This window comes from Rana temporaria, chromosome 3, assembly GCF_905171775.1.
Source record: "Rana temporaria chromosome 3, aRanTem1.1, whole genome shotgun sequence".
NCBI lineage: Eukaryota > Metazoa > Chordata > Amphibia > Anura > Ranidae > Rana > Rana temporaria.
Window position 1 is genome coordinate 461,457,617 of NC_053491.1, and position 72,089 is coordinate 461,529,705.

At 47.2% G+C, this 72,089-nt stretch overlaps 8 non-coding genes across 8 annotated transcripts; 4 read left to right on the top strand and 4 right to left on the bottom strand.

Moving 5' to 3' along the window:
• The first annotated feature begins 7,975 nt into the window (after positions 1-7,975).
• TRNAG-GCC lies at positions 7,976-8,046 on the top strand. The gene has a single exon. It is a non-coding gene; the product is annotated as a tRNA-Gly (tRNA).
• Positions 8,047-10,272: 2,226 nt separating this feature from the next.
• TRNAG-GCC lies at positions 10,273-10,343 on the top strand. Its single transcript has one exon. It is a non-coding gene; the product is annotated as a tRNA-Gly (tRNA).
• A 6,725-nt stretch (positions 10,344-17,068) lies between these two features.
• Positions 17,069-17,139, top strand: TRNAG-GCC. Its single transcript has one exon. It is a non-coding gene; the product is annotated as a tRNA-Gly (tRNA).
• A 22,192-nt stretch (positions 17,140-39,331) lies between these two features.
• TRNAT-AGU lies at positions 39,332-39,405 on the top strand. The gene has a single exon. It is a non-coding gene; the product is annotated as a tRNA-Thr (tRNA).
• Positions 39,406-43,201: 3,796 nt separating this feature from the next.
• On the bottom strand, positions 43,202-43,272 carry TRNAG-GCC. The gene has a single exon. It is a non-coding gene; the product is annotated as a tRNA-Gly (tRNA).
• Positions 43,273-45,612: 2,340 nt separating this feature from the next.
• On the bottom strand, positions 45,613-45,683 carry TRNAG-GCC. The gene has a single exon. It is a non-coding gene; the product is annotated as a tRNA-Gly (tRNA).
• Positions 45,684-49,840: 4,157 nt separating this feature from the next.
• TRNAG-GCC lies at positions 49,841-49,911 on the bottom strand. Its single transcript has one exon. It is a non-coding gene; the product is annotated as a tRNA-Gly (tRNA).
• Positions 49,912-61,750: 11,839 nt separating this feature from the next.
• TRNAG-GCC lies at positions 61,751-61,821 on the bottom strand. The gene has a single exon. It is a non-coding gene; the product is annotated as a tRNA-Gly (tRNA).
• Positions 61,822-72,089: the final 10,268 nt, after the last annotated feature.

Genomic DNA, 72,089 nt, shown 5'->3' on the forward strand with positions numbered 1-72,089 from the left:
GCACACCGCTTCTTGGAAGGAGGAGGTACTGCAACTTTAAGCTTTTCTTTAGCTTTCTGAAAAACACAAAAGACAACAACCTGATGTTTAACTTTTGTGCCTCAGTCCCAAACATAGTCACCAAACAGCCAGTGAACAACACCACACCAAATCCCATCACCGCTGTACCATCCAATAACAACACACACCCAAAGACGTGACTAGGGTGAGTGAGGTAGGCTCCCCTCCCCCGAAGGGGCAGTAAGAGGGACATAACAACAACCAGGTAGCATTGACCACCGCTGGATCTCCTACCTGGGCCGGGCTGGTGCATGTGGCTCCTGCTCCCACCACCTCCGCTGCGTCTTCTGGCTCCATCTCTCCCAGAACGCTGCGATCGTGTGCCCGATTCTTTTCAAATTTCCCGTTTTTTTCTCGCCGCTGCGAGATCGGGAAATTGCACCGCCGAGGCCGCCCCTCCTTCTGCGTTCCAGCGGCCGGAACCGGAAGCCGCCACGCACCGCCGGAAGTCCCGCCCCCGACGGAAATGACGTCACCTGCCTTCCGGACCAGGACATTGCAATCCCGGGAGACAGCGCCTGACCGCCCCTATTAGACTTCAATGCCCGGCTTAAGGGAGCGGGACCTCCAGCAGCCTTCGCCCTCGCCGGGCTCGAGAAGAAGGAAGCAACCGAGCATCGCCCTCCCGTCAGGGGAGAAGTTGGGTCGCCTCCCAGCATAGAAAACCGCAAACAGGTATGCCAAAAACCATCTCCACCTACAGAGAGTACAGCACACCCCTGGTTCCCTGCAGCGCTTCCACCATGGCCGGAGGAAACACTACAACTGAGGCCATGGTGGAAGTGGGCGGAAGTTAAAGCGACGACTGCAGTGTTTCCTGGGAAGTGGGTGGAGCTGCGCTCTCTCCAAGTGCTGTCCTGAAAGACGAGGTGAGAAAAAAGAAAATAGTATTAACTTTTTTGCTATAATAAATATCCCCCCAAAAAATATTTTTATATATATATATTAGTGCTGTCAAACGATTAAAATTTTTAATCGCGATTAATCGCATTAATGTCATAGTTAACTCACGATTAATCGCTCTAATTTATGATGAATTTCCCCACAAATATCGCACAATTCTGCAAGTGATTATAATTTATTATCGCTGTTTTCTAGCTGATCTAAAACCATTTTTGACATAAAGGGACACTTTTGGACAATCTACAGTTTTTCAGGCAGAAAGAATAGTTTTTATTTTATAAAAGAACATGTAGGGCACTGGGCAGACCACTAGGGACAAGGGGGGTGTGTATTTTTTACATACAGTACTGTAATCTATAAGATTACAGTATACTGTGTGTATTGTGTTTGTTTACTTTTTTAAATTTGGCGCCGTTCTCCGCTCCCGTGCGTCGTAACGTCGCAGGGAACGGAGCTCGGCGTCACACAGGCACTGTGAATCGAGCGAGGAGGACCCGCCGAGCGAGGAGGACCCGCCAAGCAAGGAGGACCCGCCAAGCAAGGAGGACCCGCTCGATCACACAGCGGGGTGGCATCGCTGGATCCAGGGACAAGGTGAGTAACTTGTCTGTGAATCCAGCGAAAAGGTAAGCCGCGCCGCTGCACACTCTGCATGTCCACCCGAGGGCTCCTGCGTTAATCGCGCGACAAAAATATTGACAGCGTTAACATGGGTTTGCGTTAACGCCGTTAATATCGCGTTTAACGCACAGCCCTAATATATATATATATATATATAGTCACGATTCATTATAATACAACATGCCCACTATCAGCCTACTTTGAATTACGCCGGCCCAATTACGTTACGCCGCCTTAACTTAGGGAGCAAGTGCTTTGTGAATACTGTACTTGCATCTCTAGGTTATGAGATGCGCTACGCCCGCACATAGATACTCCGATCTCTCTGAATCTGGCCCTGTGTTTACAAGATTAAAACAGTTATTTTTGTTAGAAACCAACGACCCTCAAACATTAAATATATATATTTTCTAACACCCTAGAGAATAAAATGGCGGTCATTGCAATATTTTTTGTCACACCGTACTTTTTTGGAAAAAATAGTTTGAATTAAAAAATAAGACAACAGTAAAGTTAGCCCAATTTTTTTTATATTGTGAAAGATAATGTTACGCCGAGTAAAATGATACCCAACATGTCCATGCTTCAAAATTGCGCCCGCTCGTGGAATGGCATCAAACTTTTACCCTTAAAAAGCTCCATAGGCGACGTTTAAAAAATTCTATAGGTTACATCTTTTGAGTTACAGAGGAGGTCTAGGGCTACAATTATTGCTCGCGCTCTAATGATCGCGGCGATACCTCACTTGTGCAGTTTGAACACGGTTTTCATATGCGGGCGCTACTCTTTTTTTTTTTCTTATTTATTTTATACATTTTTACACGGTTTAAAAAAAAAAAAAGGAATGTAAACATCCCTTGTAATAGAAAAAGCATGACAGGTCCTCTTAAATATGAGATCTGGGGTCAAAAAGACCTCACGTCTCATATTTGGACTTAAATGCAATAAAAAAAATTGTCATTTGAAAAAATGACAACAGGAAAACGTGTCTTTAAGAAGCATGGGCGGAAGTGAGGTGTTGACGTTGCTTCCGCCCTGCTATGGAGATGGTGGGGGGCCATCTTGCCCTCACTCTTATCCCAGCCAAGCAGGAGGCAGGACCCGATCGCCTACGCCACTGCCGACGGGTCCAGTAAGCAGCAGAGGGCGCGGGAGGCCCCTCTCCCACCGCCGATAACGGTGATCTTGCTGTGAATCCGACGCGCAGACCACCATTATCGTTTAAAGGACCGGCGCCTGAAGAGATGGATACCTCGGTTGTGGCAGCAGCTGCTGCCGTTACCGAGATATCCCTCGTCAAAAATGTGACGTATATAGTCCCTAAAGTGGAACTTCCGCTCATCGGAAACCTCCCCCTCAAAGACAGGTATTTGCACCCACTTCCGGGAGTCTGTGGGTAGTGCGTCACTTCCCGCCCGTTGTGTTCTGGGAAACACTCGGCTCCCTGAACACAACAGATACCAGTGAGGACTGCGCTGTGCGACTCGTGCATGCGCCGTAGGGAATTGGGCAGTGAAGCCGGAGCGGTTCACTTCCCGATTCCCTCACCGAGGATGGCTGTGGGGGCAGCAGATAGACGAGCGATTGCTCGTCTTCTGCTGCAGACGTCGCTGGACTCCAGGAAAGGTAAGTGTCCTAATATTAAAAGTCAGCAGCTGCAGTATTTGTAGCTGCTGGCTTTTATTTATTTTTTTTACAGCTGAGCTCCGCTTTAAAGGAACACTAAAGGTACAAATTTTTTTTTTTTAAATAACATACATGTTATACTTACCTCCACTGTAGAGATCGTTTTGCACAGAGTGACCCGGATCCGTGTCTTCTGGGGTCCCTCGGCGGCTGTCTCGGCTCCTCCTCGCAAAAGCTTTCCACGTTCATGCGAGCTCCCTCGCATGGTGGAAAGCTTTTGCGAGCGCGCTCCCGTGATACAGCAGCGGCCATAGCCGCCGACTGTATCACTCGGCCCCGCCACGCTGCGTCATCCGCTGTGATTGACAGCAGCGCCAGCCAATGGCTGCGCTGCTATCAATCCGCCCAGCCTAGCCAATCAACGGCCAGGCTGGGAACCGAGCAGGATGACAAGCACGCGCCCGGGACTTTCGAACGGTGAGGTAAGTAAAACGGGGGCTCGGGGGGGGGGGGGGGCGGTGCTGTCAGATGTTTTTTTACCTTAATGCATAGGATGCATTAAGGTAAAAAAACTTTTACCTTTACAAACCCTTTAAGTGGTTAAAGGGCCCAGAGGTCCCCGGATGGCAACCTCCATTTTTCTATATATTTTTTTTTTTTATTAAAGGGCCCAGAGGTCCCTAGGGCCGTGGATGGCAATCCCCCTTTTTTGTTTTATAAATTTATTTTCAACATTTTTTTTTATTAAAGGGCCCAGAGTTTCCCAGGGGCCCGGAGGTCCCCAGGACTCCAGATGGCAACCCCCCCTTTTTTTTTATAATTTCTTTTTTCAAATGTTTATATATATATATATATATATATATATATATATTTTTTTTTTATTAAAGCCCAGAGTTTCCCAGTTGCCTGGAGGTCCCCAGGGCCCCGGTTGGCAACCCCCCTTTTTTTGTAAAAATGTTTTATATTTATATGTTTTTTTTTATTGTTATTATTATTATTATTAAAGAGCCCAGAAGTCCACAGGGCCCGGATGGCAACCCCCCTTTTTTTTTTTTTATAATTTATTTAAAAAATTGTTATATATTTTTTATATTATGAAAGGGCATGGAGGTCCCCAGGGCCCCGGATGGCAACCCCCCTTTTTTTTGTAATTTTATTTATAAAAAAAAAAAACATTTTTTTATTTTTTTTGGTATATATTTTTTTTATAATTAAAGCGGGAGTTCACCCGAATTTTTTTTTTTTTAACATTAGATTGAGGCTAAATTACGGGAAGCAGAATCGGGTGTTTTTTTTTTAAATCAATGCAGTACTTAACGTTTTAGAGATGGATGTTCTCCGCCGCTTCCGGGTATGGGCTGCGGGACTGGGCGTTCCTATTTGATTGACAGCCTTCCGACGGTCGCATACAGCGCGTCACGAGTTGCCGAACGTCGGTGCGGCTCTATACGGCGCCTGTGCACCGACGTTCGGCTACTTTCGGAAACTCGTGACGCGCTGTATGCGACGGTCAGAAGGCTGTCAATCAATTAGGAACGCCCAGTCCCGCAGCCCATACCCGGAAGCGGCGGAGAACATCCATCTCTAAAACTGTAAGTACTGCATTGATTTAAAAAAAAAAAAAAAAACACCCGATTCTGCTTCCCGTAATTAGCCTCAATCTAATGTTAAAAATAGATTTTTTTGGGTGAACCTCCACTTTAAAGAGTCCAGAGGTCCCCGAATGGCTACCCCCCCCCCCAGTTCTCTGCTCCAGGGGGCCCATGCTTGAAGCTGTGTAAGGGGTAAGGGGCCCCATAATTCCTGATGGTGGCCCTGTTCCCAAGCTCCTTGAATAGACTCCTCCGGTCCCATCACTAGCCGCTATGTACCCACTGACCTGTACCATGGCCCCGGTCCATGGAAGAGACATAGTTCAACCGCACAGTCCAGCAGTAACAGTTCCAGGTTCCTTTCTTAGTATAGAATTCCTATTTTGCGGTGTTAAAGAAAGGTGGTCCTCCATCAGGACTTTCTCCTCAGCACCTGGTAGGCCCTCACACAGAGACTACTGCCCCATCTTATTCCCTCTCACAACTCCTCCCAGTGGCATGTTACCTCAGCTTATATAGCAGGCCCGCCCCCTGCCAACCCTAGTTGGGGATTGGCAGAGCTGCCACACAAGCTGCCTGTCACTCAGAGCTTCCAGCTCCGCCCCCTTCCAGAACATTCTTCCTGAAAGTAGGGGAGGAGTTCCAGAGCCTGAGCACAGGTAGCCACACCCACTGCTACTCTGACACTCCCAGATGAAAACAACCAGGCCTAGCATAAGGAATAGGCCTGACTAGATTTTGTTTATAAAGTTTGGAGTCCCCTGTCCTACCTAATGAAGCCACTGCATCTAATGACTGGTAAGCTGCAAAATATAAATGCCTTCTGGTAGAAGTAACCCCTGGTACTGTACTTTATAAAACAGCTCCCATAAGTAGTGTGTAATGGAGGTCAGGTGATGAGGAAAACTAGTCCATTGTCTTCTTCCAATGAGTTTTCTGGGAAATAGCGATTTCACATTCTTCACGCAGAGAAAAATTGCTATTAGATAGAACGTATTTGCATACTAGTGTAAAAAATTAAAAAAATCTGTGGCTTTTGCATATTTCCTAAGCGTTTTTTGTTTGATGAATCTACATTTACTCTTCTGCATGGCGGTAAGGCATGTTACATGCGTTGCTGTGTTGCAGTGGCATTTATTTTGAAATTTGAGCTGTGGGTGGCCCTATCACCCCCTTCCCATTCGATATCCTGTGTTCTGGAAATCAGGGCGCCCGGCAAAAAATCGTTGGCCAAACAGCGACTGCTTCCAATCAGATGTAACTGCTTTTCAGGTATTCATACAGCTGTGGGGGCTAGTAGTCAGAATACAATAGCCAGCAGGGAAGATTCCTCTATCTACGTTGTTTAGCTGAGTGAGAGCAATCTTACGGTATATGGAAAGGATATGGCAACACACCTGTGTTGTAGTGCACCGCAACGTACTGTAATACACGGTAGCACGTCGTGGTGTGTTGCGTTAGAAATGATGGGTCGTGGGCTTGCCGATCACCCCATAGCAGATTTACTGCTACAAGGATCATGTATGTGTGTGTGTGTATATATATATATATATATATATATATATATATATATATATACCTGACCCTGCATTTATGGGTATCGGGTGCGAAGACACGCCGCCGGAGGCTAGCTTCCGCTGTGCTTGTACACACACAATGTCTGCCAGCACCCAACGATCGTTCGTTACATAGGCAGAATGGCAGTCTGCCTATGTAAACAAGGTAGATTGCCGTTCTGTCAGTAGGAAAGGCATGGATCCTGTGTTCCTGCAAAGCAGAGACATTGATCCATGCCTTCCCCTAGTAAAAGCACCTCCCCCCACAGTAGTAAAATACTGGCTAGGCACACAGTTATCCCCTTGATCACCCCTGGTGTTAACCCCTTCCCAGCCAGTGTCATTAGTACAGTGACAGTGCATATTTTATATTTTTTTAGCACTGATCACTGTATTGGTCAGTCGTCTCCAAAAAGTGTCAAAAGTGTCACTTAAGGAATTATTTACGAAAGGCAACTCCACTTTGCACTACAAGTGCACTTGGAAGTGCAGTCGCTGTAGATCCGAGGGTGACATGGAAGGAAAATAAAAAAAACAGCATTTTAGCTTGCATATGATTGGATGATAAAATCAGCAGAGCTTCCCCTCATTTCAGATCTACCCCTCAGATTTACAATGACTGCACTTCCAAGAGCACTTTCAGTGCAATTTCAAGTGCAATTTGCACTTGTAGTGCAAAGTGGATTTGCCTTTCGTAAATAACATCCTAAGACCCGGTTCACACTGGGGCGACACGACAGGCAGCTCAGCCGCCTGACATGTCGCGTCCCATTCAATGCAATGGAACCGTTCTAATAGGAGCGACGCAAGTCGCTCCGACTTAGAAAAAAGGTTCCTGTAGTATTTTGGGGGCGGCTCGAGGCGATCTGCATTGACTTCTATACAGAAGTCGTTTTGCGAATCACCTCTGAAGTCATCCTCAGGACAACTTGAAGAGTCGCCCCCGAAGTCGTGCCGCCTATGTGTGAACCGACTCTCAGTGTCTAATTTGTCTGCCGCAATGTCAAAGTCTTGCTATAAGTCGATGATCGCCGCCATTATTAGTAAAAAAATAAATCAAAATTCCATAAATATATCCCATAGTTTGTAGACGCTATAACTTGCATCAAACCAATCAATATACGCTTATTGGGATTTTTTTTACCAAAAATATATAGAAATATACACATTGGTGTAAACTGATGAAGAAATAGAATTTTTAACATTTTTGTTTTTGGATATGTTTTATAGCAGAAATATATATTTTTTTCTTCAAAATTGTCAGTCTTTTTTTGTTTATAGCGCAAAAAATAAAAACCGCAGAGCTGATCAAATACCACCAAAAGAAAGTTCTATTTGTGGGGGGAAAAGGACGTACATTGTTATTTGTGTACAGTGTTGCACGACTGCGCAATTGTCAGTTAAAATAACGCAGTGCTGTATCGCAAAAAATGGACAGGTCATGAAAGGGTGGGGGGGGGTAAAACCTTCAGGAGCTAAAGTGGTTAAAGCGCACTAGGGTGCATTGGCTGCCGTTTATTTTGATAATTGCAAAAAATCGCGGGTGGGAACCCCCTTTAATATAGCATTTAATACTATATGTATACAAGGTGTCATGCAGCAAGTCTGAGCATGAATGCATTGGTGGTTCAGTGGTAGAATTCTCGCCTGCCACGCGGGAGGCCCGGGTTCGATTCCCGGCCAATGCAGCAAACTTTTTCTCTCTATCATAAAACAACATGTGTTAATTACTCATTCACTCCTCACTATGACCCCCGAACCCTGCGTCACACACACTACTGACCCCCAAACCCTGCATCACACACACTACAGGCATACCCCACTTTTAAGTACACAATGGGACCAGAGCATGTATGTAAAACGAAAATGTACTTAAAGTGAAACAATACATTTTTTCACTTCTAGGGTGTAGTGTGGGGTCAGGGACTGTAGTGGGGGGTGTCAGGAGCTGTAGTTGAGATCTCAGGGGCTGTAGTGGGCACACTGGAACAGGACTGGCTATGCTCTCTGAGCTTCAGCTCCTTCTACTGCGACTGCAAAATGTCTGTACAGTACTTGTAAGGCACTTTACATACACTCGCGGGTATGTCCTTACTCGCGAGTGTATGTAAAGTGAGTGTACTTAAAGCGGGGTATGCCTGTACTGACCCCCAAACCCTGCGTCACTACTGGCTCCCAAACCCTGCGTCACTCACTACTGACCCCCCAACCCGTGTCACTCACTACTGACCCGCGAACCCTGCGTCACTCACTACTGACCCGCGAACCCTGCGTCACTCACTACTGAACCCTGAACCCTGCATCACTTACTACTGACCCTGAACCCTGCGTCACTTACTACCGACCCCCGTACCCTGCATCACTCTCTACTGGCCCCCGTACCCTGAATCACTCGCTACTGACCCCCGAATCCTGCGTCACTCGCTACTGACCCCCGAACCCTACATCACTCGCTACTGACCTCCGTACCCTGCGTCACACGCTATTGACCCCTGAACCCTGCGTCACTCGCTACTGAACCCCACGTCACTCCCAACCAACCCCCGAACCCAGCGTCACTCACTACTGACCCCCGGGCACCGCGTCACTCACTACTGACCCCTGAACCCTGCATCACTTACTACTGACCCCCGAACCCTGCGTCACTCACTGATACTATTAATACCACAGGCAGGCAGCTGCAGTATTTACAGTTAGTGTACTGTGTCCTCTGCACAGTGTGCACCTAGAGCTACCTGAAGACAATTGCTGGTGTTCTGATACTATTAATACCACAGGCAGGCAGCTGCAGTATTTACAGTTAGTGTACTGTGTCCTTTGCACAGTGTGCACCTAAAGCTACCTGAAGAAAATTGCTGCTGTTCTGATACTATTAATACTACAGGAAGGCAGCTGCAGCATATACAGTTAGTGTACTGTGTCAAAATTTCATTTTGTGCAGGGACAGTTCTAAACATGGGAAACACATGCCACTTCACAGGCATACTATAGACACCCAGCAGGTACGATATTTAAAGGAATATTTCACTTTAAGCATCATTAAAATCACTGCTCCCGAAAAACAGACGTTTTTAAAACTTTACTTACTACTGACCTCTGAACTCTGTGTCACTACTGATATAACAAATACACTGCACTGCCAGGAAGTAATGCTTTAAGGCTAGGAAGAGGATTTTGCTGGATGGTGGGATTTGGGGTGGATTTGAGCTGGGAGGGGAGGAAAATTTGTGCTGGAATGGGGGAAAAAGTGTGGGGGTGATTTTTGCTAGAAAGGAGAGATGAGTTATACTGGGAAGGGCAGTTTGGGGGGATTTGTGCTAGGAGAGGGGTTGGGAGGCAGGATTTTTGATGAAAAGGGGAATTTGAAGGGGAAGAGATTTTGTACTAGACAGGGAATTTTGGGTTTGTAGGATTTGTGCTGTGAGAGGAATTGGATTTGTGTTGGGAGGGGAAATGGGGGGGGGATTGGGGTGTGGGAGACTATTTGTGCTGAGAGGGTGGATTGGGAGGAAGAATTTGTGCTCAGAGGGTGAGATACGTTTGGGGGGATTAAGGTGGAAGAGGATTTGTGCTGGGAGGGGGAATGGGGGGGGATATGGGGGAGATAAACATTTGTGCTTGGGTGAGAATGCAAGTGATTGTTGGATTCTTTTTTTGGAGGGGGATGGGGCTTGTTGCTTTCACGGTAAAGTGGGTGAAAGTATTGTTTGCAGGGGAAAACACTTTGCACTGTCCTTACCCCCACATTGTGTGTTACACACCCCTGACATGAAGTTCAACTCCTGCAGACTAGGTAAATATTTGCACAGACTTCTAAATGCTCAAACAGCAAAAGTTCCAGTCCCTAGACCCAAACAAATATAGTTTAGTTACTAAAATTTTATAGGATTTGGAGTTTTCAAGTTTTCATGAATGCATTGGTGGTTCAGTGGTAGAATTCTCGCCTGCCACGCGGGAGGCCCGGGTTCGATTCCCGGCCAATGCAACAAACCTTTTTTTACATCATGTCGTATTATGAGATATGTAATGAGTGAGTTACTGTACAGAGCCTTGTCCTATTGTGGGAAAAATGCAGAAAAATTTGTTTTGTTTCGGATAGATTTGTTATGTTACTAATTTAGTTTTGTTGATTCATTTCGGAATTTGTTTAGTTTAGTTTATTAATTTTCTAACAAATTCCAAATGTTCAGAACAATTAGAATTTGAATCAATTGAAAACTTGTTAAAGGGGGCTTCCAGATTTAGATAGGCCCCCTGCCCACAGACCTCAACAACCCTAGAAAAGACCCTTGTCCCCATCAACATCATCCCCCCTACTCCAAAAGACCCCCCCAAGTTAAGGGCATGCACCCTGGTATGGTTCAGGGGGGGACGGGGGACAGGCTGCATGCTTGGATAAGAGTCTGTTATGGATTTTGGGGGGACCCCACGCCAGTTAAAGCGGGGGTTCACCCTGTTAAAAAAAAAAAATGTTTTTTTTTATTAGACCATTACTTTCGGCATCGTAGCGCGAGCTACGGTATGCCGGTCCTAAATTTTTAATCCCCGTACTCACTGTGCTATCGTTGATTGAAGAATCCGGGGAATGGGCGTTCCTATGGTGAGAGAAGGTGATTGACGGCCGGCCCTGGCACGTCACGCTTCTCCGGAAATAGCCGAAATAGGCTTGGCTATTCACGGCGCCTGCGCATAGCCTGTGCGCAGGCGCTGTGAATAGCCGAGACCTACTCCGGCTGTCTTCGGGGAGCGTGACGTGCCAGAGCCGGCCGTCAATCATCCTCCCTCTCCATAGGCACGCCCATTCCCCGCGGGAGTCGGATTCTTCAATCAACAATAGCACAGTGAGTACGGGGATTAAAAATTTAAGACCGGCATACCGTAGCTCGCGCTACGATGCCGAAAGTAATGGAATAATGAGGTGAAGGAGGGTGAACTACCGCTTTAAAGGAAAAAAAATTTAAGTGGGGTTCCTTGTACAATCCATACCAGACCCAAAGGGGTACCCCCACACTGTTTTTTTTCTGAATTTTCAATTATTTTCTTAACATTCAGCTGTCAGCAGGTAACCCGCTGACAGCTGATGAGTCATCGGTTGTTAAGGACAGGGCAGCTGCTCTTTAACCACTTCAGCCCCGGACCATTGGTTTGTGCAAAAGTTATAGCATCTACAAAATAGGGGATAGTTTTATGGCATTTTTATAATATTATATTTTTTTTACTATAAATGGCAGCGATCAGCGATTTTAATCGTAACTGCGACATTATGGAGGACACATCGAACACTTTTGTCACATTTTTGGGACCATTGCCATTTATACAGCGATCAGTGCTATAAAAATGCACTGATTACTGTGAAAATGACACTGGCAGTGAAGGGGTTAACCATTAGGTGGCGCTGAAGGGGTTAAGTGTGTCCTAGGGAGTTATTCTAGCTGTTAGGGGGCGTGGCTACGAGTGACACATCACTGATCTTTGCTCCCGATGAGAGGGAACAGACGATCAGTGACAGTGTCACTAGGCAGAACGGGGAGATGCTTGTTTACACTGGCATCTCCCCGTTCTGCAGCTCTGTGACCCGATCGCGGGACAAGGCAGACATCGAGTCCGTGGGTACGGTAACTGAGCTCGCGGCAGGGGGATTACAACATCCCTTGTAATAGAAAAAAGCATGACAGGTACTCTTAAATATGAGATCTGGGGTCAAAAAGACCTCACATCTCATACTTAGGCTAAAATGCAATAAAAAATAATTGTCATTTGAAAAATGACAAAAATAAATTGGTCCTTTAAAGCCTCGTACACACGATCAGTCCATCCGATGAGAACGGTCTGATGGAACGGTTAACCGATGAAGCTGACTGATGATCAGTCGTGCCTACACACCATCAGTTAAAAAAACGATCGGGTCAGAACGCGGTGACGTAAAACACAACGACGTGCTGAAAAAAACGAAGTTCAATGCTTCCAAGCATGCGTCGACTTGATTCTGAGCATGTGTGGATTTTTAACCGATGGTTGTGCTTACTAACGATCGTTTTTTCCCCATCGGTTAGGAATCCATAGGTTAAATTTAAAGTAAGTTGGCTTTTTTCTAACCTATGGTTAAATAACCTATGGGCCCCACACACGATCGGTTTGGACCGATGAAAACGGTCCGTCAGACCGTTGTCCTCTGGTTAACCTATCGTGTGTACGAGGCCTAAGACGTATGGGCGGAAGTGACGCTTTGACGCCGCTTCCGCCCTGCAATGGAGACAGGTTGGGGCCAGCTTGCCATCGCTCGAATCCATGGCAAGCAGAAAGAAGGACCCGATCGCCGCTGCCGGCGGCTCCGGTTAGGAGGGCGCGGGAGAGCGGCAGGAGGGGGCCCTCTTCCGTCGCCAATAACGGTGATCTTGCGGAGAATCCACCGCGCAGACCACCATTATCGTTTTCAGGACCGGCGCCTGAAGAGATGGATTTCTGCTGCCGTTACCGAGATATCCCTCTTCAAAAAGAGGACGTATATAGTCGTGCGCAGGTCCGAGATATGCCTCTTCAAAAAGAGGACTGTATAGTCGATCGCAACCTTAAGTGGTTAACTGGGTCACAGGAGTGTGGTTTCTATAGTTCCACTTGTACTTGTTGGCATCTGCAGCGCCACAAGTAGGAACATATTGCCCCCCCGAGAGTGATACAACGACTTGGGAGAACTAGCGTTTATTTTACCACTACACTGTATGCATAAAGTGATAATTCTTTCTCTTCACCCTGTTTATTGGAATACAAATAGATATGTGCACCAACAGAGCTAGCAGAAGATTAACTGACACTTAAATGAACAGCTACCTGTCTTCTCTATTCTCAGAAGTGCTACGACGGGACACGCATCAGGTGAACTGTTCACTAGAGAGAGCCATACAGTTGTGAATTTATGGGTTTGATATAACTGTTTGCATCACTTTGTTGCTTTTCTGTTTTGGGTGAGTTGTGTGGGACTTGGTGGAGAGGTGTCCCAGTGCTGATGTTATTGCATTGGGGGATTCCTCCACCATATACTTACTCAGGTTTAACCCCAGGTCATGTTGTTTGGGTCTGATAACAAAGAAATCCTGAACCAGTTGTGTCCCATTGACTTTTACAGGGAGCTGTGTGTAGTCAATATTATCTGTGTAACCATTGTTCTATTCTTATGCCAAGTAAACACCTTACCACTGGTTAAGCTACGTATATCTTGTGTGGGACTCTGTCTATTGCAGCTGTGTGGCAGGTGACCAACACTAAGGTAATAATATTTAACTACATGTATTATTGTGTGGTATCTTTGTGGTCCCCTATTGTGATTTGGGTTCCACAATCAAATTATTGTCCAGTTGTGCCAAGGTGGGGATCGAGAAAAACCTTCAGGAGTTGACAGGCAGAGTGCAGGCCCAAAACTATCCAGCAGCTCCTACGGGGGTAGTGCTACAAATATTAATGCATTTTATATTTTTTTGGGTGTAAGGTCCTCTACCTTACATTTTTTCAATACAGTCCTTTTCCAATAACCGCTTGTCGACCACCGCATGTACATTTACGTCGGCAGAATGGCATGGCTGCGCAAATGGACGTACCTGTACGTCCCTTTGAATTTGCCGCCATGCCGTTGCGCGTGCGGCGACGGCGAGTGCTGCGTGAGTGCGTCCGTGAGTCCCGCGGACTCAATGTCTGCCGGGTGACCGCGATCGTCTCACGGAAAGGCAGAACGGGGAGATGCCTATGTAAACAGGGCATTTCCCTGTTCTGCCTAGTGACAGGACAGTGATCTACTGTTTCCTGTCATCTGGAGCAGTGATCACTGTTGTGTCACTTGTAGCCCAGCTCCCCCACAGTTAGAATCACTCCCTAGGACACACTTAACCCCTTCCTCACCCCCTAGTTTTTAACCTCTTCCCTGCCAATGTTATTTACACAGTAATCAATGCATTTTTATAGCACTGATCACTGTATACATGACAATGTGACCAAAATAGCATCAAAAGTGTCCGATGTGTCTGCCGTAATGTCGCAGTCACGATAAAAATCACAGATCGCCACCATTACTAATAAAAAAAAGAATTTAAAAAATGCCATAAATCTATCCCCTATTTTGTAGACGCTATAACTTTTGCGCAAACCAATTTCAGCGACTGTGTACTTATCAGTACAGGTGCTATGTTAAATTTAATGGGATGAGAGACTTATTTGCTCTTATCCGTGTTGATTTATCTAAAATTGGCTGTCGCCAGCCCTGAACTGTTCTCTGGGTCACTCTGTTCTCCACAGATGCCGTTGCATCTCTGGACGGTAGGTGGCGCCAGAGGGGTCCAGGCGGAGCGGCTTTTCTCCAGCAGCCAATTAGAGGTGTTTTCCCTCGCGGAGCATGCTGGGGAGAAGTATTTCTGTGGCGGAGGCCGTTGTTCGGAGTTCTTCGCGGGTTCCTGGTTCTAGGTGCAGCACCCACCATCAGGGTGTGCGCACATCACGGGCCCCGGCAATATGGCCTACCAGGCCGGGCGCACGTGCTACGCGGAGTTCCTGACTCTGGGCTCTCGTGGCCCGGAGCATCTGATGCTGCAGAGGGGCCCCAGTGACTTACTGGGTACCCTAACTCTATTGAGGAGATCCCAAGCGAGTTGTGCTGTTCGGTGGGGGATCGGCTTGAGGAAAACCTGGAGGCAGGTGATCCAAAAGCGATTGAACGAACCATCAGGGATCTGGGTACCAGACACTGACAGATTGCATGTGGCAGGCTGTCAGTCGGTGGCCCCAAATTTCGCACTGGGAGGATTCGCTCTACTATCCAAACTTCTGAAGTACTAGGCCTGTGGCAGAGGTCTCATCTTTAAACCTTGTACTAGGCCTGTGGCAGAGGTCTCACCTTTAAAACCTTGAATCCTATTAGAGCCAAGTCTGTGGCAGAGACTTGTTCCTTTCCCAGAAGTTTAAGTGGCGCTCTGGCTGCCAGGCCTGTGAGAGAGGTCTGTCCAGGGGCACTTTACCCACTCCGGCTGGGGTGGTGACGTGACAATTACAATTATTGGAGGCAGGATTGCTTCCCTATCCATAACCTGAGTTTGCATAGTTATCTTTCTTTCACCAACCTATGCTGTCTACCTCAAGTTGACTGTTGGTCGTGTTGGACCAGAAATAAAGCATTGAAAAAACGTCAACCAACAGCCTGGACATTCCGTTACTGCCCTCATTACCATCGTCACCCCTAGACACATCACAGAGGTAACTTAAACACACCGATCCCAAATCTAATCAGCGGCACCTCCGGGGGTAGCGCTACACAATCAATATACGCTTACTAGGATTTTTTTTACCAAAAATATGTAGAAGAATACACATCAGTCTAAACTAAACTGTGGAAGAAATCATTTTTTTATATATTTTTTGGGGATGTTTATTATAGTAAAAAATACAGCTTTTTTTTCCAAAATTGTCTCTTTTTTTGATCAAATACCACCAAAAGAAAGCTCTATTTGTGGGAAAGAAATTACGTCAATTTTGTTTGGGTACAATGTCGCATGACCACACAATTGTCAGTTAAAGCAACGCAGTGCCGAATCGCATAAAATGTTCTGGTCAGGAAGGGTGTAAATTCTTCCGGGGCTGAAGTGGTTAATGTGCTGTATTGCAATAGATTGGAAAAAGTCCTTTATGATCCTGTTGACCTGCATTTTGACATTCAAGTCTGTTCTTTTAAAAACAGAACACGTGGCACGCATCAACCAATACATTCTAAATGAGTCCTTACTGAAATTTAGAAAACAAGTCCTATCCTGGGAAAGTTCTCACTCCATTATCTAGAATCGGTCATAGGTGGCTTTAAGGTTCCAACCTCTCAAGGTCTCTTTGATGTCCAAAGTTCCCCTGCAGTTGGCCTGGTGCTGACTCCTCCTAGTGATGTGGTCACACTTCTCAGGAGTATGGAAAGGTGTGATAAGAGTGGGAAGGTGAGAAAAACAAGTCACAATTGTCCTCCTCACACACTGTAATATGTTCTCACAAAATAATGAAGTGTGTTGGTATTCAAACCTAGCGAACCCAGGATTGCTGGGAAAAGTGAGTATTTTACTCTATGATTGCCGGCTTCAGTGTGAGTCTTGTTCCTCTAAATTCTTGACCAATGCGGCGTACACACGATTGGAAATTCCGACAAGAAAATCGTGGATTTTTTTCTGACTCAAACTTTTTGCTGACTCAAACTTGTCGTGCATACACACGGTCACACAAAATTCCGACCGCCAAGAACGCAGTGACGAGCCGAGAAAAATGAAGTTCGAATTAAATCCGAGCATGCATAGGATTTTTGTGCGTCGGAACTGCATACAGACGATCGGAATTTCCGACAAGAACTTTTGTTCTTGGAAAAATTGAGAACCAGCTCTCAAACATTTGTCGTAAATTCCAACAGTCCGATGAAGCCTACACACGGTCGGAATTTCCGATCAAAAGCTCAAATCAGACTTTTCTTCTCGGAATTTCCGATCGTGTGTACGCAGCATTTGGATAAAAATGTGATGGAATATCTACCCCATAGATGTTCTTTTAATCTAGGGATCACAACTAATACCAGCAGCTTATGGTATGCGCACATCTACCTGAATCTAGCCCATAGTTAACATGTTTGGTTTAACCACCAAATCCCAACCTCCATTGACATTACAGTACAATCTAGATATACAGAAGAAGTTTTGCATAAATGCATTGGTGGTTCAGTGGTAGAATTCTCGCCTGCCACGCGGGAGGCCCGGGTTCGATTCCCGGCCAATGCAAACATTTTTCTTTTACATCATGTCACAAAATGACATCTGTCATTTACTGTTCTAGTGTGGAAAAGATAAGTCTAATGCACACTTGCAGATACGACGATGTATTTTTACACACAACAGGATATAGTCAAAGAATAGGGGCATGACCCAAGAGATGGTCAGAGACTGCGGACATAATACAAGAGATTTCTGAGATTATGGGTATACAGCAGGCCCGGACTGGCCATAGGGCATACCGGGCATATGCCCGGTGGGCCGCATGTCATGTCTCCCCCAGTGCACTTTCAGCTGCGAGTCGGAGCTGCACTCGAGTGACAGTGACACTCGTCGGCACATCAGGGGGCCGGAGACCCGCAACGATCCCCTTCTCTCTGGCATGGTGGCCGCGGCTCTGATGATCTGATCAGTCTCGGCTCGGCTGTCTCACACAGCCGAGCAGAGTGAAGCCGCCTCCCCTCCTCCTTTATATCTACACAGTTGGAGGGGACCCGACATGCAGTCCCACGCTGATCTGAGGTACATTATGGGTCTGAAGGGGGGTCTGTATTGTAGGGGGGTTTCTGTATTGTAGGAGTGGTCTGAAATGTAGGGGGGGTTCTGTATTGTAGAAGTGGTCTGAAATGTAGGGGGGGTTATGTATTATAGGGGGGTCTGTAATGTAGGGGGGTTTCTGTATTGTGGGGGGTCTTAAATGTAGGGGGTTCTGTATTGTAGGGGGGGTTCTGTATTGTAGGGGGGTCTGTAATGTAGGGGGGTCTGTAATGTAGGGGGGTTCTGTATTGTAGGGGGGTCTGAAATAAAGGGGGGTTCTGTATTGTAGGGGGGTCTGTAATGTAGGGGGGTCTGTAATGTGGGGGTGTCTGTATTGTAGAGGGGTTCTGTACTGTAGGGAGGGGGTCTGTACTGTAGGGAGGGAGGGGGCCTGTACTGCAGGGAGGTCTGTGTAACATGCAGGGGGTCCACAACTGTTAGGGGGGTGTCTGTGTAACAAACGGTGGGGGGGCTGTGTAATGTAAAGGGGTCCAGAGGTGCAAGGTGCTGTGTAAAGTAAAGGAGTCTAGAGGTGCAGGGTGTTGTGTAATGTAAAGGGGTCCAGGGGTGCTGTGCAATGTAAAGGGGTCCAGAGGTGCAGGGTGCTGTGTAATGTAAAGGGGTCTAGAGCTGCAGGGTGTTGTGTAATGTAAAGGGGCACAGAGGTGCTGTGCAATGTAAAGGGGTCCAGGGTGCTGTGTAATGTAAAGGGCTCCAGAGGTGCAAGGTGCTGTGTAATGTAAAGTGGTCCAAAGGTACAAGGTGCAGGAACCCCACATCCCATCATTAAACGCCGCCGTGAAGCGCCGTTGCCGCGTCCCCCCCCCGGGCTGCTCAGTCTAAAATGGCCTATTTTTTGTCCCAGTCCGGGCCTGGCATACAGTAATACAGGCCAGAGACTGTGGACATAATACAAGAGATGGCCAGAGACTGTGGACATGATACAGGAGATGGCCAGAGACTGTGGACATAATACAAGAGATGGTCAGAGGCTCTGGACATAATACAAGAGATGGCCAGAGGCTCTGGACATAATACAAGAGATGGCCAGAGACTGTGGACATAATACAGGAGATGGCCAGAGACTGAGGACATAATACAGGAGATGGTCAGAGACTGTGGACATAATACAAGAGATGGTCAGAGACTGCAGACATGATACAAGAGATGAGCAGGGATTGCGGACACAATACAAAATATGGTCAGAGCCTGCAGACATACTATAAAAGATGGTCAGAGACTGCAAACATGATACAAGAATTGGGCAGAGACTGCAGACATGATACAAGAGATGGTCAGAGACTGCAGACATGATACAAGAGATGGTCAGAGACTGCAGACATGATACAAGAGATGGTCAGAGACTGCAGACATGATACAAGAGATGGTCAGAGACTGCAGACATGATACAAGAGATGGTCAGAGACTGGAGACATGATACAAGGGATGGTCAGAGACTGGAGACACAATACAAGGGATGGTCAGAGACTGTGGACCTGATACAAGAGATGGTCAGAGACTACAGACATGATACAAGGGATGGCTAGAGACTGCAGACACAACACATGGGACGGTCGGAGACTGTAGACATAATGCAAGGGACGGTCAAAAAATGTGAACGTGCTTTAGGAATTGTTGGAGACTGGGGTCATGCTTCAGGAGACAATCACAGACTGGAGACATATTTCATGAGGCTGCTAGTGTTAGGGTTTAGGCTTTAACCACTTCATTTCTGGGCACTTCAACCCCCTCCGTGCCCAGACCAATTTTCAGCTTTCAGCACTGACGCATTTTGAATGACAATTGCGCGGTCATACAACACTGTACCCAAATTATATTTTTATAATTTTTTTCCCACAAAGAGAGCTTTCTTTTGGTGGTATTTGATCATCTCTGCGATTTTTATTTTTTGTGCTATAAAAAAAAAAAAACTGAAAAATTTGAAAAAAAAAACACAATATTTTTTACTTTTTGTTATAATAATATCCCAATTTAAAAAAAAAAAAAAAAAGTTCCCTCGGTTTAGGCCGATACGTATTCTTCTACATATTTTTGTTTTAAAAAAATCGCAATAAGCGTATATTGATTGGTTTGCGCAAAAGTTATAGCGTCTACAAAATAGGGGATAGATTTATGATTTTTTTTTTTACTAGTAATGGTGGCGATCTGCGATTTTTTTTTTGGTCAGGCCTGCGATTCTGCGGCGGACGTATCGGACACTTTTGACAAAATTTTTGGACCATTTACATTTATACAGCGATCAGTGCTATAAAAATGCACTAATTACTGTATAAATGTGACTGGCAGTGAAGGGGTTCACACTAGGGGGTGAGGAAGGGGTTAAATGTATTCCCTGGGTGTGTTCCTATGTACAAGGGACACAGATCGGTCTCCTCTCTCCCTGACAGGACGTGGAGCTCTGTGTGAGTGGAAGAAGTAAAGTGCTGAGCTTATGCAATGCGCAGTGATGATGTGGCACATTCCCTATCCCTGTGCAGTATATTACACAGATGTACACAGGGCGCTCACTGATTCAGTTCATAGTAACACTGTGCCTCGGGCAAGATACAGACACATACCAGATACAGATTCACATAATGCAAAAAAATAAAAAATTAAAGGGTAACTTCACTTTCATGGGGGGAAAAAAATAGCAAATTTAAAAAAAGGTAATATACCGTCTCAAGTTATTTTGTACTAACCTATCGTGTGTACGCAGCATAACCTTGTACTGCTGTTTTTACACAAAGTATAATTTGTTGGTACATAAGATACTGTATATTACGGGTCCTATTAAGCTTAATTTTCAGGTCAACATAGACAAAAGGTCTGATAAATTGCACTCTTCACATTATGTAATGTTTGCAGTCTGCTAGTTTATCATGTTACAATATATGAGCTTTATGTCACAATGGGCCAGATTCTCGTAGAACTGCGGCGGCGTAACGTATCTCCTTTACGTTACACCGCCGCAAGTTTTACGGGCAAGTGCTTGATTCACAAAGCACTTGCCTGTAAAGTTGCGGCGGCGTAGCGTAAAGTCCACCGGCGCAAGCCCGCCTAATTCAAATGATCCAGGTAGGGGGCGTGGATCATTTAAATTAGGCACGTTCCCGCGCCGATCATACTGCGCATGCTCCGTCTTGAAATTTCCCGCCGTGCATTGCGCGAAATTACGTCGCAAGTACATCATTGGTTTCAACGTTAACGTAAATGGCGTCCAGCGCCATTCACGGACGACTTACGCAAACGACGTAAAATTTTCAAATTGCGACGCGGGCATGACGGCCATACTTGAAGGATCACTAAACAAAAACATTTTTGGGGCTAAATAGCTTGCTTTACCTTATAGCAGTCTTGATTTCATGTCCTCATTGTCCGTTTTTGCTTTGAAGCAGCTGTAATCCTTTGCTGAAATCCTCACTTCCTGGTTCTCTGGCTCCATAGTAAATTTCTCATGGGAGCTTCTCACTGTGGTCTAAGCTGTAAAACTCCTCAAAACCAATCAGATTCATTTTAAAAACAAAACACTGCCCTGGATTTGTTTGTTTTTGTTCTGTGGGTCTCTTTACTTCACATAAACATGAAATCAGTTTAAAAGCGAAAGTGAAACTAGAGGCACATTATATGATAGAATTTAATCAATTTTTCATCATTTTTAAAAGGAATCAGTTAACCCTTATGTCTCTATACCCTGTAAACAGTCATTTCAGCAAAACATTTTTTTTCCTTTTGTGACCCTTTAACATTGGATACACCACCTAGGGGGCATGTTTATCTTTACGCCGCGTATCTCTTACGGAAACAACGTAAATTCACTACGACGGGCAAGCGTAAGTTCGTGAATCGGCATAACTAGTCATTTGCATATTCTACGCTGACCGCAATGGAAGCGCCACCTAGCGGTCAGCGTAGATATTGCACCCTAAGATACGACGGCGCTGGCTGTCGTATCTTAGGCATGTTTAAGTGTATCTCAGTTTGAGAATACATTTAGACATACGACGGGCTTAGATTCGGAATTACGTTGGAGTATCTGCTGATACGCCGGCGTAATTCTATGTGAATCTGCCCCAATGTGTGCTCAGGATAATACCCCCCTCAGTGCAGCCCCCCTCCATTATGGAGGGGGAGCTACACAGTGGGGGGTCTATGCTGATGGAGGAGGGGTCTGCACTGAGGGGGATCTATGCTTATGGAGAGGGATGGGTCTATGCTTATGGAGGGGGGTCTGCACTGAGGGAGGTCTATGCTGATGGGTATTTGCACTGAGGGGTCTATGCTTATGCAGGCGAGTCTGCACTAAGGGGGGTCTTTGCTTATGGAGGGGGGTATGCAATGAGGGGGGTCTATGCTTATGGATGGGGTCTGCACTGAGGGGGGAGGTCTATGCTTATGGGGATCTGCACTGAGGGAGGTCTATGCTTATGGAGGGGAGACTGCACTGAGGGGGGTCTATGCTGATGGGGATCTGCACTGAGGGGGGTCTATGCTTATGGAGGGGAGTCTGCACTGAGGGGGGTCTATGCTGATGGGGATCTGCACTGAGGGGGGCCTATGCTTATGGATGGGGTCTGCACTGAGGGGGCTCTATGCTGATGGAGGGGGGTCTGCTCTGGGGGGTGTCTATACTGAGGGAGGAGTTCTATGCTTATGGGGATCTGCACTGAGGGAGGTCTATGCTTATGTAGGGGGTCTGCACTGGGGTGGCTATGCTTATGGATGGGGTCTGCACTGAGGGGGGTCTATGCTGATAGAGGGGGGTCTGCACTGGGGTGGTGTCTATGGTGATGGAGGGTCTGTATTGAGGAAGGGGGTCTATGCTGATGGGGGGTCTGCACTGAGAGGGGTCTATGCTTATTGCGGGGGGGGGTCTGCACTGGGGGGTGTCTATGCTGATGGGGAGTCTGCACTGAGGGGGAGGTCTATGCTGATGGGGGGTCTGCGCTGATGGAGGGGGTCTGCACTGGGGGGGGGTATATGCTGATGGGGGGGTCTGCACTGAGTGAGGAGGTCTATGTTAATGGGGGGTCTGCACTGAGGGGAGGTCTATACTGATGGAGGGGGGTCTGTACTTAATGGGGGGGTTTATACTGAGGAAAGGGAGTCTGTACTGAGGGAGAATGGTCTGTACTGAAGGGGGACTATAGTTGGTGGAGGTGGGTGACACCAACCCTAGTGAAGCCACTGAGGATAGCCTCTATTGCACCCAGCATATGTGTATATGTGAAGCTACAAACACCCATGAAATATCAAAAGTTTATCTCCTCACAGCCCCATCCCCCTGATAGCAAGAGTTAAAACGGAGTTCCACTCTAAAAATGAACTTTCTAGTAACAGCTTGCCTTTAATGTAAAAAAAAAATGTTTTATTCACTTCTATCTGGCTGTTACTAGGCAAATTTCATATTCTGCCTAGTTCCTGGTTCAAGGTGGTTCAACTTCCTGTCCTAAGACCCCATTGCCTCTGATGTGAAATTTCCTCGGACTTGTGAAAAAATCGGACCCGCGTCACTTCCGGTGCTCGTACGTCAGAGCACAGCTGATCGCGGGTCCACGGCGCATGCGCAGCGCATGCGCAGATGTTTTTTTTGGGTCCGTGAATATCATAGACTGGGGTAGGCGGGCAGAGGCGGATCAAGCACAATTCAGAGACTCGGGTGGGCGGGGCGGAGGCGGTGCAAGAGTTTTAATGACATTATCGGCAGCACCGCCTCCAGCCCCGTCCCTAAGCAGGGTTTCTTGAGGTCCGTGAAAAATATAGATTTGGGTGGGCGGGCGGAGGCAGAGCAACATTCTCAATTACATTGCAGCCAGCCCCGCCTCCAGCCCCGTCCCTTTACACACAGTAGCCTGCTTGTTCCCATACTATTTTGGTCCGTGAATTTCACAGACTCGGGTAGGCGGGACGGAGGCGGAGCAACAGTTTAATGCCCAATATTAAAGTTTGTCAAGAAAATGTCTATTTAGGTGGAGATCTTCTGAATACCCGACCACCAAACACATTTCCATTTTATTACTCATTTCAATGGGACAGTTTAAAGTGCCAAAAAGTAAAGTTCCGCTCTTCTGTATTTTTTAAGGCTCCATGTACACGGGACCATCCTCACCCCCCCCCCCCCCCCCTCCCCCCAGCTGCAGGGATCAACCCCCCCCCCCCCCACCGCCATCCTCCCAGCTGTACGAATCACCCCCCCCACCGCCATCCTCCCAGCTGTACGAATCACCCCCCCCCACCGCCATCCTCCCAGCTGTACGAATCACCCCCCCCCACAGCCATCCTCCCAGCTGTACGAATCACCCCCACCCCACCACCATCCTCCCAGCTGTACGAATCACCCCCCCACCGCCATCCTCCCAGCTGCAGGGATCAACCCCCCCCCACCGCCATCCTCCCGGCTGCAGGGATCAACCCCCCCCCCACCATCCTCCCAGCTGCAGGGATCAACCCCCCCCCCACCGCCATCCTCCCGGCTGCAGGGATCAACCCCCCCCCCAACATCCTCCCGGCTGCAGGGATCAACCCCCCCCCCCAACATCCTCCCAGCTGCAGGGATCAACCCCCCCCCCCCACCGCCATCCTCCCGGCTGCAGGGATCAACCCCCCCCCCCCACCGCCATCCTCCCGGCTGTATGAATCACCCCCCCCACCGCCATCCTCCCAGCTGCAGGGATCAACCCCCCCCCCAACATCCTCCCAGCTGCAGGGATCAACCCCCCCCCCACCGCCATCCTCCCGGCTGCAGGAATCACCCCCCCCCCCACCGCCATCCTCCCAGCTGCAGGAATCACCCCCCCCCCACCGCCATCCTCCCGGCTGCAGGAATCACCCCCCCCCAACGCCATCCTCCCGGCTGTACGAATCACCCCCCCCCCACCGCCATCCTCCCAGCTGCAGGAATCACCCCCCCCCCACCGCCATCCTCCCGGCTGCAGGAATCACCCCCCCCCCACCGCCATCCTCCCGGCTGCAGGAATCACCCCCCCCCCCACCGCCATCCTCCCGGCTGCAGGAATCACCCCCCCCCCCCCGCCATCCTCCCGGCTGTATGAATCACCCCCCCCCCACCGCCATCCTCCCAGCTGTACAAATCACCCCCCCCCCCCACCGCCATCCTCCCAGCTGCAGGGATCAACCCCCCACCGCCATCCTCCCGGCTGTATGAATCACCCCCCCCACCGCCATCCTCCCAGCTGTACAAATCACCCCCCCCCCCCCACCGCCATCCTCCCAGCTGTAGGGATCACCCCCCCCACCCCCATCCTCCCAGCTGTACGAATCGCCCACCCCCCCACCGCCATCCTCCCAGCTGTACGAATCACCCCCCCCCCCACCGCCATCCTCCCAGCTGTACGAATCACCCCCCCCCCCACCCCCATCCTCCCAGCTGTACAAATAACCCCCCCCCCCACCACCATCCTCGGACCTGTGAAAAAATCGGACCGCGTCACTTCCGGTGCTCGTACGTCAGGAGCACAGCTGATCGCTGGTCCAAGGCGCATGCGCAGATGCTTTTTTTTGGTCCGTGAATATCCTAGACTGGGGTAGGTCACTTGTGCCCGTCATACGCAGCAGTTGTGCCCTCCATATGCAGTCACTTGTACCCGTCATACGCAGCACTTCCTTCTTCTTCTTCTTCTGTAGTGGCGGCTGTGGCTCCTGTGTCCGCTTGGCTCCTCAGGCTTCCTCCGTCATGTCTCCTTTTCCGCCAAAGCGTTAGGCATCCAATAGGATCGCCTAAAGCTTTGGCCAATCGGGAGACAGGTTTTACTGACCTGCCTGCTGATTGGCAAGGAGGAACTTTGGTGTGAAAATAGCTTCTGGCTCTTATCACGTGCTTAATGATACACACCCCGCCTATTCCCGCCATAGTATTTCATGCGTCCGGCATCCTGAAAGGGGCCAGGCACATGAATAGGGAGGGCGGCAGAGGTGACGGGGGCGGTGCCCATGAGGGGACACCATTCTCTCCCCCGGAGGACGAGGACACCATTCTCTCCCCTGGAGGACAGGGACACCATTCTCTCCCCCAGAGGACGGGGACACCATTCTCTCCCCCGGAGGACGAGGACACCATTCTCTCCCCCGAGGACGAGTACACCCTTCTCTCCCCAGAGGTAGGGAACACCATTCTCTCCCCCGGAGGATGAGGACACCATTCTCTCCCCCGGAGGACGAGGACACCATTCTCTCCACCGGAGGATGGGAACACCCTTCTCTCCCCAGGAGGACGAGGACACCATTCTCTCCCCCGGAGGATGGGAACACCCTTCTCTCCCCTGGAGGACGAGGACACCATTCTCTCCCCCGGAGGATGGGAACACCCTTCTCTCCCCTGGAGGACGAGGACACCATTCTCTCCCCCGGAGGATGGGAACACCCTTCTCTCCCCTGGAGGACGAGGACACCCTTCTCTCCCCAGAGGTAGGGGACACCCTTCTCTCCCCCGGAGGACGGGGACACCATTCTCTCTCCCGGAGGACGAGGACACCATTCTCTCCCTCGGAGGACGGGGACACCATTCTCTCCCCCGGAGGACGAGGACACCCTTCTCTCCCCCGGAGGACGAGGACACCATTCTCTCCCCCCAGAGGACACCATTCTCTCCCCCGAGGACGAGGACACCCTTCTCTCCCCAGAGGTAGGGGACACCCTTCTCTCCCCCGGAGGACGGGGACACCATTCTCTCCCCCGGAGGACGAGGACACCATTCTCTCCCTCGGAGGACGGGGACACCATTCTCTCCCCCGGAGGACGAGGACACCCTTCTCTTTCCCCTGGAGGATGGGAACACCCTTCTCTCCCCTGGAGGACGAGGACACCATTCTCTCCCCCCGGAGGACACCATTCTCTCCCCCGAGGACGAGGACACCCTTCTCTCCCCAGAGGTAGGGGACACCCTTCTCTCCCCCGGAGGACGGGGACACCCTTCTCTCCCCCGGAGGACAGGGACACCAGGGCTGGACTGGGACAAAAATATTGCCCTGGACTTCATACACTTTGACAAGTCTCTCCCATGGCGGCCGGCCCCCATGCGCCTCTGTCCCCCTCTCTGCTCCTCTAGTTCTCCCCCTGCTTCTCTGTTCCCCCACATGCTTCTCTATCCCCCCCCCATGCTCCTCTTACCCTCATGCTTCTCTGGTCCCCCCTGTGCTCCACTGATACCCCCCTGCTTCTCTGTTCCCACACATGCTTCTCTGTTCCTCTCCTACTCCTCTATACCCCCCCCCCCATGATGCTCTGGTCCCCCATGTGCCTCTATCCCCTGTCCCTCATGATGCTCTGGTTCCCCGCAGCGCTCACCTCCTCTCCCTGTCCAGCCCTGGTGTCCTCGTCCTCCGGGGGAGAGAATGGTGTCCTCGTCCTCCAGGGGAGAGAATGGTGTCCTCGTCCTCCAGGGGAGAGAATGGTGTCCCCTACATCTGGGGAGAGAAGGGTGTCCTCGTCCTCCGGGGAGAGAATGGTGTCCTCGGGGGAGAGAATGGTGTCCCCGTCCTCTGGGGGAGAGAATGGTGTCCTCCTCCTCCGGGGAGAGAATGGTGTCCTCGGGGGAGAGAATGGTGTCCCCGTCCTCTGGGAGAGAGAATGGTGTCCCCGTCCTCTGGGGGAGAGAATGGTGTCCCCGTCCTCCGAGGGAGAGAATGGTGTCCTCATCCTCCGGGGGAGAGAAGGGTGTCCTCATCCTCGGGGGAGAGAAGGATGTCCTCGTCCTCGGGGGAGAGAATGGTGTCTCCGTCATCCGGGGGAGAGAATGGTGTCCCTGTCCTCCAGGGGAGAGAATGGTGTCCCCTACCTCTCGGGAGAGAAGGGTGTCTGTCCCCGTCCTAAGGGGAGAAGGGTGGCACCCTCTCCTCCTCCAACCACCCAAGGATCAGCTCTTCCAATTTGGCCCACACTGTGGCCCATCTCCTTCTCCTTCAAACAGCCAGGGGCCCACTCCTTCTCTTCCAACCACCCAGGTTCTCTCTCCTTTTCCCCTGGCCACCCAGGGGCCCTCTTCTTCACTAAATGGCCACCAAGGGGCCCTCTCCTCCTCCAAACACCCAGGTGCCCTCTCCTTCTCCCACGGATACCCAGGGGCCCTCTCCTTCTCCCACGGATACCCAGGGGCCATCTCCTTCTCCCTAAGCCACCAGTGACCCCAAAGCGGGACACACATGCGCTCTGCCTTCCCGTGACCTGATACCCACCGTCCTGGGATGCCATGATGATGGTGTGCAAGTCTCCAGTTTGAGGGCTATAGGTAAACTCGCACTCAGCTTCTTTGGCCCGATTGGAGGAAAAGCAGCGGAGGTGATCCAGACCCCAGCACTTGACAGAGATCAAAGACCAGTGGTGGCCCCTGCATGGTGGGCCCACAATGCATGGGCACCGCCCCCGTCACCTCTGCCGCCCTCCCTATTCATGTGCCTGGCCCCTTTCAGGATGCCGGACGCATGAAATACTATGGCGGGAATAGGCGGGGTGTGTATCTTTAAGCACGTGATAAGAGCCAGAAGCTATTTTCACACCAAAGTTCCTCCTTGCCAATCAGCAGGCAGGTCAGTAAAACCTGTCTCCCGATTGGCCAAAGCTTTAGGCGATCCTATTGGATGCCTAACGCTTTGGCGGAAAAGGAGACATGACGGAGGAAGCCTGAGGAGCCAAGCGGACACAGGAGCCACAGCCGCCGCTACAGAAGAAGAAGAAGAAGAAGAAGAAGAAGAAGAAGAAGAAGAAGAAGAAGAAGGAAGTGCCGCGTATGACGGGTACAAGTGACTGCATATGGAGGGCACAAGTGGTGCGTATGACGGGCACAAGTGGCTGCAAATAGTGGGCACACTGGCTGCGTATGACGGGCATAAGTGACCTACCCCAGTCTAGGATATTCACGGACCAAAAACAAAGCATCTGCGCATGCGCCTTGGACCCGCGATCAGCTGTTCTCCTGACGTACGAGCACCGGAAGTGACGCGGTCCGATTTTTTCACAGGTCCGAGGATGGTGGTGGGGGGGTGATTCGTACAGCTGGGAGGATGGTGGTGGGGTGGGGGTGATTCGTACAGCTGGGAGGATGGCTGTGGGGGGGGGGGTGATTCGTACAGCTGGGAGGATGGCGTGGGGGGGGTGATTCGTACAGCTGGGAGGATGGCGGTGGGGGGGGTGATTCGTACAGCTGGGAGGATGGCGGTGGGGGGGGTGATTCGTACAGCTGGGAGGATGGCGGTGGGGGGGGGGGGGTGATTCGTACAGCTGGGAGGATGGCGGTGGGGGGGGGGGGGGTGATTCGTACAGCTGGGAGGATGGCGGTGGGGGGGGTGATTTGTACAGCTGGGAGGATGGCGGTGGGGGGGGGGGGTGATTCGTACAGCTGGGAGGATGGCGGTGGGGGGGGGGGGTGATTCGTACAGCTGGGAGGATGGTGGGGGGGGTGACTTGTACAGCTGGGAGGATGGCGGTGGGGGGGGGTGATTCGTACAGCTGGGAGGATGGCGGTGGGGGGGGGGGTGATTTGTACAGCTGGGAGGATGGCGGTGGGGGGGGAGGTGATTCGTACAGCTGGGAGGATGGCGGTGGGGGGGGAGGTTAGTACAGCTGGGAGGATGGCGGTGGGGGGGGGGTGATTCCTGCAGCCGGGAGGATGGCGGTGGGGGGGGGGGTTGATCCCTGCAGCTGGGAGGATGTTGGGGGGGGGGGTTGATCCCTGCAGCTGGGAGGATGGCGGTGGGGGGGTTGATCCCTGCAGCTGGGAGGATGGCGGTGGGGGGGGGGTTTGATCCCTGCAGCTGGGAGGATGTTGGGGGGGGGGGTGATTCGTACAGCTGGGAGGATGGCGGTGGGGGGGGGGTTGATCCCTGCAGCTGGGAGGATGGTGGGGGGGGGGGGGGGGGTGAGGATGGTCCCGTGTACATGGAGCCTTAAAAAATACAGAAGAGCGGAACTTTACTTTTTGGCACTTTAAACTGTCCCATTGAAATGAGTAATAAAATGGAAATGTGTTTGGTGGTCGGGTATTCAGAAGATCTCCACCTAAATAGACATTTTCTTGACAGACTTTAATATTGGGCATTAAACTGTTGCTCCGCCTCCGTCCCGCCTACCCGAGTCTGTGAAATTCACGGACCAAAATAGTATGGGAAGAAGCAGGCTACTGTGTGTAAAGGGACGGGGCTGGAGGCGGGGCTGGCGGCAATGTAATTGAGAATGTTGCTCCGCCTCCGCCCGCCCACCCAAATCTATATTTTTCACGGACCTCAAGAAACCCTGCTTAGGGACGGGGCTGGAGGCGGTGCTGCCGATAATGTCATTAAAACTCTTGCACCGCCTCCGCCCCGCCCACCCGAGTCTCTGAATTGTGCTTGATCCGCCTCTGCCCGCCTACCCCAGTCTATGATATTCACGGACCCAAAAAAAACATCTGCGCATGCGCTGCGCATGCGCCGTGGACCCGCGATCAGCTGTGCTCTGACGTACGAGCACCGGAAGTGACGCGGGTCCGATTTTTTCACAAGTCCGAGGAAATTTCACATCACCTCCATTACTGTGCCTAAAAATCGCCCAGCATGCACTTCTCCCTGAAAACCAGGAAGAACAAGGAACTGGGCTTCAGATGCCCACACATATGATGGATACGGCCACAACATGAGCTGGAGGATATAAGGCAAGTGTTTGCAATGATTTCTGGAATGATTGGGGAGCTATTAATATGTTTTAGAGACTATTTAATGTGATTAATTTTAGCTTGCAAAAAATAAATAAAAAATGATGCCCAGAACCCTGCTTTAAACTCTAAAACAATTAACCTTGCAGTATCCCCAAACCCCCACCTTTAGCATTGCAAGGGTTAAACATTTTTTTCCCCCTAGAGAGATAGCATACTTCCTCTTAAACACAAATCCTCTCCCTGCTCCCCTATTCCCCCTCCCTATGCAAATCTTCTTCCCCTCTCAACACAAATACTAACTTGTCCTTCTAGTACAAAATCCTTCTCCCTTCCAATCCACCCAGCACAAATCCTCCTTCCGCCCAAAACTCCCTCCCAGAACAAACCCCTCCTCTTCTTCTCAGGACATTCCCTCTTCTAGCTCACATCCTCTCCCCCTCTTTAATACATATCCCCCTTCCCAGCACACAAATCCTCCACCCCCCACCCCCCAAATCCCTTCTCTTAGTACAAATCCAGTTCCACTCCACCTAACCCCTCCCCAGCACAAATCCTCCTCCCAATTCCCCTTCCCAACATAAATACTACCTCTCCCAAATTCCCCTTCTAGTACAAATCCTCCTTGCCTCCAAATCCCCCCCAGCACATATCCTCCTTCCCCCAAAACCTCCTCTGAGAAGAAGTCCCCCATCCCAACACATGATCTCCCCCCCCCCCCCCCCCCCCTTCTAGCACAAATTCTGACCTTAACTGCACCTTGCAGTACAAATTCCCTAATCCAAATCCCAAGTCTCTGCACATATCTCCCACTCTAAATCCCCCTTCCCAGGACAAATGTTTTTCCCTTCCATCATATATATCTCTCTGACTCCCCCCCATCACCCTTACAAATCCTCCCCACCCTTCTAGCCCAAATCCCCCCACAATTTTCCACCTTATTGGACAACCCCCGGTTCGGTTCGCATCCAGAACATGCGAACGAACCGAAAGTTCGCGCAAACTTTCGAACACCGTTAAAGTCTATGGGACTCAAACGTGAGAAATCAAAAGTGCAAATTTTAAAGCCTAATATTCAAGCTTTAAAGTTTTGGGGACCTGGGTCCTGTCCCAGAGGACATGTATCAATGCAAAAATAGGTTTTAAAAACGAATGTTTTTTCAAGAGCAGTGATTTTAATGATGCTTAACCACTTAAACCCCGGACCAATATGCTGCTAAATGCCCAAAGGCGTTTTTACAATTGGGCACTGCGTCGCTTTAACAGACAATTGCGCGGTCGTGCGACGTGGCTCCCAAACAAAATTGGCGTCCTTTTTCCCCCACAAATAGAGCTTTCTTTTGGTGGTATTTGATCACCTCTGCGGTTTTTATTTTTTGCGCTATAAACAATAATAGAGCGACAATTTTGAAAAAAATGCAATATTTTTTACTTTTTGCTATAATAAATATCCCCCAAAAACATATATAGAAACATTTTTTTTCCTCAGTTTAGGCCGATACGTATTCTTCTACCTATTTTTGGTTAAAAAAATCGCAATAAGTGTTTATCGATTGGTTTGCGCAAAATTTATAGCGTTTACAAAATAGGGGATAGTTTTTTTGCATTTTTATAAAATTTTTTTTTTACTTCTATTGGCGGCGATCAGCGATTTTTTTCATGACTGCGACATTATGGCGGACACTTCGGACAATTTTGACACATTTTTGGGACCATTGTCATTTTCACAGCAAAAAATGCATTTAAATTGCATTGTTTATTGTAAAAATGACAGTTGCAGTTTGGGAGTTAACCACAGGGGGCGCTGTAGGAGTTAGGGTTCACCTAGTGTGTGTTTACAACTGTAGGGGGGTGTGGCTGTAGGACTGACGTCATCGATCGAGTCTCCCTATAAAAAGGATCACTCGATCGATACTCCGCCACAGTGAAGCACGGGGAAGCCGTGTTTACACACGGCTCTCCCCGTTCTTCAGCTCCGGGGAGCGATCGCGATTCCCCACGGGAATTCGCCCGCCGCACGCAGCGGGGGGGGGGGGGTCCCGATCGGACCCCCCACCCACTAGAAGGCAAGGACGTATATATACGCCCTTCTGCCTGTCCGTGCCATTTTGCGGACGTAAATAGTCGTGCGGCGGGCGTTAAGGGGTTAAAGTGAAAAAATACAAGTGAAATATTCCTTTAAATATCGTGCCTGGTGGCTGTCTATAGTATGCCTGTAAAGTGGCGCGTGTTTCCCGTGTTTAGAACTGTCCCTGCACAAAATGACAATTCTAAAGGAGTAAAAGTCATTTTAAAATGCTTGCGGCTTTAATGTAATGTCTGGTCCCGGCAATATGGATGAAAATTTTTTTGAAAAACGGCATGGGTACCCCCCAGCCCATTACCAGCCCCTTTGGGTCTTGTATGAACATTAAGGGTAACCCCGCACCCAACTAAAAAAATGGACAGGAGTGGGGCCCCCAGGCCCTATATACTCTGAACGGCAGTATACAGGGAGTGCAAACAAGACAGGGACTGTAGGTTTGTTCTTAGGTAGAATCTGTTTGTAATTTGGAACAGGTAAAATTTTTTAAGTGTAGCTCCAGCCAAAAAAATCTATTTTTAAGCTTTTTGGAAAACATAGCCCCTGTAACATTTGTTTTGCTGTCTGTGCACCTGTTCAGAACATTTCACCTCACTTTCTGTCTCAATGACAATTGGATTTGGAAAATTTTGGGTTTTTAGGGAAACAAGGATTGGTGATAAAGCATCAGTGGAGAGGAGACACGTTTTTACCATATTAACTTTTACAGGAGAGAATTTCCCTTCCTAGGGGTAGATTTTCTCTGACTCCCTGTTGTCTCCCTCCGTTTGTAAGTAGGAGTCATTTGTAAGTCGGATGTTTGAAAGTAGGGACTTGCTCTATATACTCTCCAGAAATTTGTGCCTTAGGTGTTGCCACAACACTGTAAGCCCTCACAGTTACTCTTGGTGGGCGTAGGAATGGACTCTGCTGTGAAATATTAGATCAAGAACTGTAATTACATGCCCCTGTTAAAAAGGGGCAGAAAAATTGGGCCTTAGGCACTGGTGCTGGTGCCACAACACTGCAACCCCTCACAGATACTCTAGTTGAAGCGCAGGAATGAGCCCTGCTGGCAAAGTATTACAGCAAAAATTGTAATTACACGCCCCTGTTAAACAGAGGCAGGAAAATTGGGCCTTAGGCACTGGTACTGGTGCCACAACACTGATGAAGATGACGCAATGCATTATGGGCCGTGACGTTCCCATAATGTTTGAAATTCTCCAAACAAGCGAACAGACGATATTCGAGTCGAACTCATGTTTGACTCCAACTCGAAGCTCATCCCTACTCCCCACCATACAATCAATTTAACAAAACCACCACTATTCACCAGTAGTGCAGCCGGCACCCCATCTCCAACCTCATCAAGAAAAGACGAGGCCCTGATCAAAGGACTGGAGGAGAGCACTAATTGTAATCACATGATTGCTCAGTTCTGGGTCTGCTCGGAGAGGAGAGCAGTGACTGTCAGTCACTACTCTCTGCTCTTTCAGTGCTCATTGGATTCCCCAGGCTAAAGAGGGGTGGGCACAGCTGGATCAAACTCTCAGCTGCTTGCTGAAAGGAGGATCCAGTTGCCAATTATGAAGCTGGGTGGATCCTCACAAAGTTGGAGGAGTTACCCACCCCTGCGTGAGAGGTAGGGCGAGTTTGGCACCAAAGGACAGAGTGATTGCCCGCCCACGAGAGAGAGAGATGTGCAACCATGTCTGTGCCACCGATGCCATTTGAAAGGCTGCGACCTCCGATGTCTGCCCCGGGAGTCAATCCGATGTCTGCTACCACTGGAGTCCCCCTGAGCGATACCGGGATTCGAATGCGGACCCAGGGGAAGTTTGTCTTGTTTTCCAGTGGTAGCGCGGAGGCCCTCGGACTGTCCTGCCCCCGCTGTTCGGAGCTGGCCGTCCGGATCTTGCCTTTCAGGCGGTGTAAGAAATGCCGGGACTACCTGTTCCAAGTGGAGCCACCAACTGAATCTCCACAGGACTGGAGTATAGGGTGGATTGGATTGCTGGACCGTGAAGGAAGAGGTCCCATGGCCTGAACCGTCTTCCACTACTGTGATCGTTGATCCGGAGATAGTGACTGTCTCTTCTACGCTGACCCTGCCATTGGCTGCTACCCCGATCGTGTCACCGGAGGTAAGCGACGCCGAAGATAAAAAGTGTGTGCCTGTTGTGGTGGTGGATGCTGCAACTGATACAGCGTGTACGGCGGTGGTCTCTGTTTGGCACGCTCTTGGAAAAATGGGCCTCCGTCAAGGTCTCCCACAGCTGTGGTCGAGACCCACCTGCTATTACACAAGACAAGGTCAGTACTCTTGCTGGAGAACATGTGTGTGTTTGCCTGCGGAAGAGTATGACACCTCTGATATTGACTCTTCGGGCACACGCGATCGCTCGTTACAGAGCAAGGAACGGGAGCTGTGTGTGTAAACACACAGCTCCCGGTCCTGTCAGAGAGAGAAATGCTGATCTTCTGTTCATACAATGTATGAACAGAAGATCAGTCATTTCCCCTAGTGAGTCCACCCCCCCTACAGTTAGAACACACCCAGGGAACATACTTAACCCCTTCCCCGCCCTCTAGTGTTAACCCCTTCACTGCCAGTGGCATTTTTATAGTAATCCAATGCATTTTTATAGCACTGATCGCTATAAAAATGCCAATGGTCCCAAAAATGTGTCAAAAGTGTCCGAAAGTGTCCCCCATAATGTCGCAGTACCGAAAAAAAAATCGCTGATCGCCGGCATTACTAGTAAAAAAAAATATTAATAAAAATGCCATAAAAATACCCCCTATTTTGTAAACGCTATAACTTTTGCGCAAACCAATCAATAAACGCTTATTGCGATTTTTTTTTTATGAAAAATGTGTAGAAGAATATGTATCGGCCTAAACTGAGGAAAATTATTTTTTTTTTAATATATTTTTGGGGAATATTTATTATAGTAAAAAGTAAAAAATATAATTTTTTTTCAAAATTGTCGCTCTATTTTTGTTTATAGCGCAAAAACTAAAAACCGCAGAGGTGATCAAATACCACCAAAAGAAAGCTCTATTTGTGGGGAAAAAAGGACGCCAATTTTGTTTGGGAGCCACGTCGCACGACCGCGCAATTGTTAGTTAAAGCAACGCAGTGCCGAATCGCAAAACGTGCTCTGGTCTTTGACCGGCAATATGGTCCAGGGGTTAAGTGGTTAAGATGGCCCTGACTACACTGGCCTCCAAGATAAAGAAGCCCTTTCTGTAACACTGGCCACAAATGTAAGTGGACACTACACTAACCACCAATGCAAGGGGCACTGTGGTGACCACCAATGGAGGTGGTGAAATTAAATTGGATCTTTTTTATGCCACAATAGTAATAAACATTTAAAAGAATAACCATCAGTAATTTTCTACCCAGAATTGGGACATTTACTTCTGCTGATATGGAATGAGTGCCGGAGAAGGTTGCCCTTGTGATAGTGAGGAACAGTGGGTTGTAAAAAGAGAGTAGTAAATACAATTCATTATCCAACAGAAATTTTTAGTCAGCAGTGAAGCAAGGAACACCTTACTCCAAAGGAGTCAGAGATCTTAATCTGTCTGTCTAAGAAAATTCTTTGAGTAGGTGTAGTTGCCATTATTTGACATCTTTTGAAACCTCATTAAAACCCTTGTATCTTTCCAATGACGCAAAGGATTTAGGACCTGCAAACTTCATGTATTAGTGGTAGTAGGACATTGCTATAAACACTATGGTGGAAAGTGTGCTGGGACAATTGTAGAACATTGCTATCAGCTCTAGGGTGGAAAGTGTGCCAGGACCATTGTACAACACTGCTATCAGCACTAGAGTAGAAAGTGTGCTAGGACAATTTTAACTTTTATTTCTTTCTCTTCATTACTCTTGTGACACCTCTCCATATCGCCAAGTGTGACCACCAGAGCAGTTGGATACCGAACCATGGGAACTCTAGAGTTGATCATTTTCCAGGGGACTGTGTGGAATTAACACATAACTGCCAAAAAAAGTGAGCCAATGTCATCTTTGTTTATTGTCCTGCAATGGTCAATTAGGTTTATGGTCAAGGAAGAGAGGTGCCACCACCATGCTGTCTACTATTGTTTCTGGCACCTCTAGAGTCTTTGATGTCTCATCTACAGGCCTGTAACCAACAGAGGACATAAATTTACTGATCTGCAGGAGGAATGCTGGGAGCGGAAAATGATTACTGCTTTCAGCCATGAAGTTCATGGTTATGGACGTCGTATCTTTGTTTTGTATCTACAAAACAAGATACGACGGCATCTCGGATGGATCCGACAGGCGTACGTCTTCGTACGCCATCGGATCTTAGGTGCAACTTTTCGGCGGCCGCTAGGTGGCGTTTCCGTCGAATTCCGCGTTGAGTATGCAAATTAGCTAGTTACGGCGATTCACGAACGTACGTCCGGTGCATTTTTTTTTACGGCGTTTGTGTTCGGCTTTTTCCGGCGTATAGTTAAACCTGCTATTATGAGGCGTACTCAATGTTAAGTATGGCCGTCGTTCCCGCCTCGCATTTTGAATTTTTTACGTCGTTTGCGTAAGTCGTTCGCGAATAGGGATTTGCGTACAATGACGTCACCGTCGTAAGCATTGGCTTGTTCCGGTTTCATTTCGAGCATGCACACTGGGATACCCCCACGGATGGCGCATGCGCATTTAAAAAAAAACGTTGTTTACGTCGGGTCACGACGTATTTACATAAAACACGCCCTCATCACAGAGATTTGAATGCCACGCCATTACGCCGCCAAACATACACTACGCCGCCGTAACTTACGGCGCAAATTCTTTGAGGATTCGAAAAAAAAAAGTTACGGCGGCGTAGTGTATCTTAGATATGCTACGCCGGGCGGATTAATGCGCCGATGTACGTGGATCTACCCCTATGTTTTTTTTCATAAACATTTTTTTTCTGAGTTTTCCCACCACAATGCAAAAAGTACAGTACAATAGTAAAAGATCAAGAGATGACATAAACAAAAAGGGAACAAAGAAAAAAACTATATGGCAGAGGTTAAGGCAGGGCTATCTTAATGCATGGGCACTGCCCAGGAGCCCAGGGTGAATGAGGGGCCTATGATAGTATTGCATTACATCACGTTTCCCAACTGTCCTAGATTTGTCAGTCACGCTTTTTACTAAGCTGTCCCTCAATGGCCATGTCTCCATACAGCTTCCTGGAACCCGTAGTGTGCCCTCCTGATCCCAGTTTTTGCCCTCCTGACACCCCTGTACTGTGCCCTTCTGTCTCCACCCCTGTACTTTGCCCTTTGTGTTGATTAGTCTTTGATTTATGGAATGTGTTCTTATTGTTTAAAATCAATTTTATTGGAAATACTAATAAACATATGTTTAATTCTATCAACTATGTACACTTCAATTCTTGAGAGTAGGTGTGTAAACTGAACGGTAGGGGCCCCAGTGCATCACTTTGCCCAGGGGCCCATGATGCTATTAAGACCGCCCTGGGTTGAGGTTGCAGTGATGTTTTAGGTTAAGTAAAGCTTGTGGGACAAAGTTTGCTAGTAAAAAATGTAAGAAGAAATCTCTGGTAAAAATATATATCTACATATCTGGATAGATTAAAGTGCTAAATATTGCAAAATATAAATATTCAATGCATTTGTGAATAAGGCATTTTTTTGGTGAATTGACTACGTTTGAGATAATTTCTGTACGAGTTATTTTAACCACTTACTTGCCGGGCACTTATAACCCCTGACTGCCCAGGCCAATTTTTAGCTTTCAGCGCTGTCGCACTTTCAATGACAATGTCATGCAACACTGTACCTAAACAACATTTGTATAATTTGTTTTACACAAATAGAGCTTTCTTTTGGTGGTATTTAATCACCACTGAGTTTTTTTTATTTTTTGCGAAAGAAACAAAAAAAGACCAAAAATGTATTATTATTATTTTTTCTCTTTCACTGATGTGTGCTTATGAGGCGGCACTGATGGGCACTGATAGTAACTGAGGAGGGAAGGGGTTAACACTAGGTGGCGATTAAGGGGTTAACTGTGTTCCCTAGGTGTGTCCTAACTGTGGGGGGATGGGACTTATTAGGAAGAAAGAGAGAGATCGGTGTTCATACTTAGTATGAACACACAATCAGTCTCCTCTTCCCTGAGAGAACTGTGATCTGTGTGTTTACACACACAGATCACGGTTCTCGCTCTGCCACGAGCGATCACGGGTGCTCAGCAGTCCTCGCGCCCTACGGACACCCGCATTGGCAGCGAACCGTGGGTGCGCGTGCGTGCCTCCGGCGGACCCCTAGTGGCCAAAAGGCAAAGCAACGTAAGGTAATGTTGTTTTGCCCAGGGGAGCCAATCTGCCACAGTAAAACTGCGGCGGCTAGTCTGGAAGAGGTTAAGTCACTCAACACCATAACGACAAAATTGTCATTAAAGCGGAGTTCCACCCATAATTGGAACTTCCACTTTTCCGGTTCCCCCCCTCTGGTGTCCCATTTGGTACCTTTCAGGGGAGAGGGGGGAGAAGATACCTAATACAGGTATTTGCTCTCTCTCCCGACGATAGATCGCTGCAGATTCCGCGGTGATCTACACCATGTCCACCCCCTGCTGTCTTCTGGGAGACACACAGGATCATAGAAGACAGCCGGGACCAATGAGAATGTGCATTGCGACTCATGCATGCGCAGTAGGGAACCAGGCTGTGAAGGCGTAAGGCTTCACTTCCAGATTTCCTTACCGAAGATGCCGGCACATGCACCTGAGAGCCGAGGGACAGATCGACTTTGGGTGAGGATATTGTGGGCTTCCTGGACAGGTAAGTGTCCTAATATTAAAAGTCAGCAACTGCAGTATTTGTAGCTGCTAAGTTAAATGTTTTTGTTTTTGGCGGAACTCCGCTTTAATTGATTCAATTAACATATGGCTGGACACACCAGGTGGCGCTGTGGCTTAGTTGGTTAAAGCGCCTGTCTAGTAAACAGGAGATCCTGAGTTCGAATCTCAGCAGTGCCTAGCTATTTTTTCATTTTCTTATTAGGAAATGTATCCCAATTAAAAAAAAGTATTAAACATCCAGGAAAATTCCACAATTTGCCTACCCTCGGAATATTGGTCGGAGTTGACCACGAACAAGTGTTTGGAAGAGGGGTTCAGACTTTAGATTCAATAGGACCTGGGGAAGTCTTGGTGGCCATGAACCACTGACTAGCTTTGCAATCTTGCCTGCCATGTGTGAGGCCTGGATATAATTAAAGCGGATGTGCCATGGGAAAAAAATATTAAAAGCCAGCCGCTACAAATACTGCAGCTGCTGACTTTTAATATTAGGACACTTACCTGTCCTGGAGTCCAGCGCTGATCGCAGCAGAGGACGAGCGATCGCTCGTCTCTCTGCTGCTCCCCCCGCCATCCTCAGTGAGGGAACCAGGAAGTGAAGCGCTCCGGCTTCACTACCCGGTTCCCTACGGCGCATGCGCAAGTCGCGCTGCGCCCACCGATTGGCTCACACGCTGTGTGCTGGGAGCCGAGTGTTCCCAGCACACAACGGGCGACAGACGGGAAGTCAGAAAAACCCGTCTTTTGCCCGTAGCGTGTGGCCGGAAGTGGGTGCAAATACCTGTCTTTAGACAGGTATCTGCACCCCCCTCCCCCCTGAAAGGTGTCAAATGTGACACCGGAGGGGGGGAGGGTTCTGATCAGCGGGACTCCACTTTAGGGTGGAGAACCGCTTTAACACCTTCTTGCAGGCCATACACATGCTTGGCCAATCACAGCGCCGTCAGGAACGGTGCCTTTGGCCAACCATGGCTCAAGGAAGTAGGTACATGCCCCACACTATATAAGGCCGCTTGCGTGTCGGCCTTGTGTAGTGTGTTGCGGAGAGAGTCTGAGAGAGATAGAAAGAGTCAGAGTGTCATTCCATTTCAGTTAGATAGAGCAGGCATGCGATTGAGTTAGCTTTAGTCAGTGTATTTATATATATATATATATGTATCCTATGAGTTGTGTGTATCGATATATTGCTTTTCTATAACCGAATAATTTTTTTTTGAATGTCAGATCCCTTCAAGACTGCCTATGCTGATGCTGAGTGACTATCCTGTTATGCTGAGTGACGATCCTCCTACTCCTCCATGATCATGCTGATAGCTTGTAAGAACATTTTTGCTTCTGGGCACCGCCACCAGTGGCTAAGGCCCAATTTTTCTGCCCCTGTTTAACAGGGGCGTGTAATTACAATTGTTGCTACAATACTTTGCAGCAGGGCTCATTCCTGCGCTCCAACTAGAGTATCTGTGAGGGGCTGCAGTGTTGTGGCACCAGCACCAGTGCCTAAGGCCCAATTTTTCTGCCCCTTTTTAACAGGGGCATGTAATTACAGTTCTTGATCTAATATTTCACAACAGGGTCCGTTCCTGCGCCCACCAAGAGTAACTGTGAGGGCTTACAGTGTTGTGGCAACAAACACCTAAGGCCCAAATTTCTGCAGAGTATATAGAGCAAGTCCCTACTTTGAAACATCCGACTTACAAATGACTCCTACTTACAAACGGAGGGAGACAACAGGGAGTCAGAGGAAATCTACCCATAGGAAGGGAAATTCTCTCCTGTAAAAGTTAATATGGGAAAAACGTGTCTCCTCCCCACTGATGCTTTATCACCAATCCTCGTTTCCCTAAAAAAAACACATTTTCCAAATCCAATTGTCATTGAGACAGAAAGTGAGGTGAAATGTTCTGAACAGGTGCACAGACAGCAAAACAAATGTTACAGGGGCTATGTTTTCCAAAAAGCTTAAAGCAGTGGTTCCCCCTTAAAAACAACTTTTTTTTATTCCACTGCCCCCCCACATTCCATCACGATTAAGGCACATATTTTTTTTTTCCTGCTGTACATACCTTACTACAGCATATTCACCCGTGCATCCGGGTTGCGAGTCCCGCGGGAGTGGGCGTTCCTCACATGCTGTTGATTGACTTTTGCCCAAAAACGAGCTCTCCCCCCGTCGCGTAAGCCGCGTCACGATTGGCGAAAGGAGCCGAACGGCGATGCGCATGCGCAGTATAGCGCCGACTCGCCGTTCGGCTCCTTTCGCTAACCGTGACGTGGCTTACGCGACGGGGGGAGAGCTCGTTTTTGGGCAAAACGTCAATCAACAGCATGTGAGGAACGCCCACTCCCGTGGGACTCGCAACCCGGATGCACGGGTGAATATGCTGTAGTAAGGTATGTACAGCAGGAAAAAAAAAATATGTGCCTTAATCGTGATGGAATGTGGGGGGGCAGTGGAATAAAAAAAAGTTGTTTTTAAGGGGGAACCACCGCTTTAAAAATAGATTTTTTGGCTGGAGCTACACTTAAATTTTTTTACCTGTTTCAAATTACAAACAGATTCTACTTAAGAACAAACCTACAGTCCCTGTCTTGTTTGCACACCCTGTATACTGCTATTCAGAGTATATAGGGCCTGGGGGCCCCACGCCTGTCCTTTTTAATTTGGGTGCAGGGTTACCCTTAATATCCATACAAGACCCAAATGGGCTGGGGGGGGGGGGTACCCATGCCGTTTTTCTGAATGATTTTCATCCATATTGCCAGGACCAGACATTACATTAAACCGGCCAGCAGTTCTAAATGACTTTTTTCCGTTAGAACTGTCATTTTGTGCAGGGACTGTTCTAAACACGGGAAACATGCGCCACTTCACAGGCATACTATAGACACCCCCCAGGTACGATATTTAAAGGAATATTTTCACTTTTATTTTTTCACTTTAAGCACCATTAAAATTAGTGCTTCCGGAAAAATGGCTGTTTTTAAAACTTTTTTTGCACCGATACATGTACCCTGGAGCAGGACCCCGAACCCTTTTTAGGACAATAACTTGCATATTAGCCTTTAAAATTTGCACTTTTGATTTCACTCGTTTGAGTCCCATAGACTTTAACAGGGTTCGAAAGTTTGCGCAAACTTTTGGTCTGTTCGCATGTTCGTGTGCGAACCGAACCGGGGGGGGGGGGGGGGGTGTTTGGCTCATCTCTACTATCAAGCAGAATATTGCGCTTATTTCATTTCAAGCATACAGGAAATATTAGAATTTTCTTGTGCAATCTACTGAACATAAATACATTTATAGTCATTAACCACTTCAGCCCGGCCCATATGGCTGCCAAATGCCTGGGACACTTTTTGCGATTCGGCACTGCATCGCTTTAACTGACAATTGCGTGGTCATGCGTCGTGGCTTCCAAACAAAATTGACATCCTTTTTTCCCCATAAATAGAGCTTTCGAGTCCCACGGGCACGGAGACCGCGGTGCACGCCCGCTATGGGGTAGGTTCAAAGCAACGTGTATATATATATATATATATATATATATATATATGTATGTATATATATGTATATACGTTGCTTTGCCTGCCCGTGCCATTCTGCTGACGTAAATGTGCGTGAGGCAGTCGGCAAGTGGTTAAACATCAATATTTTTAGTTGCTAAATAAAGGGATCAGCCATAGTTGATTGTCAGGTCTTCTGAATAGCCTGATCTGATGCAATTCATTACAAGCTTACGATGTGCTCTCAAATCCTTCAAAACTACAGTCCAAAATACGGTACTTTTGTTGATTGTCTCCTCCTGTCTCTGCAGACTGAAAGGGCATTGTACTGAGATATGCTCATAGCTCCTGCCACATGTACAAATTTACCTTTAGGTTTGTGTATATCTAAGTCAATGATGGCTTTTTCCTCTACAGTTATCAGCCACAAACTTGAATATTTAGAACTTCAGGAAAAAAGAAAAGAACTTATTGCATTGGCCGGGAATCGAACCCGGGCCTCCCGCGTGGCAGGCGAGAATTCTACCACTGAACCACCAATGCATTTATACACAACATTTCGATGTGTTATAATTTGTAAAAATATATACAATATATAATTTTTTAGGTAACAGTTTCTTTAAAATCCGTCATTAACCACTTTAGCTCCAGAAAATGTTACCCCCTTCCTGACCAGAGCACTTTTTACAATTTGGTACTTTGGTCAGTCACAGAAGGAGCGGTGGAGAAGGTGGCCGACCGACCGATGTGTTCAGACAATTTTATTAGTCCGCAGCCCCAAGGATTTGATCGGTTCCAGCAACCATCTCCAGTGTCTGATTTACATGGTGCAGGAATACCTAGGGGAAAGATCAGGCTTGGAGACCTTTCCAATCAAAAATCCTCTGGGTTGCTGGGTCTTGAGGATGGATCACTGGCCAGAGCTTGCACAGTATGCAATTGAGCTACTAGCCTATCCTGCATCCAGCGTTCTTTTGGAACGCACATTCAGTGCTGCTGGAGGCTTTGTAACTAATCACAGAGTGCACCTGTCCACCGACTCAGTTGATCGGCTGACCTTTATAAAAATGATCACTAGTTACCAAGCACCTGATGCTGATGTAACCAAATAATTTTTTTGGAACGTCAGATCCCTTCAAGACTGCCTATGCTGATGCTGAGTGACTATCCTGTTTTGCTGAGTGACTTTCTTCTTCCTCCTCAATGATCATGCTGATAGATTATAAGAAAATTATTGGTTCTGGGCACAGCCACCAGTGGCTAAGGCCCAATTTTTCTGCCCCTGTTTAACAGGGGCGTGTAATTACAATTTTTGCTACAATACTTTGGACACGTCAGAGGCCCGGCTAAGATCGACACCCCATCTTGTACTCTTCTTGTATCTCGACCAATTAGATGCACTTTCTAGTTCACATTAACATAATAGTGATGTATCATCCTGTATGTAGAAGTTTGTCTTGTCTGCAATAAAGCAGAGATAACGTAGTACTTGAACTGAGATGTTGTATCAGTCACTTATTACCCGCGTGCACGCCAGTTATCTGAACTTTTGATTTGAAACAGCAGTAGAATCCTAATTAACCCCTTTTGAGGTTAACCTAAATCACCACAACTTTACAGCAGGGCTCATTCCTGCGCTCCAACTAGAGTATCTGTGAGGGGTTGCAGTGTTGTGGCACCAGAACCAGTGCTTAAGGCCCAATTTTTCTGCCCCTGTTTAACAGGGGCATGTAATTAAAATTTTTGATGCAATACTTTGCAGCAGGGCTCATTCCTGCGCTCCAACAAGAGTTTCTGTGAGGGGTTGCAGTATTGTGGCACAAGCACTAGTGCCTAAGGCCCAATTTGTCTGCCCCCAGGGGCGTGTAATTAACAATTTTGATGCAATACTTTGCAGCAGGGGTCATTCCTGTGCTCCAACTAGAGCAGGGGTGGCCAACCAGTGGCCCGCGGAGCCCTCTGATGTGGCCCATGACCTCCTGCTCTGGAATGGTGGGTTGGCAAGCCCAAATTGCAGGTTGCCGACCCGCCATACCACAGCATCCGTGTTGTGAATGAAGCTGGTGGTAGAGGAAGAAAGCGTTTGCAGAGCAGAGTCCATAAGCCAAAGCTTCCTCTACAATGCCGGCTTTTGCCACAGGTGGTGTCGATGGCAAAGTTCAGCTAACCCGCAGGATAGACGCAGGTGCACTACGCTGCACCCGCGGGGTGGGTAAACTGCAGCACATCAGTGTGAAAGCAGTATTAGGCCCTTTTCACATGATCAGCCCGACCAAATGGGACCCTCAATTCACCTCTATAGAGCGACAGATGTTTGTTTACGCCCGCCTACCTCCAATCCGAAAAACAGAAGGGAATTTGTCCCCTTTCATCTGGGCGGATCAGAGGGCCTATAGAGTAGCAGTGACCTGTCATCCGCCCGCTCTGCTCATTGTGGCCCACGACTGGTTACCAAGTTGCTTAAGTGGCCCTCGTTCTTCAAAAGGTTGGGCACCCCTGAACTAGAGTATCTGTGAAGGGTTGCAGTGTTGTGGCACCAGCACCAGTGCCTAAGGTTCAGTTTTTCAGCCCCTGTTTAACAGGGGTATGTAATTACAATTCTTGATCTAATATTTCATAGCAGGGCCCATTCCCGCGCCCACCAAGAGCAATTGTAAGGCCTTACAGTATTGTGGCAACGCCACCACACCGTTCACCACCAAAGGCCCTATTTTTCCGACCCTGTTCAACAGGGGCATATAATTACTCATAGCTCCTGCCACATGTACAAATTTACCTTTAGGTTTGTTTGTGTATATCTAAGTCAATGATGGCTTTTTCCTCTACAGTTATCAGCCACGAACTTGAATATTTAGAACTTCAGGAAAAAAGAAAAGTACTTATTGCATTGGCCGGGAATCGAACCCGGGCCTCCCGCGTGGCAGGCGAGAATTCTACCACTGAACCACCAATGCATTTATACACAATGTTTCGATGTGTTATAATTTGTAAAAATATATACAATATATAATTTTTTTAGGTAAGGCTAGGTTCACACCACAATTTTACCATCCGATAAACGGACCGTTAAATCGGATGGAATCGTATGTGACAAAATCGTATGTAATCGTATGTCAAAATTTTCACTAAAAAATCGGATCCTGATTTTAAATAATGTCTGGGAAAAAGAAGATTTTTGAAGTTATGGATATTCAGGGGAACCCCGCCGGCAATTTAAAACAAAAATGACGTGCGGTTCCCCCTAAATATCCATAACCAGACCCTTCAGGTCTGGTATGGATATTCAGGGGAACCCCGCCGTCAATTTAAAACAAAAATGACGTGCGGTTCCCCCTAAATATCCATAACCAGACCCTTCAGGTCTGGTATGGATATTCAGGGGAACCCCGCCGTCAATTTAAAACAAAAATGACGTGCGGTTCCCCCTAAATATCCATAACCAGACCCGTTATCCGAGCACGTTGACCTGGCCGGCCGCAGAAAAGAGGGGGGGGCAGAGTGCGGCCCCCCCTCTCTCCTGAACCGCACCAGGCCACATGCCCTCAACATGGGGAGGATGTCCCCATGTTGATGGGGACAAGGGTCTCATCCCCACAACCCTTGCCCGGTGGTTGTGGGGGTATGCGGGCGGGAGGTTTATCAGAATCTGGAAGACCCCTTTAACAAAGGGGACCCCCAGATCCTGACCCCCCCCCTGTGTGAAATGGTAATGGGGTACACTGTACTTCTACCATTTCACGAAGGAAGTGTAAAGTATTGTAAAAAAACACACTGACACCAAAGAATAAAGTCCTTTATTAAAAAAAAAAAAAAAACATCCAGCGGTGACAAATCCACTCGTTCCCGGCTTCCTGCGTTGTCCTGATCCAGCGACGGGTGCGGGTGATCTCCCGCAATGAGAAGATCCAGCGTCAGGTGATCTCCGCTCCGGCGATGAGAAGATCCATCTATCCGGCGCAGCAGCATCCCGGACCTCCTCTCACCGCTGGGCACAGCCCAGCGAATGAGCGGCTGAAGCTGTGACATTTCTTATATAGAGGAGGCAGAGCCACCCGTCACGTGACCCCGCCCCCTCTGACGTACCTCTGCTACGTCACTGGGGAAGACCAAGAAGAGGAAAGAAGAGGAAAGACCTCCCCCAAATTTTCAAAAACCAATTGTCATTGGGACAGAAAGTGAGATGAAATGTTCTGAACAGGTGCAAAGACAGCAAAACAAATGTTACAGGGGTGATAACCCTTCCCTATGTTTTCCAAAAAGATTAAAAATAGATTTTTTGTCTGGAGCTACACTTTAAAAATTTACCTGTTCCAAATTACAAACAGATTCTACCTAAGAACAAACCTACAGTCCCTGTCTTGTTTGCACCGCCTGTATACTGCTGTTCGAGTATATAGGGCCTAGGAGGCCCACGCCTGTCCTTTTTTTAATTTGGGTGCAGGGTTACCCTTAATATCCATACAAGACCCAAAGGGGCTGGTAAGGGGGGGGGGGTACCCATGCAGTTTTTCTCAATGATTTTCATCCATATTGCCGGGACGCAAGCAGTTTTAAATTACTTTTTTCCCTTAGAATTGTAATTTTGTGCAGGGACTGTTCTAAACACGTTAAACATGCGCCACTTCACAGGCATACTATAGACACCCCCCAGGTACGATATTTAAAGAAATATTTTACTTTTATTTGTTCACTTTAAGCACCATTAAAATTACTGCTTCCGAAAAAACTGCCGTTTTTAAAACTGATACATGTACCCTGGGGCAGGACCCGGGACCCCAAACCCTTTTTAGGACAATAACTTGCATATTAGCCTTTAAAATTCGCACTTTTGATTTCTCACGTTTGAGTCCCATAGACTTTAACGGGGGTTCGAAAGTTCGCGCAAACTTTCGGTCCGTTTGCATGTTCTGGTGGGAACCGAACCGGTGGGGAGGGTGTTTGGCTCATCCCTACTATTAAGCAGAATATTGCGTTTATTTCATTTCAAGCATACAGGAAATATTAGAATTTTCTTGTGCAATCCACTGAACATAAATAAATTGATAGTCATTAACCACTTGCTTACTGGGCACATATACCCCCCTCCTGCCCAGGTGAAATTTCAGCTTTCGGCACTGCATCGCTTTAACTAACAATTGCGCGGTCGTGCGACGTGGCTCCCAAACAAAATTGACGTCCTTTTTTCCCCACAAGTAGAGCTTTCTTTTGGTGGTATTTGATCGCCTATGCGGTTTTTATTTTTTGCGCTATAAACAAAAAAGTGAGACAATTTTGAAAAAAATACAATATTTTTTACTTCTTGCTATAATAAATATCCCAATTTAAAAAAAAAATAACATTTTTTTTTCTCAGTTTAGGCCGATACGTATTCTTCTACATATTTTTGGTAAAAAAAAAAAAAAAAATCGCAATAAGCGACTGGTTTGCGCAAAAGTTATAGCGCTTACAAAATAGGGGACAGAATTATTTTTTTTAATTATTTTTTTTACTAGAAATGGCGGCGATCTGCGATTTTTAATGGACTGCGACGTTATGGCGGACACATCGGACACATTTTTGGCGCCATTCACATTTATACTGCGATCAGTGCTATAAATATGCACTAATTACAGTATAAATGTGACTGGCATTGAAGGGGTTAACACTAGGGGGTGAGGAAGGGGTTAAATGTATCCCTGCTTAGTGTTCTAACTGTAGGTGGAGGGGGGTGACTGGGGGGGTGACCGATCTGTGTCTCTATGTACAAGGGACACAGATCGGTCTCCTCTCCAGAGACAGCACCGCTGTCTCTGTGTAAAACGGCAATGAGAGATGATCTCATATGTTTACATATGAGATCCTCTCTCATTGGCCGCACAGATCGCCTCGCGAACGGCCACTCTGATTGGCCGTTCGCGGCGATCTGTAATTGGCTGTGTCCGAGGGACACGGCCAACACAGATTTTCCCCGCAGCGCGCTCTGGAGCGCGCGCGGGGACCGCCCTAAGGGGCGGCCGTCAATTGACGGCGGTTTGGAAATTGGGATCCGCACTGTAGCCGTCAATTGACGGCAGGCGGATCCCAAGTGGTTAACCACTTCAGCCCCGGAAAATTTGGCTGCCAAATGACCGGGACACTTTTTGCGATTCGGCACTGCATCGCTTTAAACTGACAATTGCGTGGTCATGCGTCGTGGCTTCCAAACAAAATTGACATTATTATTATTATTATACAGGATTTATATAGCGCCAACAGTTTACGCAGCACTTTACAATATAAAGGGAGACAAAACAGTTACAATACAATAAAATACAAGAGGATTAAGAGGGCCCTGCTCAGAAGAGCTTACAATAACATCCTTTTTTCCCCATAAATAGAGCTTTCTTGTGATGGTATTTGATCACCTCTGCGGTTTTCCCTAGTGTGTCCTAGGGAGTGATTCTGTCAGGGGGCGTGGCTTACTGTGACACGTCACTGATCGCTGCTCCCGATGAGAAGGAGCAGACAATCTGTGTTGTGTCACTAGGCAGAACAGGGAGATGCCTTGTTTACAAAAGGCATCCCCCCGTTCTGCCATTCCGTGACCCGTTTGCGGGACACTGGTGGACATCGAGTCCCACGGGCACGGTCACGGAGACCGCGGCGCACCCACGCTATGGGGTAGGTTCAAAGCAACGTGTATATATATATATATGTATATATATATGTATGTATATATATGTATATACGTTGCTATGCCTGCCCGTGCCATTCTGCCAACGTAAATGTGCGTGAGGCAGTCGGCAAGTGGTTAAACTTCAATATTTTTGGTCGCTAAGTAAAGGGATCAGCCATAGTTGATTGTCAGGTCTTCGGAATAGTATGATCTGATGCAATTCATTACAAGCTTACGATGTGCTCTCAAATCCTTCAAAACTACAGTCCAAAATACGGTACTTTTGTTGATTGTCTCCTCCTGTCTCTGCAGACTGAAAGGGCATTGTACTGAGATATGCTCATAGCTCCTGCCACATGTACAAACTTACCTTTAGGTTTGTTTGTGTATATCTAAGTCAATGAAGGCTTTTTCCTCTACAGTTATCAGCCACGAACTTGAATATTTAGAACTTCAGGAAAAAAGAAAAGTACTCATTGCATTGGCCGGGAATCGAACCCGGGCCTCCCGCGTGGCAGGCGAGAATTCTACCACTGAACCACCAATGCATTTATACACAACATTTTGATGTGTGATAATTTGCAAAAATATATACAATATATAATTTTTTAGGTAACAGTTTTTTTTAAATCCGTCATTAACCACTTGCCGACCGCCGCATGTATATGTACGTCCACAGAATGGCACGTACAGGCATATGGGCGTACATGTACGTCCCCGCCTTTCCATGGGTCGGGGGTCCGATCGGGACCCCCCCCCCCCCGCTACATGCGGCGAGCGGATACCCGCGGGGAGTGATCCGGAACGACGGCGTGGCTATTCGTTTATAGCCGCTCCGTCGCGATCGCTCCCCGGAGCTGAAGAACGGGGAGAGCCGTATGTAAACACGGCTTCCCCATGCTTCACTGTGGCGGCTGCATCGATCGAGTGATCCCTTTTATAGGGGGACTCGATCGATGACGTCAGTCCTACAGCCACACCCCCCTACAGTTGTAAACACACACTAGGTGAACCCTAACTCCTACAGCGCCCCCTGTGGTTAACTCCCAAACTGCAACTGTCATTTTCACAATAAACAATGCAATTTAAATGCATTTTTTGCTGTGAAAATGACAATGGTCCCAAAAATGTGTCAAAATTGTCCGAAAAAATCGCTGATCGCCGCCATTAGTAGTAAAAAAAAAATGTAATAAAAATGCAATAAAACTATCCCCTATTTTGTAAACGCTATAAATTTTGCGCAAACCAATCGATAAACGCTTATTGCGATTTTTTTTTACCAAAAATAGGTAGAAGAATACGTATCGGCCTAAACTGAGGAAAAAAAATGTATATATGTTTTTGGGGTATATTTACTATAGCAAAAAGTAAAAAATATTGAATTTTTTTCAAAATTGTCGCTCTATTTTTGTTTATAGCGCAAAAAATAAAAACCGCAGAGGTGATCAAATACCACCAAAAGAAAGCTCTATTTGTGGGGAAAAAAGGACGCCAATTTTGTTTGGGAGCCACGTCGCACGACCGCGCAATTGTCTGTTAAAGTGACGCAGTGCCGAATCGCAAAACCTGGCCTGGGCATTTAGCAACAAAATGGTCCGGGGCTTAAGTGGTTAACCACTTTAGCCCCTGAAAATTTTACCCCCTTCCTGACCAGAGCACTTTTTACAATTTGGTACTTTGGTCAGTCACAGAAGGAGCGGTGGAGAAGGTGGCCGTCTGACTGATGCGTTCAAACAATTTCTTTAGTCCGCAGCCCCAAGGTATGATCGGTTCCAGCAACCATTGCCAGCATCTGATTTACATGGTGCAGGAATACCTAGGGGCAAGATCAGGCTTGGAGACCTTTCCAATCAAAAATCCTCGGGGTTACTGGGTCTTGAGGATGGATCACTGGCCAGAGCTTGCACAGTATGCAATTGAGCTACTAGCCTATCCTGCATCCAGCGTTCTTTTGGAACGCACATTCAGTGCTGCTGGAGGCTTTGTAACTGATCACAGGGTGCACCTGTCCACCGACTCAGTTGATCGGCTGACCTTCATAAAAATGATCACTAGTTACCAAGCACCTGATGCTGATGTAACCAAATAATTTTTTTGGAACGTCAGATCCCTTCAAGACTGCCTATGCTGATGCTGAGTGACTATCCTGTTTTGCTGAGTGACTTTCTTCTTCCTCCTCAATGATCATGCTGATAGCTTATAAGAAATTTTTTGGTTCTGGGCACCGCCACCAGTGGCTAAGGCCCAATTTTTCTGCCCCTGTTTAACATGGGAGTGTAATTACAATTTTTGCTACAATACTTTACAGCAGGGCTCATTCCTGCGCTCCAACTAGAGTATATGTGAGGGGTTGCAGTGTTGTGGCATCAGAACCAGTGCTTAAGGCCCAATTTTTCTGCCCCTGTTTAACAGGGGCATGTAATTAAAAATGTTGATGCAATACTTTGCAGCAGGGCTCATTCCTGCGCTCCAACAAGAGTTTCTGTGAGGGGTTGCAGTATTGTGGCACAAGCACTAGTGCCTAAGGCCCAATTTGTCTGCCCCCAGGGGCGTGTAATTAACAATTTTGATGCAATACTTTGCAGCAGGGGTCATTCCTGTGCTTCAACTAGAGCAGGGGTGGCCCGAGGGCCCCATGTGGCCCGCGGAGCCCTCTGATGTGGCCCGCGACCTCCTGCTCTGGAATGGTGGGTTGGCAAGCCCAGATTGCAGGTTGCCGACCCGCCATACCACAGCATCCGTGTTGTGAATGAAGCTGGTGGTAGAGGAAGAAAGCGTCTGCAGAGCAGAGTCCATAAGCCGATGCTTCCTCTACAATGCAGAGTATGCAATTGAGCTACTGGCCTGTCCTGCATCCAGCGTTCTTTTGGAAAGCACATTCAGTGCTGCTGGAGGCTTTGTAACCGATCACAGGGTGCACCTGTCCACCGACTCAGTCGATCGGCTGACCTTCATAAAAATGAATCAGTCTTGGATCACTAGCTACCAAGCACCTGATGCTGATGTAACCGGATAATTTTTTTGAATGTCAGATCCCTTCAAGACTGCCTATGCGGATGCTGAGTAACTATCCTGTTATGCTGAGTGACTTTTTTCTTCCTCCTCAATGATCATGCTGATAGCTTGTTTAACAGGGGCATGTAATTATAATTTTTGATGCATTACTTTGCAGCAGGGCTCATTCCTGCGCTCCAACTAGAGTATCTGTGAGGGGTTGCGGTATTGTGGCACCAGCACCAGTGCTTAAGGCCCAATTTGTCTGCCCCCAGGGACGTGTAATTAACATTTTTGATGCAACACTTTGCAGCAGGGCTCATTCCTGCGCTCCAACTAGAGTATCTGTGAGGGGTTGCAGTATTGTGGCACCAGCACCAGTGCCTAAGGCCCAATTTGTCTGCCCCCAGGGGCGTATTATTAACAATTTTGATGCAATACTTTGCAGCAGGGCTCATTCCTGCGCTCCAACTAGAGTATCTGTGAGGGGTTGCAGTGTTGTGGCACCAGCACCAGTGCCTAAGGTCCAACTTTTCAGCCCCTGTTTAACAGGGGCATGTAATTACAATTCTTGATCTAATATTTCATAGCAGGGCCCGTTCCCACGCCCACCAAGAGTAACTGTGAGGCCTTACAGTGTTATGGCAACACCACCACACCGTCCACCACCAAAGGCCCTATTTTTCCAACCCTGTTTAACAGGGGCATATAATTACAATTCTTGATCTAATATTTCACAGCAGGGCCCCGTTCCTGCACCCAGAAAGAGTAACTGTGATGGCTTACAGTGTTGTGGCAACACCTAAGGCCCAAATTTCTGCAGAGTATATAGGGCAGGCCCCTACTTTCAAATATCATACTTACAAACGACTCCTACTTGCAAATGGAAGGAGACAACAGGAAGTGAGAGGAAATCTACCCCTAGGAAGGAAAATTATCTCTTGTAAGGCCCCGTACAGCCGACCGAACATGTCTGCTGAAACAGGTCCACGGACCAGTTTCAGCAGACATGTTCGGTCGTCTGTACAGCCGAGCGGACAGGATTCCAGCGTACATTTGCCCGCCGGGCCTTTTTCCAGCGGGCAAATATTTCCAAACTTGTTTAGAAACAGCCTGCTGGAATCCTGTCCATCAGACATGTTCGGTCGTCTGTACAGACCTACCGTACATGTCCGATCGGCCGCCATCCCTCGCATGCGTCGAATGACTTTAACGCATGCGTGGAAGCATTGAACTGGCAGGGCCGCGCACGTCGCCGCGTATCGAGTACGCGCGGATTTCTGTATGATGGTGTGTACAGCCATCATACAGAAATCCCCGGGCAGACATGTACGCTGAAAACGGTCCGGCGGACCGTTTTCATCGTACAACATGCTTGCCCGTGTGTACAAGGCCTAAGAGTTAATATGGGAAAAACGTGTCTCCTCTCCTTGCTTAATGCATAATCACCAATCTGTGTTTCACTAAAACCCCCAAATAAAACCCCCAAATTTTCAAAAACCAATTGTCATTGGGACAGAAAGTGAGGTGAAATGTTCTGAACAGGTGCACAGACAGCAAAACATATGTTACAGGGGTGATAACCCTTCCCTATGTTTTCCAAAAAGCTTAAAAATAGATTTTTTGTCTGGAGCTACACTTTAAAAATGTACCTGTTCGGGGGCGTGGCCAAGAGCGGCATGTGAGCGGACGTGTCTCACAGAGCTCCCTGATAGCACACTGCAGTGATCCTTCTCCCGGCCGATATACTGCTCGTTTTCGGTACCGTACACCACCCAGCTGTACTACCGCACTCGGTGCACGCATCGATCCGCTCATCCGCCCGATTACCAGCATGATGACCTGCAAACAGCTCAAAGGAGATGAGCTTCCTGACTTACAAAATGGCGCCGCGGCAGCCTGGAAGACACGATGGAACAAGAGAGACTCTGGTAAGAACCCCCCCCAAGACACCTAAAGCCCTGGGGAAGGAGGTCCCTAAGGATATGGTGTATTATGCACAGAAACTGAATAACCTAGCAGACCGTCCCTTGGACAAGGAGCTGGATGCCACGGCAGACATTTTTAATGCACTGATGCCGGGGCATTTTTCTGCCCAGACCTCGCAGCAGGCCTCAGCTCAGATTACACCTGCAGTGAATACAGGGGAGGAGGAGGAGGGTGAGGGCGCTGAACAACCCACGCTGGCTCAGATATTGAAAGCAGTAAATAAGTGTACAGCTTCGGTGCAGACTCTGCAACAACACTTTGGGGGATTGAAGGAGGAGGTGGGGTTGATCCGCCATGACTTTCAAAAAATTAGAGAGTGTACCACGGCGGTGGAGAGCCGTGTTAGCGAGGTGGAAGAGAACTACAGGTCACGGCCAGAACTGCGACAGCTTATGAGAACCGTAATGAAGACATTGAGAACCGTTTGAGGAGGAGCAATGTCCGCATACTGGGCCTCCCAGAAAAAACGAAGGCCGTGATCCCACCGCATTTGTGGAAGCCTGGCTGCAAGAAGTTTTTGGCAAAGACGCCGTTACACCCTTCTATTCAGTGGAGAGGGCGCATAGAGTACCACCTAGGCATCTCCCCCCTGGCAACCCGCCACGCACCATGCTGGCTAAACTACTTAACTTCAAGGACAAGGAAATTATTCTGAGACTGGCCAGAGAACGTCGCAATATTCAATTTAATGGAGTGAGGGTGTCCTTCTACCCCGACTTCTCTGCGGAAGTACAGAGGCGCAGGGCCAAATTTGGAGAAGTAAAGAGAAGGTTACAACGCCTGCGAGCTAACTACGCTATGCTTTACCCTGCTAAGCTCCAGATCATTGCAGGAGGTAGGGCCCAGTTTTTTGAATCGACGACGGAGGCCTCATCGTGGCTGGATATGAATGAGCACCTGATTCGCCAAGCGGAGGACCCGGCGGCGAACGCGGACTGATTTACCCTGAACTGATGGACTGCAGAGATTGATGGTAAGCCAGCTCATTTTTCTTCTTACTTGCCAAAGACTGTCGGTTTACCTCTGCTATCATCCACATGGTCGTATGACCGGGAGAACAATATATGTAGGTTTTTTCTACTCAGGAACTGAGCGAACTGTTTACTTTATTTTTTTCCTGACTTTCCTAGTTCTACATGCGACTTGGATCATGTATGGAGTGCCCGCTGAGGCGCAATGTTGGGGCCACGGACTGCCTGTTGCGTCTGTGGCATGATATGGGCACAAGTTTTGCCCAGCGGCTGCGTGCTGCAAAGTTGATGTTTTTTTTTCTGGTGCTACTGATTTCTTTCCATTTTTTGGATGCTACTCTCTATCTCTCACACCCAGAAGGACTGTTGCTTCAGATCCCCACTCCCTGCCGTGGTACTGTGCTAAGCGGTGGGGCCTGGATTACCACTTCGTATTGGGATACCTCTGACTGTTTGAAGCTGCCGACCCACGTATTACTTTTTCTTTTTTTTGCCTGTTTTGCATTTTTATTTTTGCGCTCCCGGGAGAGCGCCTATTCTTCCTTAACAATGTTATATAATGTGCTACCGCTGGATGGGATGGGGAGAGATGGTGTTCTTTCTGGCGGGTGGAGGTTTAATATGTCATGTGATGCCGTTCTAATTGAGAAATGATGACGGGAATTGCTGTAATTTCATGGAATGTTAGGGGTTTGGGCGATCCACTTAAACGGACTATGGTATCCACCTCCCTCAGGAAGCATTTTCCAGCTATATGTGTCTTGCAGGAGACTCATTTGACTCCAGACACTAGGTCGTGGTTGGAATTTGCGTGGGCAGGCTGGACCTATCACTCCACTCACACCTCATATTCAAGGGGTGTGAGTGTATTGATACATAGATCCCTGGACTTTCAGTGCATAGACTCTAGGATTGATCAGGAGGACAGATATGTATTTTTGTTATGCAGGGTATTCCAATTGACACTCATTCTGGCTGCAGTATATGTTCTTCCTCCTCTGTTCAGTCCTCAAATATTGCGTACCCTCCTGGCCTTTCAGCTATCCAATCCTGGAATCCCATTGATGGTAGTGGGGGATTTTAATGGGATTATGAATCCATACTTGGATAGACACCCCGTCCCGGGGGGACCCCCGGGGATGACAAGATCAGCCATGGCTAAGTTTATGGAAGAGGTGGGTTGGGTGGACCCCTGGAGACTGAAAAATCCCCTTGAGAAGCAATTTTCCTGCTTCTCTAAGACGCATATGTCTTTATCTAGGATAGACCTGTGCTTGTGCTCAGCCTCAGCGACTCAGTATGTCGAGGATATACAGTACCTTCCCCAGTGTGTCTCGGATCATTCTCCCGTTTTACTCCCTTTGAGGGTTAGGCCTCTTACTACCCTTCCCAGAGCACCGTGGAAGCTTAACGCCTTAACCTCTTCCCCTCTTCCCCTCACATGAAAAAATTGAGAAGGATATTGTGGCCTACTGGCAGAGACATGCAGATCATCCTGGAACAGACACTGCCTGGGATGCTTTTAAAGCCTTTTTGAGAGGAATTTTTATTGCCGAGGTGAACGCCATTAAACGCAACACGACTGAACAGAGGGAACAGGTAGCACAGATGGTAAAGCGCTTAGAGGCAGAGTATATAGCCAACTCGGGGGAGGGCTCTCGGGAGGCATGGATAGCAGCTCAGGACGCACTGACTAGACTTGGCACCTCTAGGGCTGACAGGAAACGTTTCTTTTCTAAAATGGCTTTCTATGAAGAGGGGGAACAGACAGGCAAACTCTTAGCTAAGATAGTCCAATCACAACAGACGTCCCCATCCATTGGAGCTCTTAGGACAGAGGGAGGAAAACTGGTGAACACCCCTGACCTGGTGATGGGGGAACTGGTCAGATTCTATTCTAGCCTGTACGAATCAAAGCAAACGCATACTGGAGAGGAGACTCTGGATTTTCTACAAGGGATAGAGCTACCGTGTTTAACGGAGTCCCAAGCGGAGTCCCTTGAGACTCCCATTACCATTGAGGAGATGACAGAGGCTGCCAACTCTTTCCCCAATACTAAGGCACCAGGAGATGATGGCATACCGATTGAAGTGTACAAACAGTATGGGAATGTTGTGCTCCCGAAACTGCTTCATACTCTGAACGCAGCCAGGGAGTCACGACGGCTCCCGGATTCCATGCGACAAGCAAGCATAGTCCTACTACTTAAGCCTGGAAAGGATCCATTAGATCCTGGCTCCTATAGACCAATCTCGCTCCTTCAAAGTGATATAAAAATACTAGCAAAGGTCTTGGCAATGAGGTTGAATAAGGTGATCACGGCGATTATACACACAGATAAATTGTGTTTTATACCGGAGAGATCTACAGCTATTAATCTCAGGAGATTGTTTGTAAATATGCAGTCTACAGCGGATAACATGGGGGATAGAGCATTGCTGTCTTTAGATGCCCACAAAGCTTTCGACAGCATTGAATGGCAGTACCTGTGGGCGACATTGACCAGATTTGGGTTTGGGCCTGTGTTCCAGTCCTGGGTGCGGCTCCTGTACGACTCCCCCCTGGCGGTCATTAGGGAGGAGGGCAGAGTGTCTTCTCCCTTCCCGCTACATAGGGGGACCCGGCAGGGGTGCCCCCTTTCACCCTTGCTGTTCGCGGTTGCCATAGAACCGTTGGTGGCTCTGGTGCGTTCCAACCCCCTAATTACGGGATTCCAGTACGGATTGACGCATGAAAAAATTATGCTCTACGCGGACGATACCATGCTGTTATTGGGTGATACGTCGGGCTCTCTCCGGGAGGCGATGTCGGTGGTTCAGATATTCGGGTCCTTTTCGGGTCTATTGATTAATTGGACTAAGTCCCTGATTATGCTTCTGGATTCGTCGAACCCGCAGGATCGCATGCTGCTGGACATCCCGGTGGCCACTAAATTCAAATATTTGGGTGTATGGGTTACCCTTCAACCGCTCGATTATGTCACTCTTAATCTCACTCCCTTAGTAGGCAGAATTAGAGACAAAATCAAAATATGGTCAAAATTGAAAATGTCCCTAGTCGGTAGAGTAAACCTCACAAAAATGGTGTTTATGCCTCAGTTATTGTATATTTTACATAACACTCCCATGGTTGTCCCCCTTAGGGTCTTTAGAATTATCAATTCCCTATTCCGTACATTTCTCTGGCTTAATAAGCCCCCCAGGATTAAACTGGAACAATTACAAAAACCGAAAGAGGCGGGAGGGCTCGCTCTCCCAAATCCCTGGTTGTACTACCTGGCAGCTCAATTACAACATATTGCTCGAGCTATGAGTAAGGGACGGGGTGACCCGGTGGTAGACATAGTAAATCGCATGGCAGACATGGACAATATGGTGACTGGTCTTGAATCTTTACAATGCGCTAAGTCGAATAAACTTTTCCCCACATATGCATTAATGCAGAAAATTTGGAATAAAACCCGCCAATTACAGAACATAGAGGGTTTCACAGTATACAGCCCAATTTGGAACAATCGCTACTACGAGGAGTTGATGTCTCTGACATGTGGCGAGCGTTGGAGGAGGTATGGGGTTACACACTTGGTGCATATCTTCTCCGGGGGCCGTCTGCTTTCTTTTGCGGAGCTCCGGGAGAAGTTTGATCTTCCTCAAGCAATGCATTTCTACTATTTACAGCTGAGTCATGCCATCAGGGCCCAGGCTGGGAGCAACCCTTGGATATTGTCCCCTGCCCCGATTTTCCACTTTATGACTGGGATAACTAGCTTTAGGGGCTTTATCTCAAGCTCATATGCCATGGTACTGTCGGCATTTTTGCCGGGCATCCCCTCTAGGGTGGTGACCTCCTGGGAAAGAGATGTGGGTGTTTTTGAGGAGGAACAGTGGGAAGAGGCATTACTAGCTATACAGGGAGCCTCGCTCAATGTAGCACAACGCCTGTCACAATTATACATTGTTCTACGGGTACATTTTACCCTGGCCAGACTGCACAGGATGGGTCTGGTGGATGATGACAACTGTCCTAGATGTGCCAGAGACCATGGAGACCTCGTCCATTTAATGTGGCGGTGCCCCAAGCTACACCTATATTGGGCGGGGGTTCTCAAAACTCTGAATGAGGTGTTTATGATTCAGGTACCACAGACCCCTAAAGTGTGTATTTTGGGTATTATAGAGGATCTCCCACTGGAGGACAACCCAAAAAAAGCCGTTGGTAGGGCCCTTTTCCAGGCCCGCAAACTTATCCTTAGGCACTGGAAGGATGCGGAGCCCCCAAGGTTAGGGGAGTGGATAGCTCAGATGGGATTCACTCTCCGGGCAGAGAAATATATCTATCAGCACAGGAAACGGTGGGGAAGGTTTGAGTTGCTATGGGCCCCTTGGTTAAATTCCCCAGGGTTGGCCCCGCTTGAGCTGGTACTGGACAGGCTGCTCATATAAAAGACTGGAGGTGAGGATTCACGACCGGATCAGTGGCATACCGTGAAGGGGGGAGGAGGAGTGGGCCAGGGGATTGATCCCTTGTATACACTGGAGTGGGTTAAGGGGTGTGAGAGTTCGCTGTTATTCTTAATTTGTGCTACTGCGAAATGTGATGGTTTAGTATGAGGAGAATGTAGCATTCCAGAAGTTTTGTGTGTTTTTTTCCTTTTTTATTTTGTGTTGTTATGTAAGGATGAACAAAAACAAAACAGACAAAATGTATGTAACCATGTATTTTTGCCATATTATTCAATAAACATCCTTTTTTGAGAAAAAAAAAAATTACCTGTTCCAAATTACAAACAGATTCTACCTAAGAACAAACCTACAGTCCCTGTCTTGTTTGCACCGCCTGTATACTGCTGTTCGAGTATATAGGGCCTGGGGGCCCCACGCCTGTCCTTTTTTTAATTTGGGTGCGGGGTTACCCTTAATATCCATACAAGACCCAAAGGGGCTGGTAAGGGGGGGGGGGGGGTACCCATGCCGTTTTTCTCAATGATTTTCATCCATATTGCCGGGACACAAGCAGTTTTAAATTACTTTTTTTCCCTTAGAATTGTAATTTTGTGCAGGGACTGTTCTAAACACGGTAAACATGCGCCACTTCACAGGCATACTATAGACACCCCCCAGGTACGATATTTAAAGGAATATTTTACTTTTATTTTTTCACTTTAAGCACCATTAAAATTACTGCTTCCGAAAAAACTGCCGTTTTTAAAACTTTTTAAAACTGATACATGTACCCTGCTGCAGGACCCGGGACCCCAAACCCTTTTTAGGACAATAACTTGCATATTGGCCTTTAAAATTTGCACTTTTGATTTCTCACGTTCGAGTCCCATAGACTTTAACGGGGTTCGAAAGTTCGCGCAAACTTTCGGTCCGTTCGCATGTTCTGGTGGGAACCGAACCGGTGGGGAGGGTGTTTGGCTCATCCCTACTATCAAGCAGAATATTGCGTTTATTTCATTTCAAGCATACAGGAAATATTAGAATTTTCTTGTGCAATCCGCTGAACTAAATAAATTGATAGTCATTAACCACTTCAGCCCCAGACCATTTGGCTGCCAAATGACCGGGCCACTTTTTGCGATTCGGCACTGCGTCGCTTTAACTGACAATTGCGTGGTAATGCGTCGTGGCTTCCAAACAAAATTGACATCCTTTTTCCCCATAAATAGAGCTTTCTTGTGGTGGTATTTGATCACCTCTGCGGTTTTCCCTAGTGTGTCCTAGGGAGTGATTCTAACTGTCAGGGGGCATGGCTTACTGTGACACGTTACTGATCGCTGCTCCCGATGAGAAGGAGCAGACAATCTGTGTTGTGTCACTAGGCAGAACAGGGAGATGCCTTGTTTACAAAAGGCATCCCCCCGTTCTGCCATTCCGTGACCCAATTGCGGGACACTGGTGGACATCGAGTCCCACGGGCACGGTAACGGAGACCGCGGCGCGTGCCCGCTATAGGGCAGGTTTAAAGCAACGTGTGTGTGTATATATATATATATATATATATGTATGTATGTATGTATATATATGTATATACGTTGCTTTGCCTGCCCGTGCCATTCTGCCGACGTAAATGTGCGTGAGGCAGTCGGCAAGTGGTTAAACTTCAATATTTTTGGTCGCTAAGTAAAGGGATCAGCCATAGTTGATTGTCAGGTCTTCGGAATAGCATGATCTGATGCAATTCATTACAAGCTTACGATGTGCTCTCAAATCCTTTAAAAGTACAGTCCAAAATACGGTACTTTTGTTGATTGGCTCCTCCTGTCTCTGCAGACTGAAAGGGCATTGTACTGAGATATGCTCATAGCTCCTGCCACATGTACAAACTTACCTTTAGGTTTATTTGTGTATATCTAAGTCAATGATGGCTTTTTCCTCTACAGTTATCAACCACAAACTTGAATATTTAGAACTTCAGGAAAAAACTCATTGCATTGGCCGGGAATCGAACCCGGGCCTCCCGCGTGGCAGGCGAGAATTCTACCACTGAACCACCAATGCATTTATATACCAAAATCTGGTGTGTTATAATTTGTAAAATGATATATAATATATTATTTTTTAGGTAATTGTTTCTTTTAAATCCATCATTAACCACTTTAGCCCCAGAAAATGTTACCCCCTTCCTGACCAGAGCACTTTTTACAATTTGGTACTTTGGTCAGTCACAGAAGGAGCGGTGGAGAAGGTGGCCGTCCGACCGATGCGTTCAGACAATTTTATTAGTCCGCAGCCCCAAGGATTTGATCGGTTCCAGCAACCATCGCCAGCGTCTGATTTACATGGTGCAGGAATACCTAAGGGCAAGATCAGACTTGGAGACCTTTCCTATCAAAAGTCCTCTGGGTTAATGGGTCTTGAGGATTGATCACTGGCCAGAGCTTGCAGAGTATGCAATTGAGCTACTGGCCTGTCCTGCATCCAGCGTTCTTTTGGAACGCACATTCAGTGCTGCTGGAGGCTTTGTAACTGATCACAGGGTGCACCTGTCCACCGACTCAGTCGATCAGCTGACCTTCATAAAAATTAATCAGTCTTGGATCACTAGCTACCAAGCACCTGATGCTGATGTAACCGAATAATTTTTTTTGAATGTCAGATCCCTTCAAGACTGCCTATGCGGATGCTGAGTGACTATCCTGTTATGCTGAGTGACTTTTTTCTTCCTCCTCAATGATCATGCTGATAGCTTGTAAGAACATTTTTGGTTCTGGGCACAGCCACCAGTGGCTAAGGCCCAATTTTTCTGCCCCTGTTTAACAGGGGCGTGTAATTAAAATTTTTGATGCACTACTTTGCAGCAAGGCTCATTCCTGCGCTCCAACTAGAGTATCTGTGAGGGGTTGCAGTATTGTGGCACCAGCACCAGTGCCTAAGGCCCAATTTGTCTGCCCCCAGGGGCTTGTAATTAACAATTTGATGCAATACTTTGCAGCAGGGCTCATTCCTGCGCTCCAACTAGAGTATCTGTGAGGGGTTGCAGTGTTGTGGCACCAGCGCCTAAGGCCCAATTTTTCTGCCCCTGTTTAAAGTGGTTGTAAACCCACTTTTTTTACTTTTATCTACAGGTAAGCCTATAATAAGGCTTTCCTGTAGGTAGGGAGAATATCTCCTAAACCTGAACGGTTTAGGAGATATTCCCCTCGCAATGCGCCGCGGCGCATGCGCAGGGGGGATCTACGGCGAAAGGACCGGCAGCCGCCGGGCCTTGCCAAATTTTAAATCTCCCGCGCACACGCGCAGGAGTGACGTCATCGCCGCTCCAGCCAATCACAGCGCTGGAGCGGCGATACCCGGAAAGGTAAGTGCTACACACCTCGTTCCGAGGTAAGTATTTCATAATGAGCTAATATGCGGTGCAAATTAGCTCATTATGACTTTTGCCTTACAGGAGAAAAAAAAAAAAATTTGATGCGGGTTTACAACCGCTTTAACAGGGGCGTGTAATTATAATTTTTGATGCATTACTTTGCAGGAGGGCTCATTCCTCCGCTCCAACTATAGTATCTGTGAGGGGTTGCAGTGTTGTGGCACCAGCACCAGTGCCAATTTTTCAGCCCCTGTTTAACAGGGGCATGTAATTACAATTCTTGATCTAATATTTCATAGCAGGGCCTGTTCCCGCACCCACCAAGAGTAACTGTGAGGCCTTACAGTGTTATGGCAACACCACCACACCGTCCACCACCAAAGGCCCTATTTTTCCGACCCTGTTCAACAGGGGCATATAATTACAATTCTTGATCTAATATTTCACAGCAGGGCCCGTTCCTGCGCCCAGAAAGAGTAACTGTGAGGGCTTACAGTGTTGTGGCAACACCAACACCTAAGACCCATATTTCTGCAGAGTATATAGGGCAGGCCCCTACTTTCAAACTTACAAACGACTCCTACTTGCAAACGGAAGGAGACAACAGGAAGTGAGATCAAATCTACCCCTAGGAAGGGAAATTCTCTCCTGTAAGAGTTAATATGTAAAAAACATGTCTCCTCTCCACTTATGCTTTATCACCAATCCTTGTTTCACTAAAACCCCAACATTTTCAAAAACCAGTTGTCATTGGGACAGTGAAAGTGAGGTGAAATGTTCTGAACAGGTGCACAGACAGCAAAACAAATGTTACAGGGGTAATAACCCTTCCCTATGTTTTCCAAAAAGCTTAAACATTGATTTTTTTTTGTCTGGAGCTACACTTTAAAAATGTACCTGTTCCAAATTACAAACAGATTCTACCTAAGAACAAACCTACAGTCCCTGTCTTGTTTGCACCACCCCTGTATACTGCGGTTCGAGTAGATAGGGCCTGGGGGCCCACGCCTTTCCTTTTTTTAATTTGGGTGCGGGGTTCCCCTTAATATCCATACAAGACCAAAAGGGGCTGGTAAGGAAGGGGGGGTACCCATGCCGTTTTCCTCAATGATTTTCATCCATATTGCCGGGACCAGACTTTACATTAAAGCCGCAAGCAGTTTTAAATTACTTTTTTCCCCTAAGGCCCCATACACACGACCAAACATGTCTGCTGAAACTGGCCCGCGGACCAGTTTCAGCAGACATGTTTGGTCGTGTGTAGTTACGAGCGTACAGAATTTCACCGTACATTTGCCCGCCGGGCCGTTTTTCAGCAGACATTTATTTCCAAACTTGTTTTAAAACCGTCCGCTCAAATCCTGTCCGAACGGACATGTTTGGTGGTGAGTACACAAAACCAACGTGCAAAAACCCTGCGCATGCTCAGACTAAATGAGGCCACGGGAGCGCTCGTTCAGGTAAAACTCACGTTTGTTTGGGATATGGCACATTCGTCAATAGAAAGATTAATTCTAGCAATAGAACACTGAAGCAAACCACACAATAAACAACACTTGATGCCGTCGTTTTATTCATTCTTCTCTTGCTAGAAATAATCAGTTATTTAGCTCATGTTATTTCAACTGAGTTGTTCCATACTGAAAAGTGACATTTGTTAGCTGTGATGTAGTAAGATTTTAGCAATCTTTTATTGGCCCGACGTATCATATTTTTAGTGGTCCTCCACATGTATAATTTTTTTATTTTAATGTTTAATGTTTATCTTTCCCACTTTATTTATGTGTTTAGAGTTATGTCACCATTTAGAATTTGTTAATAGCAAATTGTTAGGATTTTGCTTTTGTTTGTATATTTAACTGGATTATTTTGAAGGTTGTTTAAATTGTCTACCATGTTGGCACACCAAATGCCCCCCCCCCCCACATGAGTTAGTGAATATTTTAGATGAAACATTTTATTTGTTTGTAATGTTTGATGCCTAAAATAATCCCCACAGTATTACAAACAATAGGCACGTTTTTAAATTCAACAAAAAGGCTTTTATTTTAGCAAATGATAAAAAGGAACAAAAACAGAATGGCAGCACTTGAACAGCTAGCAAAATACATGCAAACTTGCATTGTCAAACATGGTGAAGGCTAAACTAGCCAACCTCAGGAGGCACACAAACTAAAATCTGAAGCAGCAGCACATAACACCAAAGGAACCCAAGCTGTGGTAGTCCAAACAAGATGCCATTTGTGGGGGATCAAATGGAAGGCAGGGCATCAACGTCTCCTCTTCCTTGCAACCTTCCTTCCAGGCTGCCTTCCAGCGGGTCTTCCCTGGCCCCTTGCAGGTGGGGATGATGTGGCAGCAGGAGTATGGTGTTGAGCAAGCCGGGCCGGGTCACATAGCCCAGTGTCTGGGGTCAGCAGCTCCCTCTGCATCCACCAAAGGGCCTCGTTGATCACACCCTTTGCCAGTTGCCTCTGCTCCTCCGTGCCTTTATTTAGATCATGTGCCAGGGAGGCACTGTAGGCCTCAGTGGGGTTGAGGGGGGCCCTCATGATGGCACTCGCCTCCTTAATCATTTGGAGGCTGGCTTCCTCCACTGCCCCCAATTTCTTCGTTCGGCCTGGTGGCCTAATATGGAGGGGAGGAGCCTGGCTGGTGGTGGTTGTCCTGGGGAGCTGCTGAACGCCACTGGGCCCGGCCTCCTCCTGGCTGCCACTGACCCCTTCGGCCTGGCTGTCAGTGAGGAGAGGATCTGCCACCTCCTGGCTGGTCTCTTCTTCCTGTGTAAAAAAAAGGGACATGTTGTAATATATTTCTAAATATAATCACTCACATTTTCATGCTTGAATTTTCTTTTTTCACGCTAATTTAAACTTGAAAACAGACTCACCCTCTGACCCCTGCAGTTGTCATCCCTGACACCTATTTGTTTGCCCACGACTTTTGATTTTTGCTTCCCAGCTTGTATTTTATTAACCAATATCAAGTCAAGAATCAAACAATAATTAATATTATTCCATAAATAGTTATGAAACTACTATACCTCATCATCGTAGAGGCGCAGATCTGCCTCTCTGTCAGCCAGGCCCTCTTCATCCGACTCTGCAGGGCTGTGGTGATCTGGGGAAGTCCCGCTGGAAGGTAGCATGGAGGGAAGGTTGGGATTCAGACATGACATAGATGGCCTGCCTTCCAGTTGATCCCGCAAAAATGACATCTGGCTGTAATACCACAGCTTGGGTTCCTTTGGTGGTCTTGCTGCTGCTCCAGATCTTAGCTGCTTTTGGTGAGCTTTGTATGCTCTCCTATATGTGCCCCTGAGGTTGGCAAGTTTATCCTTCACCATGTTGGCACTGCATTCTGGCACCCATGTCCTCATGTATGCTGCTAGCTGTTTAAGTGCTGCCGCTCGTACGTCCTTGTTGTGGTAGGTGGGCTGCTTTGAATCCCACAGGATGGGCATTTCCCTAAATTTATCCAGCAAGTGCTGGATTATGTCTTGGGTCTGCATTAGATCCATTTCCCAATTATTTGGTAGTAATTTTAGTCTAGATTACAAAAAGAAAAAGAAACCAAAAACTAGATTTAAAAATGGCTCAGCATTTACATTGATAGAATGTGTTGTTAAAAAAGTAGGACCTATATAGAAATACAAACACAGTGTCTCTTGTTTACAAAATACTGGCCAGCTCTGCCCCATTGGTTGGTTGTAGCTAACATTTTTTAAATACATGCCGCCCTTTTGGTTCCATTGCAGGAAATAATAGAAAGATACAACCATACCCAATTATTACAAATGACAGCATTCATCAAGGCACTATTGCATGTGTAGATATCCTGCCCCTCAGCATTGATTACATGAAAGACACTTCCTAATGACCTCTGTCCAACCAACACAGAACAATACTTGGCCTGATCTGAATACACCCTACATAAATTGTAATGAGGTACAGCATTTTTGACATCTATATTTTGTGATGTCTACAAAAGCATTTGGGTACGAAAATCACATTCTGGTATCCAAGAGACATAATAGCTTAATAAAACTGTGCAACCAACAGACCAAACCCCCATCCCATGGCTGTACATTTGATAGCCCGCTGCTGATCCCATGTTTAAATTTCTTACCTGCCTCTCTCAAAATCCTCGTTTGTTACGCTCGATGAATTAACACGTAACCAACGTAATCACATCATGCGCCTTTTATCCACTCCGCGTATGTATGAAACGCCGCCCTCGTCACCTTTGCCATGCCCCTAATCAATTGAAAATGTAAATATGGCGTTAACTGTGTAGGTTCTGGAATCGCGCGAATATTCTCCGCGTAACCTACGTCAATACGTTGTTGGCATTCGCGACACTCCGCATATGCAAGAATCCCCGCCCTCATCTCCGCCCCTGACGGGACATTTCCTCATTTCCACGCCCCTAATCTCTGTGGGAAGGAAAGATGGCGATGTCACACGAGCGGGCACGGAGCTCTCATGGCGCAAGTGAAGGGACAGAGGCAGGACCGTCCCGATCCAGGCCTAAAAGATATAAAGCCACTAATATGGCGTTTGAAGAAATGGTGGAGTTGGTTTACATCATGAGGAGGAAGGATTATGATGGTGAATGTGGGCCCTACAAAACACCGAACCGTAGAAAGTCACACATAATGGACAAGGTGGCAAGGAGAATGAGGAGAATGTTTGGTGTCACCAGGTCCAAGGAGCAACTCCGGAAGCGTTGGTCCGATTTAAAATTGAGGGAGCCACATCACATGAAGAAGATCCTCAAAATTCTGCGTAAAAGTAAGTCCATATTATTTAAGGGGGGGGGGGGAAATGTCTGCAATAATGTGTTGACATGTAGTTTTTGACATCTGCCTCCTTGGCCTGCTTGTACTTTTGAACCCGTGTAGATACTGTATTGTGTTTATGTCAAATAACAACCTTTACCAAATTACGTGAAATAGTAAACACGCGTAATATGACATTGTTTCGCAAACATGCGAGGTTAGTCCAGGAACAACACACCTGGACATGGCTGACTGGCCACAAACTTTGTTTGCAAACATTTTGGAATAGCAAAATCACAGAAATTTACTTGAGTGCATGTGACAGGCAAACAAGATTCATTCTCCAAAATGCAAATAAAGATGATGTTTTAACATCTGGAAATGCAAAGCACCTGTGTCTCAACAATCAAAGGATATTTATTTGGAGGGTCGACGAGAATTAATGTTTTGGGGGGACATCCATGTGTGTCACTTCTTTGCAAAAAAGGGGCAGGATCAGAGCTTGGCCTAGAACTACGCCAAAAATGGAGGATTGCTGAAAGAATAAACAAACAAAAATCATCATAAATGTATCGTCTATGCAATGTGTGCGATTTATGATATACAATATCTGTGTGCTGATGAGTATACCTTTTGTTTTTTCATATTTCTTATAGGGGAAAGAAGACGCCAGCAATTGGAGGAGGCAGAGAGGGCCAGACACCCACAAAATCTAACACCTCCACATGTGGAGGAGGAGGAGGCTGTGGAAGGAAGAGAGGAGGATGTGGAAGGAAGAGAGGAGGCTGTGGAAGGAAGAGAGGAGGCTGTGGAAGGAAGAGAGGAAGATGTGGAAGGAAGAGAGGAGGAAGACTTAACTCTGGATTTAGAATTCGGTGAAGATGAGGCGGAACTGGACGAAGCAGAATTGCGTGATTTTGAAGGGGTAGTGATGGATAAAGAAGGAGTTCTGGAAGAAGATGGAGGAGTCGTGGATGATGAGGGGGAGGTGGTGGAAGAAGGAGGAGTCGTGGAGGATGAGGCTGAGGTGGTGGAAGAAGGAGGAGTCATAGAAGATTGTGAAATTGTTGATGTGGAAATTATCAGGCCATCAGGTCAGTGTCACCCCAACATTAATAGGGCCAAACATATGCAGATAGGCCGGAAACTCTTTACATATTTTGAATGCCAATTTGTTTGTTTTTAGGGGATGAAGATGGTGTAGCACATTTTTCACGTGCAAGTGCTTCTATAATTGTACAGCAAGTAATGGAGTGCAGCACGGAAATGGACAATATGCGGGAAAGGATGGTCGTCATGGAGCAGAATGTTCGAAATGTCATTTCAGAGTGCAGCACGGAAATGGACAACATGCGCCAAAGGATGCTAGTCATCGAACAGAATTTCAAAAATATCATTGACATGATGGGCCGTGTCAAAGACTGAAACACAAAAGCCCATCCCCCGCCCATCCCCCGCCCACAAAACCATTTTTAATTTTTGTACTTTATAATACGCCAAAATTTCTAAATGCACACACAGTGTGCCAATATGTGCTATCTGCCATCACAGACTATCTATTGTCTGTGCTTTGTGGGTACAAACCCCTCCTCGATCCTCAAGTAGTTGAGAGGAAGAAGGGTTTGCTCCCACAAAACACAGACATTGATCACCCATGATGTCAGATAGCACATGTGGCCATTTGTCTGTTTAACCAATGACATTTGGCGATTTTTCACTGAATGTGTGCATTTAGAAATTTTGGCGTGTTCCAGTGTGAAAGCACACCATCCATGACTGACTTCTGTTCTTTTTTTAGATTTTGGTTTGGTGTTGATCTTTTTTTGGTTGTAAATGTTTACAGTTTCAGATCACAAAACGAACAAGAAATATCACCGAAAGAAATAAGTTCACTAATTATCTTAAAAAAATACAAAACTTTTTGGTTGTGTTAAAATTTACCAAAACAAATATACACCAAAAAATACAAAGCACAAAAATGTTTTGTATAAAAACAATACCCAAAACTTTTTTTATGTAAATAAATGTCTTCTAAAAAAAAAAAAAATTTTTTAAAAAAAGGGAAAAAATATTTTAAAAAACACCCCAAGAAAAAAGAAACATATAAATTATTATGGGTTACTGAAAACCAAACTAAATAATACCTTTAAGTTTGAGCAAAAGTAGTAAAAATATATGTTTTGAAGTGTGTATATATATATATATATATATAGATAGATATATAGGAGACAAGCCAAAAAATTCTGGCGTATATTTTCAGTGAAATTATTATTACATTGTGTTTTGATAAGGATTCTTGATAATCACTGTCAATAAAGACTAAAAAATAAACAATTAAAAGAAAATATTTACAACAGAAAATTCCTAAAAAATGTATTCATCCAAAAAAGACACATTTTTTGGGGAAAAATGACTAAAATAAAAAAATATAGTTGTGACATCAAAAGCTGAATAATGAGTGGCTTCTTATTTCTAGACTGAATACCCAGTTTGTAGATGAGTGAATAATGTGCAAATGTGGTTAGTTAATACATCTGAGTAAGTAAATTTGGCACTAGAAGTGCACTATTTTTGGAGAGAACCTGGAAGACAGAAAAATAGAGAAAAAGCAGTAATGACAAACAACTGTATAAAGTCCAATGGTCTAATTATTTATTAGTTCTGAGAATATTCCTTTCTTTTGGGGGCCGAATTAGAAAGAAATATGATCTGGCATAGCAATGGCCCCCCGACCCATGAAGTACTCAACATATTTGTCGCGTACCTCACAAGCAGATTGGGGGGCCAAGCCAGCGCGACCAGTGTCCAGGCCAGGAATGTTCTCTGAGGGTAGTCCTGCCTCAGAGCCCATGGGGGCTAGGTACGTCTGGGAGTGCCTGCGTAGAAAATTGTGCAAAATGCAGCAGGCAAATATAATGGTGTTCAATTTATATTCCGCCAAATGTATCGATGTCAGGAACAGGCTGAACCGGTTGGAGAGGATCCCAAAGGCATTCTCGACTACCCTCCGAGCCCTGGACAACCGAAAATTGAACACCTTCCTCTCTAAGGTGAGGGTCCTCTGGGGAAAAGGCCGCATTAGGTGAGGTCCAAGCCCGAAAGCCTCGTCCGCTAGGAACACAAACGGAAGTCCTTCCACATTATCTTCATCTGGTGGCAATGCCAGACCACCAGTTTGGAGACGATCATAGAAATCAGTCCGTGAGAACACTCCCCCATCTGACATCCGGCCGTTCTTCCCCACGTCCACATATAGAAACTCATACTGTGCCGACACCACCGCCATCAACACAATACTATGATAACCCTTGTAATTATAATAGTAGGACCCCGAGTGGGGTGGGGGCACAATGCGGACGTGTTTCCCATCTATTGCTCCACCGCAGTTAGGAAAATCCCACCGCTCGGCAAATTGGGAAGCCACAGACTGCCATTCCTGTGGTGTGGAGGGTAGCTGTGGGGACAAACAAAAAAAGAGATTTAGTACTTTGGCACATAAACATTGCAAACATAATCCTACAAGCATCCTTGTGCAACTTTACATTTTTAAAATAGCATTTTCAAATTATGAAGGGAGAATTTCGGGGCACAAATATATAGGCCCACTTAATTAATAAGAGACTCCACAGCCCTCTGATGGGGACAAAAACACTTTGAAGGGGGGGTGGGGGGTGTTTAAACTGTTTTAAGAAAACAAAACAAAAAAAAATAAAAGAGGCAAGGTGGGGGTTGGCCCGAAGATAGCATGCTGGACAGGTTAATATTGGGTAAGATCCAAATATGCAGGTAGGCCAAAATAACAAGAACATGTAAAAGCTGATATCAACATGCATAGTGAGAAAAGGGAACGTAAAAGTTAAACACACAGCATATCTGGGAACTTAAAAAAAATGTTAGTTGCCAAGATTATTAAAGACACATTGTGAGGTTCAAATGAGGGAACTTACCTTAATATACTCCTCGTGCAGAACTTTGATGATGGCAGCACACGTGTCCGGTATGATGACCCCAAGCGCCTGCGGAGAGATGCCTGTCGAGAACTTGAGGTCCTGCAGGCTCCTCCCAGTCGCCAGGTACCGCAACGTGGCAATAAGCCTCTGCTCGGCCGTGATGGCTTGGCGCATCACAGTGTCCTGCCTCGTGATATAGGGGGACAGAAGATCCAGCAGACTGTTGAAT